General features: G+C 39.5%; 5 protein-coding genes, 1 long non-coding RNA gene and 1 pseudogene across 6 annotated transcripts; 1 reads left to right on the top strand and 6 right to left on the bottom strand.

Annotated features, from left to right (window-relative positions):
- The first annotated feature begins 214 nt into the window (after positions 1 to 214).
- On the top strand, positions 215 to 4028 carry LOC146390213 (myelin-oligodendrocyte glycoprotein-like; annotated as a pseudogene).
- Positions 4029 to 7584: 3556 nt separating this feature from the next.
- Positions 7585 to 13943, bottom strand: LOC146390214 (butyrophilin subfamily 1 member A1-like). Its single transcript, XM_084923264.1, has 5 exons — positions 13835 to 13943; positions 11699 to 11791; positions 9710 to 9991; positions 9481 to 9594; positions 7585 to 8978 (listed from the first exon to the last, which is right to left on the bottom strand). The coding sequence occupies exons 2-5, from the start codon at positions 11775 to 11777 to the stop codon at positions 8752 to 8754; spliced, it is 702 nt and encodes a 233-aa protein (XP_084779390.1). The 5' UTR covers positions 11778 to 11791; positions 13835 to 13943; the 3' UTR covers positions 7585 to 8751.
- A 403-nt stretch (positions 13944 to 14346) lies between these two features.
- On the bottom strand, positions 14347 to 17547 carry LOC146390215 (butyrophilin subfamily 1 member A1-like). The gene is made up of 6 exons (XM_084923263.1): positions 17433 to 17547; positions 17213 to 17310; positions 16540 to 16878; positions 16021 to 16302; positions 15793 to 15906; positions 14347 to 15406 (listed from the first exon to the last, which is right to left on the bottom strand). Exons 2-6 carry the CDS (start codon positions 17301 to 17303, stop codon positions 15195 to 15197), a joined length of 1038 nt encoding a protein of 345 aa, XP_084779389.1. The 5' UTR covers positions 17304 to 17310; positions 17433 to 17547; the 3' UTR covers positions 14347 to 15194.
- Positions 17548 to 23375: 5828 nt separating this feature from the next.
- LOC146390216 (uncharacterized) lies at positions 23376 to 41520 on the bottom strand. Its single transcript, XM_084923265.1, has 5 exons — positions 40908 to 41520; positions 39250 to 39594; positions 25338 to 25421; positions 24638 to 24728; positions 23376 to 24445 (listed from the first exon to the last, which is right to left on the bottom strand). The coding sequence occupies exons 1-4, from the start codon at positions 40966 to 40968 to the stop codon at positions 24673 to 24675; spliced, it is 546 nt and encodes a 181-aa protein (XP_084779391.1). The 5' UTR covers positions 40969 to 41520; the 3' UTR covers positions 23376 to 24445; positions 24638 to 24672.
- On the bottom strand, positions 31099 to 37996 carry LOC146390217 (uncharacterized). The gene is made up of 3 exons (XR_014799807.1): positions 31661 to 37996; positions 31528 to 31566; positions 31099 to 31302 (listed from the first exon to the last, which is right to left on the bottom strand). It is a non-coding gene; the product is annotated as an uncharacterized LOC146390217 (long non-coding RNA).
- A 10020-nt stretch (positions 41521 to 51540) lies between the features above and the next one.
- On the bottom strand, positions 51541 to 59287 carry LOC146390218 (uncharacterized). The gene is made up of 8 exons (XM_084921054.1): positions 58552 to 59287; positions 58221 to 58327; positions 56470 to 56692; positions 54658 to 54999; positions 54280 to 54561; positions 54041 to 54145; positions 53885 to 53935; positions 51541 to 51820 (listed from the first exon to the last, which is right to left on the bottom strand). The coding sequence occupies exons 1-8, from the start codon at positions 59285 to 59287 to the stop codon at positions 51678 to 51680; spliced, it is 1989 nt and encodes a 662-aa protein (XP_084777180.1). The 3' UTR covers positions 51541 to 51677.
- Positions 59288 to 61422: 2135 nt separating this feature from the next.
- LOC146390219 (uncharacterized) lies at positions 61423 to 66328 on the bottom strand. The gene is made up of 4 exons (XM_084923267.1): positions 66130 to 66328; positions 63863 to 64222; positions 63273 to 63556; positions 61423 to 63190 (listed from the first exon to the last, which is right to left on the bottom strand). Exons 1-4 carry the CDS (start codon positions 66182 to 66184, stop codon positions 63143 to 63145), a joined length of 747 nt encoding a protein of 248 aa, XP_084779393.1. The 5' UTR covers positions 66185 to 66328; the 3' UTR covers positions 61423 to 63142.
- Positions 66329 to 71204: the final 4876 nt, after the last annotated feature.

Below are 71204 nucleotides of genomic sequence, written 5' to 3' on the forward strand. Positions count from 1 at the left end.
ATAATGGATGAGAAAATGTGCGAGGGAGGATAAAGGCTTGGGCGAGACAGTCTGGGAAGAATAGTTTCTTGTTTCACGTGGGTTTTTATTCCACATGACTCATTATTTTAAGAACTTTAGCTGATAATGTTTAGCACCTTCAGGCGACTGTTGTTGTGATTTGATGCTATATAAATAACATTGAACTGAACTGAACTGAGAAAATAATGAACTCTGTGTTTTACACTCTCTCAGTCATAATGTGACTCATATATCAGTTCAAATGGAACAGTAATAATTTAATTTCATAAATTTAAGCTCAAATCTAGCTTGGATCTAGCCTGGAGCTTTGGGAGGCTTCCCAAAAGAGAGTAAGCCTCCTGGCACTTCACAGAGTTTTATATGAGAATGTTCATCTTTCTATCCAGTTAAATCTTGTGGGGCGAAGCTTGTTTTGCAGGCCCTGAGCTACGAGGTGGCCATGACGGATATCAGGCGCCAGTTATCGTGTCTACAGCTGGCCCTGAACATTCCTTTATTCTGATATATCTGAAGGTTTCTAATTATTCAATCAGTAAGAAACTGAAGATTCTTTTAATCCCAAATAAAAATCAAACCCAACTAAACACACACGCGGTAAGGAGGGGCTGCATCGTTTATTCAGCACGTAGGAGGCAGACCTGACTGCAGCTGTACAGAGGAAGAAGAAGAAGATTTGCTTCTCTCAGGCACCGACTGAGCTTGCTCTCATCATGTGTGTCTACAAATCACACTTTGAGGACTCTTTTTTCCCTTTTTCACTCTGGACTTTAATCCTGTGCTCGGCTTTCATCGTCAGGACTCCTGTTCAAGGTAAATAATGATCTTAGTTAAACTTTACACAACAAATAACATAATAGCTGTTTGTGCCAGATTGCCAGATTCAGTAGAGCCACTACTTCTTACTGTGCATCACTGAAGGTGATGACAGGTAAGTTCTGTATTCATGATCGTGGCTCAAGAGTTGGGCGTTTCGTCTTGTAATCAGAAAGTTGCCGGTTCGAGCCCCGGCTTCGACAGTCTCGGTCGTTGTGTCCTTGGGCAAGACACTTCACCTGTTGCCTACTGGTGGTGGTCAGAGGGCCCGGTGGCGCCAGTGTCCGGCAGCCTCGCCTCTGTCAGTGCGCCCCAGGGTGGCTGTGGCTACACTGTAGCTTGCTATCACCAGTGTGTGAATGGGTGGATGATTGTGTATAGTGTAAAGCGCTTTGGGGTCCTTAGGACCAAGTAAAGCGCTATACAAATACAGACCATTTACCATGATGAGCAATCTCTTTCTGTCAAGTTTGGTACTTTTATGGAGGCTTAATGTCAATAAACATCAACCATTAAAAAACGATGATTATCTGAAAATGTGTTGTGTCTTTGTGTCCTGATATCTAAGGAATTTACAGCTATCTGTGATTGATACCTTATTCTTTCCAACTTAATAGCAACATTTAAAACATACAAAAGTCATAAAAGCACAAAAATAACTAATTTTCTTTTTTGAAAGAAAGAAAATTAGGTTTATCTTTAGAAAATATATATTTATGTATTATAAAGGACTCCAAGTATTGAATCTGAAGAAACCAAGAAAACCCCCTCACACATTCAAGCAGAGCTAAAAGCTTCAGAAACTACTGACTAAGATGATAATGTGCACGTGTCTCATCTCAGATGAATCTGTAGCTGCTCAGAGATACTCATTCAGTTTTCTGGCTCATCTCAGAGATATGTGTGACTTATTTTCTTCTTCTGTTTTTAATTTTGAGGTTAACGATTCAGCACCCCCCCCGCACTAATATTTCAGTGTCACATCATTTAGGCTCCACATGACTGAACAGTTCAAGTGTGAAGTTTATATTTATAGTCCAGTGGTGAGACTCGCTAATGTCAGGATGCTAACATGAGCTGTTCAGCAGTAAAAACAAAAAGGTGACCATGACACAGTTAAACATAATTCAGTAGAAATCTTTATGCTCTCGCAGCAGACGGCTGCCCCTCCCTGAGCCTGGTTCTGTCAGAGGCATCTTCCTGTTAAAATAAAGTTCTTTTTTTTTTTTTTATTACCAAGTGCTTTTTCTTAGAGGTTCTTTTGATTTCTCTGGATCACTGTAGAGTTTTCACTTTACAGTATAAAGTGGCAGAGCCTACTGTTGTTAGCGTTTATATCGTCAGTGTGTAACTCTACAGGGGTCTGTGGAGTTCAAGACGTTTAATTTTCCGTATTTCCAGGTGAGGTTGTGGTGATCGGTTCAAATCTTCCAATCATCGCCGCTCCGGGTGATGATGTCATCCTGCCGTGTCACCTGGAGCCCATGTTCGATGTCCAGGGTCTGACGGTGGAGTGGTCCAAACCCGACCTGAAGCCCGACCCGTCGGATCGGCTGAGCCGAGTGGAGTACGTTCACCTGTACAGGGACAGGCAGGAGGTCCCCGACATGAAGATGGCCTCGTACTTCAGGAGGACGGAGCTGTTCATGGACGACATGAAACACGGGAACATTTCACTGAAGATCCTGAACGTGTCGGAGGAAGACAACGGCAGATACAGATGTTTCATCCCCAAGCTGCAGAGCAGAGTGAAAGCTGTTGTTGTTGAACTTGTAGTCGGTGAGGAGATTTGTTTTGGTGCGTTTTTGTTTTCAACTCATTTCCAAACCTTCATGTGAACAGATCATGACTATATTATAGATCCAAAGTACGCTAAGACCTCTACGACAGAGAATCCAGTGTATCCTAGAAACTTCCAAACTCCAGATCCTCGTGAGATGTCTCCAAGAAATAGTGAGATAACAACTCACATTTTCTCTGCATTGTTTTTGTTAGGGTGAGATTTTTTGTGTGGTGACCTTGTTCATTTTTTTTCTTTTTTATATATCAGCAGGTCGGTCCAGGGTCTTTCTGGTTGTCGTAGTTACTGCCTTTGTGTCGGTTGTGGCTGTGACTTCGTATTTCTCTCGCCGTCAAATAAAATGTACATCAGAAACAAACAAACACAAACATGTTGTTGCTTCTTCTGCCATTAGACTGACTTATTATTCAACTTCTTTCAACAGAAGCATCAAGGCGATGAAGTGACCCAAACCAACCATAACAATTCCAGGTGTTCAAAGGAGGTTTGGTGTTAATGGACCTGAGAGCATTGGAAATTTACCTTTTCTGGCTCTGCTGGATCCTGATAGTCAGGTTGGAGGTTCAAACCAGCAGCCACAGGAAGACACTTGGCCCAGCAGCACTGAGACCCATCATAAGGTCATTTCTATAAACGGAGTCTGATTTAAACTTCGACCTCAGGTGAAGACTCAAGTTTTGTATCAGAAAAAACACAGCATGGGAAATCTGGATATCTAAACAGTAAATATATGAAACAAGCCACGTGTAGGTTATTCTTTAAATTGGATTCAGATCCAGTGAAGTAGCCAGTCTAAAACCAATGGTTAAATTCTTTTCCATTCCTTGTCAGCAACAGTATTTTGATCTAACCCTAATAATTGTTTAAAAACCAACATGTACACTGAGCTAATGCCAAGCAGGGGTGAAAATGCCCCAAACTGCAGTTCATCTACTCAAGTCAGCCCTCACAGACTGTCATGTTAAAAGCCAGCAGAAATCCATGTCTTCATAGCCAGCTACAAAAACAGTTTCAATTTCTATGGATGTGTCCATCCTCTATAATTGTACACTAGTTGAATATTTCTTGCAACTTTTAACTTTTGAGCTCAAAGGCTCAAAGGAGGATGTGCCAGCAGAGATGTCCAAGCTTCACCTCTTTGTAGTTGTGGTGTGGTTTGTGGCTCAGCTGCAGGGGAGGGGTGGAGCAGTGGGTTCAGGGTGTGGTGATCTGGATGAGAGACTAGAGGCTAGTTTGAATGTGATGCTATCATGTCGTTTCAGTTTTGTTCTTTGGTCCATCTCTTTCACCCTCTTTGTACTTTCTTTTTTCACTTGTAGCTCTCTGTCAAACACTGGAGAACTGCTTGGACTTCATTAGAGACCTGAAGTTCAGTCTGGAGATCAACACTTAGCAGGATAAAGAGCATTATTTATTACTGTCAGGTTTAATGTTCTCATTTATTTAAATTGTACATCTTGCTGGTCAAGGTCACCTTGAATCCTTCAGTGAGGCTTCTGAATGACCTCCAATGGACAAATTTAATCTCCTAGGACCTGGCGTCCACATATGTGGACATCACCTTTTGGGTTATTTTGAACAAAATACTCAATTTTGCTCTACAAGGGCCTGATATTCACTTACGAGGACATTATACTGCTACTGTTCTATTGAAATTTTAAATGTATATGCTCGTATGTGGCTCTCATTTTTCTTAGAAACAAAAATCAGGTAAAGAAAAAATCTGGTAATTCTTTGTTTTTACATTCATCGGGTCCCAATCAGCCCAAATATCAAAGAGAAATTAAAAATGCATGCTGTGGAAGAGTTCGGGTCTTAGGAGGTTAAGTGGGAAAGTCCTTCATGGTTTTCACTGTGTTGAACTGAAATGAACATGCTGGTTTATTGGTCACAGTTTACTGGATATTTCCAACCCACAGCCTTGGAAAGACATTTTCAGTGGGAACAGTTCAGTCACACATCATGTGGAAGGGCTGAAGTAGAAACTGAGTCGAAAAACATGTTGGAGACATTGAAGACTGGAAGGACACCAAAGACCTCTGAAGTAACAAAAAACATAATTTATGGAGACTCTATTAAAAGATTGTACATTGGAATTAAAATTTTAATTAAAAATAGCTCAGTGATCATGAATCTAAATCAAACTTGGTCTCACTACTCCTTTTATTCATGGTTACCCTCAGATCCACCCTTTAGGGTGTGAACGGCCATGAACTGAAACTTGAAACTGCAGATATTCATTTGACGTTCTGGATCCGCCAACATGTAGACAGTGCAGCTCCATATTTATGCTGTTTGTTGTTTGTGCTGTTTATTTCTGCTGCCTTCTGTGAAACTTAGGCAAAAAAAAGTATTATATTATTATTTAATTATTGCCACGTTTGTGCTGTTTAATTTATTTCAAAGAATGTTCCTGTTTAATGTCAGAGCTGACTCTTTGTGCTGTTGTTCCAAATTAAAGTTGTGCATGTTTGTGTTCTTTGTATTTCTGTTCTGTTGTGTATCTTTCAGATGACCTCAGACTGCTGTTTCATGCCCCCCAGTTATTACAGCTTCATACATGACATTGATAATGCCCACAACCCTAAAAGGCTAGAAAAATGCAGCATGATGAGACTGAGGAACCAAACATTTATCCAGCATAGACAAGAGCACTCAGTGTGATAAACTGTGCTGTGAGGACATCTCCACTCCCATCAATATCACCTGAATCAGCAGAGCTTAAACACTGATACTCCACGGGCACCCAAAGAGAGGGGCCCATAGCAACTGCACAAGCTGATGGACAAACAGACCTGAAACCTAAGAGGGACACCAGACTGGTGTGCCGCAGCACACCCCCATTGGCACATGACAATCAGTTCCCCAAGGTGTCCACCTGAGCACCAGAGAGCCAGGCAAAGGGACAGGGGAGTGGACTCGAAGGCAGGACCCCAGGACTGTACCACACAGGTCCGCACAAAGCAAGGGGGAGATCAAGGCTAAGGGAAGGGAAAGAGAAAATAAGGAAAAAAGAAAAAAAAAGAGCATCACAGAGCCAAGTCAGAAAGTCTGAAAGGACCAGCAGCCTCCACTCCTCCCAGGTCCTCCCCAGAGTCAAGAGACAACATGTCTGTGTTGTTTCTGTTCTAAACCAATGTTTTCTTTTATTACAAAACCTCGATTAGTCAGTTTGACAGATATAAAATAATATTTTTGTATAAACAGGGTGAGTCTCAAAGGGACTATTAGCCTAAAACCTGGCATGTCTAGGTGGGTTGTGCAGTTTATGCTTAAAAAGGAAAGACTCCACACCCAGCCGAGTTGGAAGAAACTGGCCAAGTGGAGGATGAAAGAAGTAGTGACAGGCCTAAAAAAAATATCTACAGCAGACTGACCTGAAATAGGACCTGAGACGCAACTGTCTGTTGATCCAGCTACTGTTTCCTGAAGCCCTCATCAGATATGGTCTCAGTGGAAAGGTGGCTGTCAAGAAGCCATTAGGTAGGGAAACAGGCAGAAAAAGCTGAAGCATGACAAATTACACAAGAACTGGACAAAACCAGATTCAATACATCTTGTGGAGTGATGACACCAAACTTGAAATGTTTGGTTTAAATCATTGTCAATATGCATGGAGGACTGTCTGCAGTTATCTGTGAAACACGGTGGAGGCTCTGCCATGGTTTGAAACTGCATTTCAGCCGGTGGTGTTGGAGACAGAGAAGTACCATCAGATTTGGATCCACAATGTTAGACCACCTGGAAATCATCTGACTGGTGCTGACAATTGACTATTAGTCATGGATTGGCCTCCCCCAAGAAAAATATCCTTCAAAAAGCCCGGAGAACAATTCGTGAAACTACTTAAAGAAAATAAAAGTGGCCCAAATTTCTTACTTTCCTCCAAAATATAAAAAAATGAAGGGTGACTCAGAACTTTTGAACAGTACTGTAGCAACTGCTTCCATGTGGAGTCGATTCTGGATCCTTGCTTGCAGCAAATGTCTCTTCCCACAGGCCTCTGTGGAAAAACCTTGTATGATTACTAAGAATTACAGCTTATATCTCCTATAAACCATCATTACCCATGAGAATGGTGCTTTTCCCATACAACCTGATTCTGCAGAGTGTATTCAGTAAAGACTGTGTTTAGTGTGAGACACAGCCTGTGATGTTTTCACATGGGTTGCTATAAATACAAAACTTTCTGTCACAGTGGATCAAATTTAATCTCTGACCCTGTTCTTTAGGGCTTTAAAAACTGACTCCATGTTTCATTTAGTTTGACCTTAAATGAGCGACTGAGCCCATAAACTTACCAGGACAACATTTACAAAGCTCACTTCATGCTTCGTCACAGCTGACAGCCCGGTGTTGGAGGCGTGATGATTCAGGCACCTCACAGCTATTGAGTTCAACATCAACTTCTCTGTACACCAAAGTATTATATTAAAGCTTGGCTGAAACTGGATCATCAGGGAAAGTGATCCCAAGCACAGCAGCAAATCTACACCACTGAAAGTGAAAAGAACCAAAATGCAGCAATGAGCCGGTCAGTCCAAACCTCAGCCTGACTCAAATACTGTTGTGGGACCTTCGGAGAGCCGTGCATGAACAAATACTTGCATGTCAGGATGTAAAGATGACCCATAAAATCATACCAAAACTACTACATCAAGTTAATCCTGCTATGCGTGGTACTGAATAAGAGTCTGTGCTCAGTTTTTTGCAGGACTGCTTCTGTAGTTTGACTTATTTTCTATTAAATAAACAACAACAAGGCATAATATGTGCTTTTGTTTATTTGAGGTTTTATATAAAAAAATTAAGAGCTTTTTTATTTTTTGTATGTCCTGTTATGTAACCCTCAGAATGGACAGCGTATGTACTCTCTGTTCAGTGGGTGTATTTAGTCAGACATAAATACTGTCACAGCTCGACTGTGGAGGCAGGATAAGGGAGTAACTTAGAAACTTTATTTACAAAAACAGAAATCATTTACAAAACCAAGAGAAACAACACACTCCTGTCCAACACAAAAACAAACACATAGTGCCTGGATGGCCCATAAATGTGGCTTTAAACAGGAGGCAATGACACACATTAGAGAAAACAGATGAAAACATCTGTGGCACACTGTACCATTAAACAGTAAATGAAATTTCTAATCCACACTGACTCATTTAAATATACACTGGTGTCTTTTGAATCATCTGATTGTGATGGCATCAACAAATCAACAATCACGACACTCTAACCATCCATCGGCTTTGACAGAGATACAGTCGACGCCCAAAGAAGAACCACAAAACCAAATGCACAAGAGGAAGGTCACATCAACAGGAAGTTCCACATTTTATATTTCTGAACATCTTTTCATGTCCTCTGGCTCTTTGCTGTGCTGTAAACACAACCTGCTTTATCCTGGAGTCATAGCAGCAGATTGCTATGTAGCTCCCTCTAGTGGGAACACACACTGTAATGTGTTAACCTAACTGGAAGTTAACTGCTGATGTGATTTGATGCTGCATAAAGAAAAGTGAAATGAATTGTCAGCAGATAATCAAAAACAAAAAAGTAACTGAAAGTGAAATGCAATTAAAAACATCATGAGTTTGGACTTTTCTATCATCATCTGATCGTCTCTGTGGGTCATTGCATCTGTAAACACCAGAGCTGGAAAAGTTCGAATGACTTCTAATAAAACTTTTCAGGGATTCAGAGTGGGGTCATGTTTGATGGTTTACTGATGGAAAACTAACAAAAAAGAGTTAAACTTTATGATTCTTACAAGTGTGGTGTGTATCGCTAACATATAGAAAGTACATTTAAAAAATGTCACATTTGACCTCTGACCTCACTTTTACATTTCACATCTGTCTTTCTTTCACGTTGACCCCAAAATGTGTTAAATCTTTAAAGTATTGTCAGGAGAATGAATGAGTTAGTTATAAATATACTGCAGTGCAATATTACATAATAAGTTCAAGTCATTAATGTCCATTTATTTACACATACTTATTATCCTACTCCAGTGTAATGTTATATAAAAATACACTATTCTTGCTTAAAAGTAAGCACTGCACAGACAGTGAGCTGCCTGAGGTTTGTGCTCTCAGAGAGCTTCTTGTTCTTTAGTTTTCACTGCTGGTTAAGGCTGACTGTGCCATACTCTGAGTCTCTGTTTCCTGGTTTTCCTCGCCCTCTTTGATCACCTCACTCATGTCAACAGCAGATGTGTCATCTTCCAGCTGTTCTGATGGCGGCTCTTCTTTTATTTCTTTGGTCTCGGTGTCGTCAGCAGGAGCTCTGCTGCCTTTTTGTTTCATTGTTTTCTGCTCAGTTTCATTCACCTTGGTGTCTAAACACAGAAAGGAAAAGTGTTATACATATACATGTGTTTGTGTGTTTGAATACAGCTTTCCTATTGTAATTTTTATGTGATTATAAAATACCTGTAACTGTGTGGGAACATTAAAATAATAGTACGCCTTAGTCAGAGCAATGATCATGCATTTGTTGATTTATATTCCTGTTTAACCCCACTGACACTCCCTCTGATCCCTCCTGCTGGTTAAGATCCTGTAATGTTACATTCATCCCTGCACCACAGTGTAAAAATACTGAGCAATCATAAACTGGAAACTGAGCAGTGTGAGAATAAAATATTCATTCAGGTATGATAATGCTGAAATGATCACTTGTTAATTTCCAAAGTCCAGAGCAGCATTACTGTCCATGAACAAACATATTCAGACTCCTATAAAGGGAAACAAAGCTGACACTGTGCTCAATTTAGTCTCAGAAATTAAGCCTTTCATACTCCAGAAAACATAGAGAAGGGAAACAAACGTGTGACGCACCAGGTTTTTTTGATAGCATGAAATTCCAAACGAAAGCGATAACAGCACCAACGTACAGCAGGCCAACGATCACGATGATGAAAGTGGCCGATGGTTCCTTCCTGACAGCAGAGCCTTAAAAGATAAAGAAATAGAAGAATATTCCTGTAAAACTAGCTCTCATTTGGTTGAAACTGCACATGATGAGGGTGAAATAATAAAATAGTTTGTTTCTGAATGTGAGTCATACCTGGAACATGTATGTGTGTCTCTCTGCTCTGGTTGGTGTTCCTCTGTTGGACTCTGCAGGTGATGTTGTTGCTGTGTCTCTTCTCCACAGTCACTCTGCTGCTGACAGTATAGAGGTCATCAGGACCTCTGAGGGTCTCTGTAGGTCCAGCAGAGAGGAGGTTTCCCTCACCGTCCAACCACAGCAGCTCAGGCTCTGGATACCAGCTTGTAGACTCACACTGTAACACCACCCTGCTGCTGTCATTTGACATCACCTTTATGACGGGTGTAGAGACTGACCCTGAGGAAGGGAGACAAGAGAAACCACTGAGCCATTGCATGCAGGGTAATTGGATAGACCTTTTTCAAAGCTTTTTCTTTAATTTCACCTCTTTCTTCACAGTAAAAAAAGAGTTTGATGTCTCTAGATGCTTCTATAATTAGTAAAATACATTTTTTAAAATAAAAATATTACCATTGTTACCTTGTGTTACGCCTCCAGCAGAATTGCTCTTTTAGGGTTCATATGCAAAAAAAGCCAGTTTTTGTCTCACACATTGAAACTTCTCCACTCCGTAGAGCTTTATAAGACGGGTGCTGGATGAATATGATGAAGAGCAAGATGTTCATGACTGAGAATCTAAAAAGTGCCAAACAACTGCTCACAGGTCTGTTCACTCGTTTGAGGCTGAAGAGATATGCCAGAGAAGCAGAAGCCTGGAGAGTAAATAGGCTGCTCTCCAAATATAAATCCAAGGTGTACTCTCAGCTTCAAGAGAAGACTAGAACAAGGCCTGCAAGAACATCTGGGAGAAGGGCACATCACACAACACTAACAGCAAGTGGGTGGTGGACCTAAGAGTAGACCACAGAGAGTCAGTCAACATCAGAAATGCAGACAACTAACAATGAGTCTCCAGAATGAAGAGCTGGAAAGCATTGGGACCTGACATGATCCATGCCTACTGACTGAGGAAGCTAATGGCATGCTGTGATGGCAGCACAAATGAGCAGGTTACTAACAGCAGGGACTCATCCAGAATGACTAACACAGTGAAAACCAATGCTGATCATTAAGGATCCCGGCACCATCGTATCACACCATCAACAACAGGCCGATTAGCTGCCTCTCTACAACACAGAAGCTCCTCTCAGGCATTGTAGCAACCAAGCTGAGTAGACACGAGTCAATACATGAACAAACCAGCAGGCCCCAGCTCCTGGTTGACAGAGTAGTGCAGCTGGACCTCAAGACCAGGTAGACCAATGTGAGCACTGCCTGGATTGGCTTCAAGAAAGACTATGACTCAGAGCGTCACACATGGATGCTGCCTCGGTGTATAGCACTGTACAAGGCTAATAGTGCAGTTTTATACATACTATTTCATAACAGTCATAAGATACTCAGCTGCAGTAACAAAATCATCACATGAGAAGATGTGACTGATGTAAAGACAGATACAGATCATTATGCGTGCAGGATTCCACCCAAAGTCCAGCATCCTGATGCTCTATGAGCAACAGAGAAATGGAGAGAATTCATGTGACAGAACCACAATCCAGGATTAAATATGAACCATCCATGAATACATCAGGAAAATGCCCCCCTGAGATCAGCTGCTTCAAGACTCCATCAGCTAGCTGAAGAGGACAATGAGGAGGAACAGGACAGAAACTGTCATGGACGACCAAACACCTGCATGGGATGTACCATCGACCGATTGAGGAAATGGCTGGTATCAAGAAATCCCACCAGTGGTTGGAAAAAACCACCTTACAGGACTGTACAGAGGCTCTGATCATGGCAGCACAAGAAGAGGCCCTAAGCATCAGATCCATAGAGCTAGGACTCTACCACAGCCAACAGGACCAGAGCTACAGGCTGCCCCAAGGTGTCCCAGAGACTATCTGACACATAGCAACATGAGGTAAGGTACAAGCTGGGAATGAGCACAATGCAAGCACAACCAAGTGTCTGAGATAGTGTACAGGAACATCAGAGGTTTACCTCTGCAGAAGAGAAGTGTTAGAAGCACCAAAACAGCAGTGACAGCTGACGGTCTCCAGAAGATCTCCTGAAGAGACATCCTTCACTTCTTATCTGAAAGTCAAAACAAAAGGCTTTTACTCTCTTCAGCTCTCAGTGAAGCATGCTAACATTCTGATATTGTGAAACTGATTCGGTAATATAGTTATTTCTAGAAAAAAAAAACTTCCCTTTTAGGTCCATTCTAAATTTGTTTTCTATTTTTTAATGAGTGATGTTCAGTCTTTATAAAAAACAAAACAAAATAAAGGTCATTCAAAAGATCATCATTACTGCAATTATTGAAAAGATATGATCAAAATTATTCATCAGAGATTTGGGAAATTGTTTTGTCAGTTCAAATAAAATGATTGAAGTAAACACAACAACACGTGTCTGAACTTTCTCTAAGTGAGCGCTCAAACACATTTTAAAGTTTGTTTGTTTCTGTAATGTCACTCCTGGGTGAGGTTAGGAATGTTGACCGACCAGTAAACCAACAGCTTACAGTTTTCTCTCAGGCCACATCTCTGCAGACACTGCACCAGTCTGTCAATCCACTCTCACTGCACTGCTATAAATAGAACGTTGAGATACTTGAACTTGTCCATTTAGGTGTTAATTTTCATTCCTCTTTCTCAACACTGAACTGCAAACTGTCGCAGAACGGAGGCTGAAGATCTTCACTTGAAAAGCCAACAAAAGCGCATCAGCCACAGAAATGAAAAACCTCGGCTGTGTGCAGAAACTCTGTCTGTAAAGATTATAATCAGAACTGTGACATGTTTCCAGCAATGGAAAGGTTTCAGACCCTCGCTTAGACATCAACACTGGGCCTGAAACCCCACAGTCTCAGAGGTTACATGATGCACAAACCCTGTTTTATTTTAGATTCAATATGAACTTAACTTCATATGAATATAAGTTCAAAATGAAGTTCAACATGGACTGAAGAGAACATATTTTATGTCTTTCTTTAGTCATCGAAATATGACTAAAATATGTCATATATGTTTGGTCGTCCCTCCCTGAGCCTGCTTCTACAACAGGTTTTCTTCTTCTCCCTGTCACCAAGTGCTTGCTCATAGTGGATCGCCGGGGTTTCTCTGTATTATTGTAGAGTCTTTACCTCACAATATAAAGTGCGTTGAGGCGACTGCTTAAATTAATTAATAAATGAATCAAATTAAATTAGACACACATCTTTCATGCTTTTATTCTTTGCCATAGAACACATTAGCATCTGTCTTTCACTACTTGCCCTAATACTTCTGTTTTCATCACAGACCTCCACCCAGAGAGTGAAAGGCAGACATCAGCCTGTTATGGTGTCACTGGGACATTGTAGGGCGTCAAATTGAAAAAATAAAAAGTGTGTTGTATGGCTCTCTCTACTTAGGTGTTACCGCAATATCACACTGACACAACATGAAGCGAGACCACAGAGTGTAAGTGTAACTTTAACAAATGTAAATGTAAGATGTGCATATTTAGAGTTGCTTTTAATTTAATGACGGCCTCATGAGCTCGGATCATGGATCGTGGCTCGTGTTAACAATGATGTCACAGTCCGACACAGGCAAGTGTGTACTCTGTATAATGTGATTTCTTTGCATGATTTTAGGTCAAATAAACAAACCTGATCCACCTTGAATCAGTGGAAACAGTTGAGTTGCTGGATTTGAACCAAGAGGAACAAAAATAACAACGTAAGCGTGGGAATCTGACTCCACCCCGAGACGCTCTGTAAAGCAACAGGGTGGTTTTATAGGGTGGGTTTGTGTGTTATTGAGGGCGCTAATAAAAGAAAAATATCTGGAAAAAGAAACACAGTTCTGTGTTTTGTGTCTTTTTGACAAATTACTTCTAGTAAAAATCAAAGTAATGTGGACAGAAAGTCTGACTTTATAAGAGAAAATTCGTTGTTAAGACCATAATTCATCTTTAAATATCATTTTTACAACATGTTTGTTTATGATGCTGCTAATGCGGAAACTTGTCCGCTGTGTTCACCTGTTCATCGGTCTGCTAAAGCTGGACGTGCACCATCACACTCACCAGGAACTCTACAGCGAAGCAGAGACACAGATACATTATTATATATTAAAAAAGGCTTACCGCAGTGGTGCAGACTGTAACTCCTGTTGTCCTGAGTTTTACAGTAAATCGGTCGTTATGAGAGTTTGCTGGAGCTCAGCAGAGATAAAAAAAAAAAACCAGCAGAAAGGCAGCGCGTCATCGTCTTTGGGCTCTGCTGTGATCAAACTGGATGCTCTGGTAAGTTGGCATCAGATTCTGAATGAAACAAGTTTTTACTTGTCTTAACTGCACAGTCTGGCTTCAGATTACACAAACTGTGAAGCGTTACTAACAGAGACTGCTGCAGGTCACAAATCTCACAGATGACGCACTTACTGATCAGTGTGTTTTGTGTCTGATAATAAAACCATTAAATCCAGTGAGTCTCTGTCTTACACTGTGAGTCTGTTACCTGTGAGAGTGACCCAGCATGCGTCACACTCTGATCGCCCTCGCTGTAGTGACACCAAAGTTTCAGATCCAGCTGAACATTCTGCTGAACTGAAAGTAAAACTGCAAAACTAAAGCTCTGTACACATAGACATCATACACACCGCGTATTTTAATATTGCATGCAAATACTGTACATCTTGTAATTGGTGTGTGTGTGTGTATTGTATATACAAATACATCTACACACATAGTTTACACTTTGGATTAGATGCTAAACTTCATTTCATTATGTTGTACACTTTTCAAAGACACTACATGAATCTAATCTAATCCAGGCTGTTGCTCTTCACTCTGAGAAAGGTTGTAAGGTCACTTCCAAACAATCTGAAGTCTTTCTGCAGTGGAAAGTGGAAGCTTGCTGCCGACCTCTCACACCTCAGTTATAAGCTGTGACACTCGTTTGTGCACAAACATAAATAACACACTAGAAAAGCTGAAAGCACGTCCGTCTGTTGAGTCGCGACAATCATTAACTTCCTAACATCCTCCAGATAATGCGGAGGTAGCTGACAGACTCAAAGAAGCAAATGCATAAGGAAGGTCACATGACTCATTTTACATTTCTGAACTTCCTCTTTAAAAGTGACCCACAGGCTGACGTGCACTCTGCTTTATCACAACAGTCAGATCTGTGGTTCCCTCCAGTGGGTAAAACCTTTACCACACGATGCAGTGTGTGAGTCTGGAAGTGCTGCGAAACAAACTGCAGGGTTTTTAGATTTTTCTGTGACGTCACTGCAGTTCCCTCATAGAGGAAAACTCCTGAACACATCACAAGTTTGATGTTTTCCGTGATGTGATGATGAAGTGACGGTGAGCACAGAAACAGAGTGTCAAACATGTTTGGAGTCTTCTGTGTCTCACGTCATGCACGTTATGGCGTCAGCTCCTCGAAACATTGGATGCAGCATGAGAGCTAAAGTTCTGTTTTTAAGACAAACGGTCGTCAAATTTGAGTTTTTTTCTTTGAACCACTTATTCTGTACTTCTGTTTCTTTTCCTTCTCGCCTTCTTTGATCTCCTCAGCAGCAGATGTGTCGTCTTCCAGCTGTTCTGATGGCGGCACTGCTTTTATTGCTATGGTCTCTGAGTCGTCAGCAGGAGCTCTGGTGCATTTATGTTTTGTTGTTTTCTTCTCAGTTTCAATCTCTTTGGGGTCTGCACACAGAAATGACAAAATAATATAAACATGTGCTTGCCTGCCTGATTCTACAGGAGGATTCTTCCTATTAAAAGGGAGTTTTTCCTCCCCACTGTCACCAAAGCACTTGCTCATATGGGTCATATGACTGTTGTGTTTTTCTCTGTATGTATTATTGTAGGGTCTACTTTACAATATAAAGCGCCTTGAGGTGACTGTTGTTGTGATTTGGTGCTGTATAAATAAAATTGAATTGAATGTGTTTGTTTGTTATCAAAGACGTCTATAGAGTGGAACAAAGGTGACGCTCTGCTTTATTTATTTCAGCTGAGTATCATAAATCCGCAGTGTCAAAAAACATTGTCTGATTATTAAAGAGAGGGGAAACAAACGTGTGACGCACCAGGTTTTTTTGATGGTATGAAATTCCACACGACAGTGACAATGGTACAAATCCACAGCAGGCCAACGATCACGATGATGAAAGTGGCCGATGGTTCCTTCCTGACAGCAGAGCCTTAAAAGATAAAGAAATACAAGTTATTTTTGTAAAACTAGTTCTGATTTGGTTCAAACTGCACATGATGAGGGTGAAATCATGAAATAGTTTCTGACTGTGAGTCATTATTACCTGGAACATGTATGTGTGTCTCTCTGCTCTGGTTGGTGTTCCTCTGTTGGACTCTGCAGGTGATGTTGTTGCTGTGTCTCTTCTCCACAGTCACTCTGCTGCTGACAGTATAGAGGTCATCAGGACCTCTGAGGGTCTCTGTAGGTCCAGCAGAGAGGAGGTTTCCCTCACCGTCCAACCACAGCAGCTCAGGCTCTGGATACCAGCCTGCAGACTCACACTGTAACACCACCCCGTTGCTGATATTTGACATCACCTTTATGACGGGTGTAGATGCTGACCCTGATGAAGGGAGAGAGGGGAAATCACAGTAATCTGCTGCACACATGTTACAAGAGAACATTTGGATATCTACTAACTGTGTGTGAGATTATCAATATCGTTACTTTGAATTATTTATTTACACTTGAAAAGACAAATAATGTCACATATTCCAGAAAATTTTTAAAAGATTCTTTTGTGCTAATAAACTTTGACAGTAGGAATTAGTCATAATAAAATTAAATAAAATAATCTTACCAACAATAAGATGAACATATGACCTTTGACCCAGCTGTGGAATGAAACATCTGTACGGTCCTTCATCAGACAGCTGTACTTTGAAGAGAGTCAGTGAGACGTCTCCATGCTTCAGATTATCAAAGGACGGTGAGGTTCTTCCAGCGTACGACGGCTCTTTCAACTCCACATTTTCTTTATTTTTGTCCCACATGTAGATAAATCCTGGTGTCAGGTCAGTTCTCGCCCACTCCAGCTGCAGCTGTGATACATCCACAGGAGTTTTCAGGAAACAGGGTAAAACAACATCATCACCCAGCAGAGCCACTATTTGCTTTGTTGGAGCTTCCTGAGAATAACCTGCAAAGAAACACATCAGATTTGATTTACTGCTGTAGGATTCAAATGAAAGGCTGATTGAAGCAACACCTCAGACATGGATGGATCTCTGCACAGATGAAGTCTAAAAGATTCTGTTCTTTATTTAAACTCAGAGAGTAAATGACACAAAGAGCAACAACAATGCAAATAAATGACATTTGTACCATTATGGTAGTAATTTGGTCCCATTTTTCCGTGTTTTTTATTGTGTAAAGAGTCTCTCTGTGTACATGACCAGGGCTCGACTCTTTCATTATCTGAAGATAAACATGTTTTTTCAGCCTGTAATTGTGTTTTATGCCTCTAAACTTACCTCTGCAGAAGAGAAGAGTTAGAGACAGGGCAGCATTAATGAAGGATGAGAGTCGAAGTGTAAAAAGTCCAGAAATCTGATAAAGAGCCATGATTCACCTGTGAAAATTAGCAAAAACAAATGCTCTTTATCTCTGTCTTACAGGAAGCAACAGCACAATCCTTTGAAACATTAAACATTACACTCTTAAATATGAAAGCTCAAATTAGAGAAAAAATACCTCAAAGAAACACTTTTAGAGACACTGGAAAGAATTTCTCCTTTGTTCAAAGACTTTCTGTACAGATTTCCTCTCTGGTGCTCTTCTTCACCTGTTTCCTGTTCCCACAGCAGCAGAGAAGGTGTGTGAAGATCAGACGGAGCTCCTGAAGAGCGTTGCTCATTACTGTGAAAATTAAAAAGAAAAGCAAGCTTGCTGTTACTATTTTCTCTGTCAAAGAAACCAAGACAACAATGTGTTTTGTAACGTAGCTTTTTCTAAACCCTATCAGAAAGTACAGGTGACAGCTCCTACGCCTCTACATGTACTTCTGGGTTTTCTTGGCTGCTTGGATTTGAGGATTGGCTTATTTACACACATTTGGTTAAATGAGATCATTCAGATTTTTGTAAGTTTTGATGCTTTTCAGATTTTCTTTTGTCTGTTTGGGTCTAACAGAGCAATACTGAGCAACAACTGTCTCTCACTGCAGTTTTCTAGTAACTCCTCAGAAGGAGAGTCAACAACTCTTCAACAATGTCTAACAATGTGGACACACACAAAATGGTACAGACTAATCCATTGCGGTAAATTCTACAAAATGGTGCAAAATTCAAAACCTGGTAAAAACTGGAGTCTCTCTCCCAACACTCACTGACTTCACCCATAGTCTTCAAACAGACTCTAGTGGTGGGTGTTTACTCACTCAAGCTAAGTGGCATTAGACAACAGTGGAAATTCATGAATGTGATCTTGAGCAAAATGCTCAAACCACTTTCTGTCACACTGAAACTGATTCTCTGATAAAACCTCCAAGAAGGAACAGCCAATTATATTGTTGGTCTGTGGCAGGGATGTGACGATACAGAAAATAAGAAATCCTACCTCGAACAAATGTTTTTCAAAGCACTGGAATAGCAGCCTCTGTGTCTCCTGCTTCTTCTAAGTATTGTTGTTGGACTTTGAACAATCATAGGTTTTGCTGCTCAAGCCTGGATTGACTCATACATTCGTACAAAGGTTCCTGAATCATTAATCATTACAAAGTTATGAACTCAGAGATTTTTTCACATAGAAAGTTGTGTTTTCATATTTTTGTGGGGACATCTAATTGACATAATGCTTTCCCTATAGCTGCTTACTATAACCATAACCATAACTCTAACCCTGACACTAAAACCGCATTTTGAGTCTCAAAAATTCCTTCAGACATATGGGGATGGTGATTTTGTCCCTATAAGGGCTGCTTGTCCCAATAGTACAATAAAATTTCAACTTTTGGTCCCCACAAAGATATTTAGCCATGGTACACACACACACACACACACACACACACACACACAAACCAATTCAAAACCACATATTGCAAATTTCAGAAATGTTATGAACTCTTTATTGCTGCTCTGATAAGAGCAGAATTCCAGACTGCAGATAAGATCTGTGCACTACTGACAAGTGAGTTTACGCCCAGTAACAGTGGCATAAATAGGTTATTAAAGGTCAGAAGTAACAGAGTCATAGTGAAACGGTGTGATTCTGAGTTTAACCAGCTTTGAATGTGTTTGTGTGGTTGTTGTTTGTTTGTTTTTTTGTAGAGTATTTGTGTTTAAAGTTTAGGCAAAAGGGCGGAAGACTTCAAGAAGTGTCTTTTAGGAAGTGTGGAAAACTTTAATATAATAGGTGTAAAGTTTAGGTTGCACAGTGTGCTGTAGTATAGTTATGTATTGCACTACAGAGACCACTTCAACATGATTAAGACTACAAGTGGTCGAGTATTTCACCTTTTAACCTTTTCTGACTTCAGCTTTTTTCTTGTGCTTTTCTCATGTTACCGGCTCTGCAAAAAGGAGGTCAACCAGGAGCTCAAGAGGGCCATAAAAACTGCTAAACTGGAGTAGAAAAACACAGTTGAAAAAAAATTCACCACAGGGGACCTCCACTCAGCCTGGCAGGGCCTCAAAACCATGGCCTCTGTGAATACTGTGGTCATCACCCCCAGAACCATCCAGGTGGAGGGCAGGAACCCCTCCTCCCTCCCTGACGACCTCAACGCTTTCTACACCAGGTTTGAGATGGTGGTAAGAGATGGTGGTGACCTTCTCCAGTAGGCAGAGGGATCTGGCTGCTTCAGTCACCACCACCATCCACGGGAAGCCAGCGGAGGTAGTTGAGGAGTACAAATACCTGGGAACCATCTTTGACAACCTCCTGAAATTCTCTGCCAACACAGAGGAGATTCTCAGGTGCCACCAACGGCTACACCTCCTTAGGAAACTCAACTCCTTTGGAGTCAGCACAGCCATCATGATGACTTTTTACTATGCCTTCCCGGAAAGCATCATGACCTTCTCCATCACCTGCTGGTTCCACTCCCTCAGCCTTCAGAACAAGAACAGACTGCAGCACACTGCATCAGTGTGCTCTAATATCACTGGCCTGCCTGTCAGAACTCTGGCACAGGTTTTCAGCCAACAGGCTGACAGGCAGCCAAAATCATCTACGACCCCTCTCACATTCTTCACCCCGCGTTTCAATGGCTGCCCTCTGTGTGACGCTTCTGCTGCATTTCCTGCAGGACTGAGAGGAGGAGACCCACCTTTGTCCCCAAAGCCACTCTGCTTTTTAACTCCAGCCGATAAGACCATTTCCCACACCAGAAACAAAAACTACTCTACACTCTTCTTATACTACAGACAATTTATTCACTCTTAGTCACTTACAGTTATTTATTCACCTTTCAGTCACTTTAATTTTAAACTGTAATTTTAAAACTGTATATTCTGTGTATTCTGTTCTTATTGTTCTTATCTTCAAGGTTATCTGCTCTGTTGTATGTTAATTGCCTCTTGGGGATAAATAAAGTCTTTCTGATTCTGATTCTCATGTTTTAAAGTTCTTAAATGGTGTCCAGTCCACGTATTTTGTGTCATTTTCACTTCTGAGATTTACATTTTGGACTGCTTGTAGAGACGAGGATGTCAACATGTCTCACACGCTTCCTCTTTTTTTAATTACACTCTAGTCATTAGGTTCACAACATATCACCACACAAACAGGGCCCTGAACGCCTTGGGAGGTGCATTAGTTAGAGGCTGGTGGGTGTGGCTGCTGCAGTAGCCTCATTCACCCCATTACTGCTACCTGCCCCTCAATTTTATCTGCAGGTTAGACATTAAGGGTCTTGGGGGTGATCCCTACGTGTTAACAACATTCTACTTTTCACACACTCATACTTACCCAAAGTAGTTTGAATATTTCTTTTTAAGGATGTCGTTCATTTCAAAACATAGCAGAAGGTGTTAAAGTAAATATGAGTCAAATAAGAATGCGAAATTTAGACAGCGGACTTCAGCATTAACTACATAACTCAAAAACACAAAGTGGAATTAATTGGTGGGATTACATGAATGAATGACCAATTTTTAATTATGAATCAAAAATATGCCTTTTAAAAAAGCACGGCGGAATGTAGCTATTCTAAAACAACAAACGAGGACCTAAACGTAAAACAAGGAAATAACGCTTCTTGTAATTTTATTACATGAAACTGATTATTCTTAAAGTGACAACTCGGTTTCGGCCAAATTCACCAAACTCTAAAAGTGTCAGAGCATCGCGTCATCCACCACACCATGGAAGCACCAAACCAGCATATTAGAATAAAAATACAATAAACGTGTTTACAATAAAACAAAATTTAAAAAAAAAAAAAAATTGTGATACAGCACACAGTGCCTACTGTTGCAAATGTAAATTATTAACATACTGTACATATACACACACACACACACACATAAAATAGAATACACACTTTTAATTACAGACACACACATCTGGCTCAGAGGCATCTGCTGGTTTAACATGTGGCTAAAACACAGCTGTACCTTCAGTATTTCACTGGTGTCCTGGTGGATGTTAACAGGCTCATCACATACAAACTTCTACATTTCTGAAGTGTGTGACACATTTCTAGATCATTTTTAACTTTGTTCCACAGACTGAAACACATCGTGTTCACTTCAGGGTCTTTCATTTCCTCTGGCTCTTTGCTGCTGGATGGCAACATTTTGATGTGTGGCTCCCTCTAATGGTACAACCAGTATTACACAAATCAAACCTGTCAGAGATTTTTAGCAGACGGACCTGAGGCACTATTCTGAAAATCCTACGTCACCTTGTTCTAAAGTTATGACGTTCACACCGCGTAATTTACATGTGAGCACTAAAAACATGTCACATTAGAAGGATATCTATGGTGGCCCTGAGAGGCCAAACGGACTGCAACTTCAGAAGAAGAAGAAAAATTCTGCAAAAAGAAAAATGCTGCAAAAAGAAAAACACCTGCAAAAAGAAAAACACTTGCAATTGCATTATAATACATTATAAATAATATAAACCATTATTTTTAATATATATAAAAGAAGATGTGACAAAGTAAAGCTAGTTTTCGGCTACGGGCCCAACACGGAACCTGATCAACCAGGGACCTCTAGCTGATGTATTAGCCAGAGGTCCCTTTACTACGGTTCGGAGCCGCGGACCTGTTTTATATACGCGCGGAATAGTTTTCTATATGAGATCGCTGCAAAAAGTGCAGCCTTACCTAAATAATTAATTAAAAAATGTTTTTGACACATTTAATGAATTAATCATTGACACATTTAACTAATTATTTATTTATTTCACATTTTCATTAATTATTGCCACATTTAATTAATTATTTAATGGTGTATTTAATTAATTCATTATGGCAGTCCTGGCATTCCATAGTTTATCACTTAGCAATTTGTTAATATGTGTTTCCAGCCAAATAAATGACAGGGAGAGAGAGAGAGAGAGTGACGTCAGACACGTCATACTATAACCTCCCGGGAGTGGACGGGGGTCAGTCGTTGGGATGCGCATGCGCAGACAGATTGCGCGAGCGGTGGGTCTTGAACTTTCTAAGGGAAAAAAGACTTTCTCACGGCTGGTGACAGCGAAGCGGATAACAGTCTTCAGTAGTGATGGGATTTCCGGCTCTTTTTAGAGAACCGGCTCTTTCGGCTCGGCTCACTAAAAAGAGCCAGCTCTTTCGGCTTCGAACCGGCTCTTCGGGTTGTTTTGTTGCTTTAATTAATTTATTATTAACGATAATATAAAATTATGCACAAAAGGAATTACTAATGCAAAAAAAAGTGGTTTTATTTATATATGTTTATATATAAATGGCAGAGCAATGCTGCTGATGAATGATCCCCATAAGGGTGGGATATCATAAAATTGCCAGATGATTACCTGTCTCGCTACAATATGGAAGCTCCTTTCAGGTATCATAGCTACCAAGCTGAATACCCACATGAATCAATACATGAGCACACCAGCAGGTCAAAGCACCAGCTCCTGGTTGAGAGATCAGTACAACAGGACTCTTAGATCAGACAGAGGAACCTGACCTGAGCACTGCCTGGATTGACTACAAGAACGACTACCGCTCATTGCTCCACACATGGATCTTGGAGTGCTTAGCATTGTACAAGGCTAATGGTGTATCGATAACCTTTGTTAGAAACTCGGGGTGACAACATCAGAAGCAACTTAAAGGCAATTGAGGCTGGAAGAGCTGGGCACCACTGCGACTTATTTACCTCTGATCAGCAGCACATGGCTCAGTGGGATAAACATAAATAATGGCTTAGATTTGGTTGAATTCTGGTTGGCAAGATCCGTATGTGCCCAACCTGTAACTGTATATATTTACCTCTGCAGAGGAGAAGTGCTAAAGCATCAAAACAGCAGTGAAGGCTGAGAGCCGATGTGTAACAAGCAGCATGATCTCCTGAAGAGACATCCCATAAAAATCAAAACTAATTGATTTTTCTCTCTTCATTTCTCAGTGAACCAAAAAACAGGCTCTCAGGTAAGATCACATTCATTGGTGCACACTGTGAGGTGAACAGTGAGCACTGAAAACACAGACTGATACGTAGAAATGCCATCACATTTGCCACACTGACCGTGAATGGTGTGGAGATGTTAGCATCAACTAGACCGGTGATGACGCACAGGACTGTGCTGTGCATTGAATTGTTGTTTGTACTATATCTCATGTGTTTGTTAAAATAAGTAGAAGTCCAGCATAGCTACTGTACACCTGACTGTAAGTATTGCAGAATTCAAAAGGAGCTGATTCACCAGATCCAAAGGTCCGATTGGATTTCCACCACAGGATTGTGTGTGTTTAACACAGTGCTGCCTGAGGGCCTGACCATAAACAACATTGAGTAATGATTTCAGCTTTATTAAAAAATAAATAAATAAATAATCTGTTTTTCTTTTCATTTTTCACAGTGTCTGGATCTTAAAACAAGAAAAAAAAGGAGACTTACAAATCCAAGCAAGACAACTGAGTAAAACTAAATACATTCAACAGTGATTAAAACCATTTTAAATACACAGTTAATTGGTTTAATTTAGTGTAACATGGAAAATATCACATTATCAGGTGAACATATTTACAAACACCTGGATTTGTTTTACTGGCCGAGTATGTAGATATGCAGAAACCTTCTTTTTGACACTTAAACAATGCAGATGATATAGAAAATGTGTGCTTTATTTATTAAATGTCTTAGTTTTAGCTTATTATGAACTGTTGCCCTGAGATAACTTACAAACATTGCTGTTTGATGGTACACCTGATGTTATTAATCTGCCAAACAGACTCTTTGTTGTGCTCTCCGGTATCTCCTGCGACACCCTCAGGTGTATTTTTATCCATCCATGATGTCAGACTTTAATTGTAACATATTAACTATAATAGTTGTTTTAAACTAAACACTGCAGTACAAAAAATACATTCAACAATAAAACATTGATTTCAGTCAGTGAATCTCAAGCAGTCATTTATGGAAAGTGAAACAATGCACATAAAAATGTTCAAGAAAGAAATGAATAAATAATAAAAGCTTGATGCATGTCGTCAGTGAAGGACCTCTCTGTTTCTGATTTTTTTTGCTGGTTTTCACACGTTGAGACCTTCTTCATTAGTCACTCTGCTTAAACACAGAAAGACAATTTAAAGATTCACAGAGTTATTCTGAATATTACAAGTTTAACAAACTTGAAAAAATGTGACTAAAAACAAAGGTAAACTAAAATCTGTTAAAAGTGCTCTGATTATTTACATTTACATTATTAATAAAACTTTAAGAACATAAACTTTCTGTCTCTGATGAGTTACTCACTCTTCACGCTTCTTCATAAGCAAACATCCATGTCCTCACACCAGGATCAACGGGACAAAGAAAACCACAGCAGCGATCAGTTCTCGTCTACCTGTCAAAAACAATAAAACATTGATTGCAACATGAATGCACAATGACATGGATGTGATTCAGTGTCAGTGTTGAAAAAGAGCTTAATATATATATAATATGTCACAGACAGGAGGTGGAAATAGGAAATAACCAGTTTTATTCAGAAAGGGGGGCACAGGGCTTTATTTATATTTGACATTGTGCTGATTTTTAATCAAACCCCAACTGTGTGTGCTGTAAACTAAGGCTGTAGTTACAAGGATATATTATTGCCTGTTGTTTACATCACAATATATTTTCATAAGCGATCTAAGATGAGAGAACAGTTTTCATATTGTCACAGTTTGATGTTACATTATCTAAAATCTGTTTCTGCCACCTGTCACCTCTCTGTGACACCATCTTTATTTGTTTCATTCATATTTAAACCTCATACTAACAGTAACCATGTGACACACTGCTCAGACCTTTAATTCAGCTTAGATTTTTGAAATTATCTTGAATATACTTTTAAATTTTTTTTTTAAGTTGTAGGCCTGTGTTTCTGAGTAGATTAAAAATTGTAGTGGTCCTCATGGACAGCTGCTACAAACCAGCTGCTTAAATGTTACACTTGAGTATTTTTCACCTGTGTCTTCAGTCCCTTTATTCACAGGAGGTGGTTGGAGGTTTCTGGGCTGCTGTGTTGTTTTTGTCTTCCCAGGTTTTGGTTCTGAAATGGAAAAAAGTATGCCAGTATGAAAAATATGGAAGTGAATTAAGTTGCTCTAATCTTGTATTTGATTCCCTCTGAGGATCATGTCTCGTATGCATGTACTTCTCAGAATACAAATACAAATCAATATCACAATATAATTCCACCCTGTAGTTAGCAGAGATTATTTTGCTACCTTCAGGACTGAAAAATGAAGCCTGGACTGAGGAAGGACAAACTGCAGTTCATCTAATGTCCACATGATGCACTAGAAGTGACTCAGGCCTCACAAACTCTTTTGAAACTGTAAAAATAAACATTTTTACAGTCTGCTAGAAAAAAATTTTTTTTGTCATTTTTTGTAGTTACTACAAAAAAAGAAGTTATAACAATATATTTATAACAGTTCTGTGGTTTGGTCATTAACAGGTATCAATTTGATGTATGCTTCGAGTCAGAGGTGGGAAGTAAGGAAGCATAAATACTTTGTTATGGTACTTATGGTACCTACAGATATCTGAAAATGTCATGGTCCTGAGTCTGTGGACTGAGTGGTTTTGTTTTGATTATTATTATATTTTGTTTTTAGGTTTATTCTGGTTAAGACTTTCTAGTTCTTTGGTTTTGGTTTCTGTGCTTTCTTGGTTTAGTGCAGGGGTCGGCAACCCTGGGCACTTGTGCCACAGCTGACATGCAAAGGGTTAACTGATGGCACGACACGCAGTGAATTAATCTGAGAAGGTGCATTAAAAAAATAAATGGCTGGGCCAGTGGTGCACATCGCAAATTAACTCGCATAGACACATTAGTTGTGCCGCTTCTTAATGATGGTATCTTAGCTAACAACCCCAAGTACCAGATTCAACTTGTAATTGGCTAAAATAACTTGGGGACGTTGCTATCTGTCCGTTTTTTCAAGCGATGTTGAAATTTCCACATTCCAACACTTCAAATGCTTCAGGAGCTGTCAGCTCAGTGCAGCATCAGCACCACAGAGATACACAGATACATCCGTAGACTCAAGACAGAATTCACTATGCGTTTTCTGGACTTTCAGGTGTATGGACCAATGTTTTCTTTTCTGATCAAACCAGAAAGTTTTAATGAGCAGCTGGATTTCTCTCGCATTAACTGGCTGGACACAGAGGACATTGAAATGCAGCTGATTGAACTGGAAAGCTCGACTCTGTGGGGGTCAAAGTTTGCAGAACTACGAACGCTGCTGGAATCCACAGCTGTGCGTGTTCATGGAGCTTGTATTTTCACCTGCTGGTCATGACTACCTGACAAGTTTAACTGTCTTCAGAACATTGCAGAGGCCTTATTGACAGTATTTGGCTCTACATATCTGTGTGAGCAGATTTTCTCTCACACGAAGAGTGTCCTCAGGTAGCCGTCTGAATGCTGGACACTCGGAGGCCTGTGTCTCTGAGTGGGAGACCTGAGATCACATTAACATCCCACATAGAAAATTTGGTATGGCCAAGATCTGGCCCACAAAATGTACTTACACATGGCCCACATACCGCAAAGAATGACGGCCCTTTGGTGGCCCAGATCGGGTTTGCCAGATGTGGCCCACACATGGGCCAGCACAAGGCCAGTTGCAGACACACTGGTGGTCCTCTGCTGGCCCATGTGTGGATTACCTCTGGCAAACCCTCACTAGGTTTGAGTGTACACTCACAAATAGAGATGGCACGATACCACTTTTTTATGTTCGATACCGATACTGATATCATAAATTTGGATATCTGCAAATTTAACAAAACTGTTTTTTTTAATATCGTGCTGCATTTTGTATAGGTTCATACTCGAATTTTAAAAAAATTAAACACTAAAGCTATTCTGTTATACCTGTATGCAAAAAATACACTGCACAAAATATCTCATAGTTTAGCAATACCGATCAATCTAATAAACTTAAACCTACACCATTCTCCCTATTCTGGTATTTTAAAGAGTACTTAGCAGAAATATTAAACAACCTAATAGGGTTGCAAACTCCCAGCAAAAAAAATAAAAATAAAAATAGGGAACCACCCCCCACCCTCCGCCTTATAATGCTTAATAAACATAATCTACTACACATGTAAAACAAATGCACAGAAATCAATTATTTTTCCACAATATTTAAATAGATTCAACATCTTTCTTGCACAGAACTCCAGACTGAAAAAGTACTATAGCTTTCTACGGTATATTAGACTTAATGGTTACTATATAAAGTAATGGATTTCTATACATTTTATGTTACATTAAAACTTTGGTTGTAAGATTCAGATAATTATTTATTAAAAGCTAGACATTTTAAATGAGAATAAGAAAGAAAAGTATGTCTTTGTGCCCTCCTTTCCCTGTTAATGCCCTACCTGCCCCCCTGGCAAAACTTTGCTAGACCCGCCCCTGCACACTTACCAGCTGTCAGCTACGCAGAAAAGCATCCTGGTGTAGAATGTAATATTAAATAAATTCTAGCAACAACTTATCAAGCTTAAACGTGCTGCTGTTGTTCAGGTGCTGGTTTCCTCTTTCTGGTGCAAAGTGGACCAAAAACAAACAAGAGAGACGAGGGTGGCGACAGAAAAGCCGATCAGCTGATCATTGATCAGTTTCATGACTGAATTAGCAACAGGAGAGGGAGGGGGAGAGAAGAGGCAGTCGCTCCATATATTTGGTGTTAAGCTTAACGTGGGAATGCTTTAAAACCATTCAGAGATGAACTTACACACTTGCTTTACTTCTCTCTGGGATAACTTTCTCGGAGATGAAATGCCAGTTTTGTAGCGAGGCTCCAAATGCTCAACCAGACCGCCGACAGGTCTCACACGCCACAGCCGCTCTATCACGTGATGCATACTGCTCCGACGTGCTAACGTTATGAGCTGAGTTACGCCATGTCGCAAGTTTTGTGAGGCGCTTTCGTGATATTTAATGGATCGGATTACGTTTTTTATTTCTCTCCGATATCCGAACCAGTAATTTAGGTCAGTATCGGACTGATACCGATACGTAATATCGAATTGGTCCATTTCTACTCACAAACCTGTCAAACCTGCATTTGAAACGTTTGCTACCATAGCAGGATATATAAATATCCTGGGCAGGGCTGGACTGGGACAAAAAATCAGCCCGGGCATTTTGACTAGAGACCGGCCCACCAGGTATTACACTCAAAAAAATGAAACGTTGACTTTAATTAAAATTATTTTGTCAACAGGTTCCACGAAATTGCATTGTGTTAGTTTAAAGCAAAAATCTTTAGTTCATCTAATTTTAAAAAACTACTTAAGATTAACAAGAGATATTTAAGACTACCTAAATCAAGTTATGTTGTATGAACACAGATGATATATTTACAGGTTAGATAGTTTAGATTAGTTACTTCAACACATTTCTTATTTGTGGCAGTAAAATGTTAAATTTAAGTTAGATTAATTCAAATATTATATTTTCAGCCACCTTGTGCTTTACTAATTAGTTTTACATAAATCTATTTTGTCAACAGGTTCCACACAAATGAATTAAGTACATCCAACTTATTTTTTTTAAATTTCTTTTATTGCCAACACATTCAGTGAGCATTTGTGTAAAACCGGTCCGAAACAAAACACAACAGCTCTTTGGGGTCAGTAACTAACAGTATGTAGACAGATGCAACATCACGACTTTAAATTAAATGTCTGTATCTGCCAGAAATAGAAGAAAAAAAACATTGAAGACCACATAACATGTTGATAAGATGACACTTGAGTTATGCACATGTGATGCTAGTAAGGTCTGTGGAGTTTTTTTTCTTTTAGTGTCTAAAATGGATAGCAAAGTTGCTATTTGCAATGATTGCTTAGGGTCACTCCAGTAACACAACGCCAATGAAGTGCTTTCCTTTAACAATGCAAAGTGAAGTGTCCACCTCAACAGCCACAGTAAAAAAATAATGTAATAATAATAATAATAATAATAATAATAATAATAAATAGTCCACTGATATTAGCAATCAAAGAAAATTATATCACCATCCCAAATAAAACTTTAATAAAACATGCCAACATTATGGTCTAACAATAAAACAGCTTGTCAGCGTTCAGTTTTTTTGCAACAGCACAGCAGTAACCATTTAACACTTGCCACTGTCAACGTTTATTTTACCAGTGTTTGGGCAAAAAGCTTGAGTTGTAAACATTTTAACATGGAAACAATTGTTCGTCTTTAAAAGTCCGCAAAATATACATTCATCCTGTATTCCTAAATTACCCTTATTCTTAGTATGTATTGCAATTACCTTTACAATGCACACAATGTAGCACAAACAGAATATGAACATATTTCCACCTCATAACAATATGCCTTGAACGCTAATATACACACCACCCTTCAACATTTCTGGTGCAGTATCATCTCTCAATTAAATCCTTTGAATCTCAATTAAATCCCCCGCCCCCCTCCCACAAGAGTAAAATCTCTCAAATTGTAGTAGTTTACAAACTTTTCAAAATTTTCAAAATTTCTCTTAAATGTAATTTTCCCTTTATCTGTCATTTTCAACAAATTACCACTTTATTCCCATTCAGCCTCCGAAAAACTTCTGTCCATCTGACAGAACATTCATCATCCAAATTAAGGGTTGGCTTATTCATTCAGTTTATTCTTGAGCATCTGTACCTTGGTCAAGAGTCTGCTGACATACAGATGAAGGAAGAGCTTCTGAAGTACTTCAAAGAAAGCTTTCAGTCTTGAGGTTAACTGAGATTCAGTGCATATATCCCACCCATTAAGAGTGCACATGCAGAGGCCAGGTCTTCCAGGTCATGCAGAACACCCGAGATGGCTGGAGGAGTGCTAGCATCAACTCTTTCGATGGTGAAGATAGCAAGGGTAATTTGTTCCAGCTCCCTCTGAACAGCTGTAGCTGTAGCTTAGACACAAAAACATAGAAAAATGGCGTCCAGTTTAATGAAGTAAACACAATATTAGGAACATGCACCCCAGTGAGCCACTATTTTAGACTACAGATTCAACAATAAATATAAATAGTTTGGGTATACAAGAAGATTTCCCAAAACATTTAAACAGGTTCCATGCAAACTACAACAACAACAACATTACAACATGCAACAACATTAGTTATTCAAAATTTGGTTTAATACAGATAAAAAACTAAACTAAAATTACCAACCAATTATTCTTTGAAGAGGATGCTTGGGTCTTCATTCAGGTAAAAAGGTAGTGCCCTGAGGACACACTCCCTCCCCTTTTCAATAGTTTCCTTCTGTAGAGAGTGGCAGAGATACAGGAAGAGAAAACAGAAATACTTTAGGATGACACAAACTCACATTATACGCAAAATGAATGACATATCCACTGCACAGATAGACATGTACACAAGACCAACTAATCATCACATGGACATGAATAGTTAACCTGTTGGGCAGGGTTTCCACCACATTATATATGTCCATAATGGAGGTAAAGACAAACTAATACATCATCTTTTTTGCATTCAAAAACTGATCTTTAACATAAAAACCATTCACTTATGGTTTAACCCGAAATTGAGGGATCAGATTTTACATATGTGTAGGTAATTTTAATTTTCCAAAGTTTTGAGCACCAAACTCTGTCTTGCTTAATATAAATATAAGTACAATGTGCAGCTACCATACACTAGCTGTTTAAATTTGAAAGTGATCTTATTAGCCATAATATTTTGCTGTATAACTGAATTTGCTGAATAACGCACCTTTGTGGCTGGGGCCAAAATTTGTCTAATTTTCTTCACTGCAGTGCCTCCTTTTTTCTTGAAGACTTTTATGAGCTGGTCATTGGTGTATTGGTCAAGTTGTGTAAAAAGCCTTGGAACAAGTGGAGCAGTAGTAATCCTCACAAATTCTGCTTCCACCTGAAAACATGTCAACAAACACAACATACTGTACTGTAAATATACATACTATATGTACACATATACATACTTTATAACTAAAACTAATGTAGAAAGACCTCATTAAAGCTATAATTTTAACACAAACATTTACACAAAATGCTAATGGAGCCATTACAGCTTTTATTGTTATTTATCAAGTTCCAAAAAATATTGATCACAGCTGATCTGAAAAGAATTTCATACCTCAGGCCCTTGAACTGCAACCTTTACAATGGTTCAGATCTGGAGAAGAAATAACAGGGGCATGGGATGGGTCACTAAAGAAAACTTAACTTATAAAACAGTTTTGTTTTTAAAAGTATAACAGTTCACATACCACATACAAGCTCAGCAGTACCACATACACCACATCAGTATAGGAGGGAGCAGGTAAAGGCCCGGATCTGAAATTTATAAAGTAAAACAAGAAATTCATTACTTAATTTCAAGAAGCAAATTACTGATTGAATTACAACTAAATAAAATACTACTCAGAAGAAAAGCAAGAGATTGACACTGCCATGTGCTAACTTTCTATAGAAGCAATTATCACCAGGTCTGTCGACCTCCATTGTCTGTCCACTCATATGTCGTGAATAATTTTATTTAAAAAATTAAGTGTGTGATTTAACAAACTGTAATTTATAACTATGTTGGTATGTATAACTCCGCTAGGAAACATGCTGTATTTACAGACCATTTTTACATAATACAGATTACTGATAGAGCATAACAATGGTGTCACAGTGGCTTTCGCCCTTGGCTTTTAGGATTTTAAATGTCACTTTATGCTATCCTTGCTATCCTATTCGATATTTATAACTCTCGGATTACAGTAAAGGAATCCCAAGAAAGCAAATGAAAAAATAACCCCTTGAAAAAATAACCCCATGAACCCCTGTAGCTAATCCCTTAATAAAACAAAAAACAATAAAAAATGTTTCTTACACAGTCCACAAAATAAGCATGTCCAGGACCCAGTAAAACTAATGTAGAACAAGCGCACGCAAACGATATAACATGTCTTGTAAGACAAACGCAAAATATAACCATGCTCGACATGTAGATACTACACAACATAGTCAAAGGAAAAAGTGGTCTTACCTCTCAAAGAAACAGCAGCTTGGCGCCAAAACAACGTTTTCAAGTTAAATTTGAAGTCTTGCGCATGAGCAGGCACAAGCCGTGAAACCTTGTTGTTCTTTGCGGTTTTATTACAACTGTTTTTGCATTACTGCCACCTTGTGGATATACAAAGTATATCGATCCTAATTGACTTAACTTAAATGTTATGCCATCAAGTAACACATTAGTATTATGTACGTTGAATAATAGACACAATTACGTAGACTTGATTAGAAAAGCATATGTTAACTTAACAAAAACATATATTTTAAGTAAAATGAAAATAAATAATTAATATACACTGAACAATCCCCCTCATTCATTTTTTTGAGTGTATAGGAAAAACCATAAAGCCTTTAAATGAAAACAAATGTCGTTGTGACAGTGATGTACACTGTCTTGTTGGTACATATGTATCAATCTAATAAACTTAAACCTACACCATCCTCCCTATTCTGGTATTCTAAACAGTACTTAGCCAAAACCCAAAGACTGCTTGGTTGAGTTAACTTCCTGAACTATCTACAACATATGGTGGAAACCTGAAATTAAGACAGAGAAGACTAGAGGTGAGACATGACCATTACTGAATATTAAAAATAATAAATGACAGATTTAGTGATATTTTCATAAACTATGTATTTACCACATCAATAAACGGCATGGCAGGGCAAAATATTTTTTCTAACATGGCAACCTTTTAAAAGTGAAAGGAGACAGAAAGACAGGTGAGAAAGAATAAAACTTAACTGACTTTTTGATGGCATTTTACACACAGTACTAGTACAGTATCTAGAAAATGTGGGAAAATACTGGCATCATGTACAGTACTTTCTTCTGAAGAACTTATGTTGGGACCCTGAAAAAAACGTATTTGTACAATAATGGATTTCTATAAATTTGACATCAGATGAAAACGTTGGTTGTAAGATTCGGATAATTATTTGTTAAAAGCTAGACATTTTAAATGAGAATAAGAAAGAAAAGTATTTGTTTGTGCCCCCCTTTCCCTGTTAATGCTCTACCTGGCCCCCTGGCAACACTTTGCTAGACCCGCCCCTGCACAGTTACCAGCTGTCAGCTACATAGAAAAGGATCCTGGTGTTATTTGTCTCTCAGAAACAGTTCATAGCTTTCCTTCAACCCATTCATGTCACCTAAAAGGTAAACCTGTTTCTCCATCACCTGTTCAGCTCTGATGATTCAGTAAGGACATCTCCTGGTTTCATCTTCGTGTTTCCCTCTCACCAGATAACCAAACCGATATCATGACCAGCAGCTTTTACGGCCGTGGCTCCAACAAACATCAGCTGATACTAGAAAGTAATATTAAGTAAATTCTAACAAAAGCTTATCAAGTTTAAAGGCGATTCTGCTGTTTAACGCCACCTCCGCTACTTTCCTCTTTCTGGCGCAAAGCGGGAGATAAACAAGCAAGAGAGACGGGACTTGTGGCAGAAACGCTGATCAGCTGATCATTGATCAGTTTTATGATTGAAGTAGCAGCAGGAGAGGGAGGGGGGAGAATGAGAGAAGAAGAGGCAGCTGAAAGCATAAAGACACAGAATAACTCCAGCTTTTTGTCTTTTTTTTTTAATTGTAGCTGAAGTACGGGACAAATCCCGTTTATTTTCAGCTCAATACGAAACGCATAATATTAACTCTGAATACCAGAGGATTCCGTTTTTTACAGGACGGTAGGCAACTCTACTAACTAACCATATGAATAAAATAAAGTTCACCAGTAACATCATAGCACCCACCCAACTGTATAGAAACTCTGTCATGCTAGCTAGTACACAGTACGAGTTATTGTAACTGACTGTAAAAAGTTAGCACAACGAAAATAAACTCCACCTAAACTTGGTTTATATCTGACCCAGATAGACTGCAGGTCATAACTTCTTACCTGAAGCTCATTTCACCTGACAGTTGGACCGGTGGCCGCCTTGGGTCTCTCCACCTCCGCCTCCCCTTTCCCCCAGCCACCTGCTGGCCTCCACCACTTGCTAATTTTACTGAATCTGTGAAAGCTCCACCATAGCCACTACCAAACAATTGAGTTATTTTTACACGTCTGCCAGCATATGTCCAATCCGCCACCTTTCACTGTTTACACGGTTAGGAAAAAAAGATAACAACAACAAAACATCAGCCCATTTAAAACGAAAAATTACCATCGGCCCACCGGGCAAATGCCCTGTATGCCCGATGGCCAGTCCAGCTATGGGCCTGGGCCACATAAACCAAACCATAATCGGGCCAGATATGGCATGCCATCGCATAAACAGTGGTGTCATTGCCAGACCTGGCGCACATCTGGTTGACATACACACTGCCATGACACCAGTCAGTCAGAAGTGCCAGCTTACCGGATCCCGGCCAGACCTGTTTTCTATGGGCCTGGGCCATATACACCAAACCACAATCGGGCCAGATGTGGCATGCCATCACATAGACAGTGCCATCTATGCCAGGCCTGGCTAGGGCTGCACGATTAATCGTTAAAAAATCGCGATCTCAATTCATACTTATGTGCGATCTCATTTCCAAATGACAACGATTAAAAAAAAAAAAAAAAAGACGACAACGATTGTACCGCATTTTGATCCGGGACGTAATCTGCATGAAAACAAGCGCTCACTCTTCCTGCTCAACAAATGACAAGGGCGGAGCCTTATACCACGTGATACAGAAGCTGGCTGCTAAAATTGGCAGGGAAAAAACAACGGAGAGCACGTCAGGGATGACGAGAAAGTGACTGGAGAAAATCCGTCCCCGTCAAACACCCAAACATCAATAACGGGAACCTTATACAGCGCTTCCCTATACCCGTCGAACTCCCGCAGGCACAAAGAAATTACGGAGGCTATTACTTATCACCTGACCAAAGATATGGCTCCCATCAACACTGTGCAAAACGAGGGATTTAGGAAAATGATCAACACCCTAGACAAACGCTACACAGTGCCGTCCCGCAACTATTTATCTATTGTTGCACTACCTGCTCTATACACGCAGTGTCGAGCAACGGTGGAGACGGAATTTCAAGCAGTACAACATTTTGCGGCAACCACAAAATGTGAAACATTTGTTGTTTTTATGTTTATTTATTGTTTTTATGTTCAGTCTCAACTGTTACGAAGTTGATGTGCAGTTAATAAGTGCAATAAATATTTATATTGGAAAAGAAAATCGTGAGAGAATCGTGATCTCAATTCTAAGCAAAAAAATCGTGATTCTCATTTTATGCAAAATCATGCAGCCCTAGGCCTGGCCCATATCTGGATGACATATGTCTTATCATGCCAAAAGTGCCGGCTTGATACCAGATCCGGGCCAGACCTGCTTGCTATGTGGGAACATGACGGAACTCCGTTTAGACCATGTCCCGGCATGACCATGTCCCGGAACATAATAGTGCAAAAGTAACATGACGAAACTCTGTTCAGACGGTGAATGGACTGATTCTTATATATCACTTTTCAACTCTCCCAGATTACTCAAAGTGCTCTTTACAACATGCCACATTCACCCAATCACACACTTTCTCTTAACTGAGTGCTCCTTAACTACATTCATACACATTTACACTCACGACATGCAGACTGGAGGAGCCAGGGATCGAACCACTAACCTTCAGAGCAACAGGTGACCTACGCTACCGACTGAGCTACAGCCACCCACTTGCAAAGATGAGTAAAGCCTCACTAGGTTTTGGATAAAGTGTACGCTCACATACCTGTCAAACCTGCATTTGAAACGTTGGCTACCATAGCAGTATAGTATTGGTCTTCTAACTAAAATAGGAAAAAAGGAACATAAATAGTGCCATCATTGCCAGATCTGGCCCACATCTGGTTGACATACACTCTGCCATGACACCAGTCAGTCAGAAGTGCCAGCTTGATGCCGGATCCGGGCCAGACCAGTTTTCTATGAGACTGGGCCACATAAACCAAACCACAGTCGGGCCAGATGTGGCACGCCATCACATAAACAGTGCCATCTACGCCAGGCCTGGCCCATATCTGGATGACAGCCAGCAGTGCCAGCTTGATGCCAGATCTGGGCCAGACCTGTCTGCTATGTGGGGTGTGTTCTCTTGTGCTCATCACTGGTCTGTCTGCGTGTCATCCCTGCATGTTTTCCTGTGAGTTATGGTTTCAGATTTGTTGATTAGATTTTCCCAGTTTAGGTTTGTTCTTAGTTTCCGTCCCATCTCTTCTCTGTCTGTATCATCACCTCATGTAAATAAAGCTCACTCATCGCATCTATGTCAGTGCCTGCGTTTGGGTCCTTTTCCCTTAAACTATTATTTTCAGGTATCTGTAGCTTACTTGAGTATTATTTTTCTGCTAACTTTTTATTTTTACTCAGTACATTTAAGCACAAATATTTGCACTATCTACTCCTTAAATTTTCAAAAAGAGACTCATTGCTTTAGGTTGAAAGTGGGTCAGAAGGAGTGCAGGTTTCCATAAGTTGTTTTTGTGGTGCTTCAAAAACCTAGTTAGCACCAGTGTTGGTCAAGTTACTTGAAAAAAGTAATCAGTAACTAATTACTGATTACTTCCCCAAAAAAGTAATCCCGTTACTTTACTGATTACTTATTTTCAAAAGTAATTAATTACTTAGTTACTTACTTACTTAGTTACTTTTTAAAAACACGATTTACAACCTGAATAGGTGATAAAGCCATAGATCTGTCAAGCCAATTCTACTTTTTCTGCATAATCCATCATACAAAATGTAATCAAATGGAAAGGTCTCTTTTTTTTTAAACTTGTTTTATCCGTTTTAATCTTTTAACTTTATGCATCAAGCAAAAATTAAATTATATGCACCATTTTCTGACTGTAAGAAATTAGTTTAACATTTAAACCTATTTTCTGCACATTCCAGCACATAAAATAAAATATTTTTTTGTGTTTGCACTCAGTCTTTCAAATAGATGCAAGTAAAACACAGCAGAAAGTAAATAAAATCAAAGACTAGCGGTCCTATTGCTCTATTTTCACCTGTAAAGCAGGAGTGGGGTAGGCGGAGGTGTGCTCTGGTGCAGGTGTGCCGCAGCGGTCAGTGGAAGTATCCGCGAGTTTCTCTGTGAATTTCCGATTACGTCGTTGCGCACTCGGAGCTTGTTTAGGGTTTTTTTCGGTGTAAAAAGAAGTTTTCTTCCCACCCACAACGGACGCTAATGGTTTTGTCACTTTTTATGGAATCAAACTCAAAGTAAGGTCAGTACTTCCACGCTTTAAACGTTGCATGGTCATACTCTCTCCCGCACTCGATATATGATCCATTGTTGATCTGCACACAGCTGTTGTCACGGACGTCGCACTCGCTTACGTCACTGTCATGAGACATTCTCGCAAAAAAATCACGGTTTTAGTAACGCAGTAACGCAGCGTTCCTACGGGAAAGTAACGGTAATCTAATTACCGTTTTTGCAATAGTAATCCCTTACTTTACTCGTTACTTGAAAAAAGTAATCAGATTACAGTAACGCGTTACAAGTAACGCGTTACTGCCCATCTCTGGTTAGCACTAGCCAGGAAACACAAAAGGAGTTATTGTTTTTTTTTTAAGTAGCAGGTAAAAAACAACAAAAAAAAAAAACAGCAAACAAACAAAAAAACTCTGTTTGCAGTTTGTGGCACCGTGTGTTGTAGCTAAAGATCCAGTTGCCGTATTTCACATGAAGAGAAAAGAAAGAGAGCTAATCTCACTCAGAGATGGAGAAAGATAAGAAAGCAAGACAAGAGAGGAAGAAAGGGGGTTAGACTTGGTAGTAAGGACTGCTCAGTGGTGTTTGATAAACTGGACATTTAAAACTTACATTTACATAATTTCAATCATATTGGATATTCCTACCAAAAAAAAATAAGCTAACTAGCTTGTGTTATGCAAATATCACATGAAAATACTTGGGGCTTTCTATGGGATAAATAAGTTTATAAGCTTGTGGTACTGCCCTAAATTTATTGTAAAGCACAGTGTTGGACTGGTGCGCAGAAGCTGTGGTGCTGGTTTATATCAAGTGTAGAAGTGTAAATTTAAGATGATGATGGTTAGATTAATTCACTGAATTCCACCTTTATACCAACTGTATACTGTCTGGTATAAAGACATGGACATCAGATCTTAGGGTTTCCCCACCTGCTGAATCCCATTGTGACCCCTGACTGTACTCATTTTACTATTTGTATTGACCCATTACAATGGAGTCAATACAAACTAGGTACTCCGCCCTCCACAGCCTTTTCCTTTAACTGCAGCTGTACTACATAACAGAGTCAAACAGAGTCAAACTGAGAACATTTATTAGTATCAGAATTTAGATTCAAATATTTGTATTATTCTGTATTTATATTAGTTTATTATCATATTAATACAGCACAATTATCAATTACCTTTGTACAAAAATAGCTGGTAGAAATGTCTTTCGGGATGTATTTTTTAACCTAGGTATTTGTACTTAAGTAAAGAACGTCTGTACTTTTGCCAACTCTGCTTAGAGTTTATGTCTGATAGTCTGATAATTCAATTAAATGCTTTAGAAAGCATTGATGGCTGTCAATATATTGAGGTCCAGTAAACAGTAATGAGGGCTGAAACTATTTAAAGAGCATTATGCATTATTATTAATTGCATTATTGTTATTTATTTATTTAGTTAGATATGTTATTGCAAATTCAAAAACTAAATGTAAGATTTACAAACAAAAATCTCAGGATCCAACCTTGATCTATTTTAACAGCTCACAGTGATCACATGTGTATAAATGAATTGTCTTACCAGAGACGGTGACTCTGCAGCTGTTGGAGCCGCGGCCATAACCTGTGTCCACCTCACACAGGTACAGACCCGAGTCCTCAGTCCTGAGTCTGGACAGCTGGAGTCTGATTCGTCCTTCTCTGAGGGCGTCTTTGTCACTCTGGACTCGTCCTGAAAACTCTTCATCCTCTGAGAACTCGACACCATCATGAAGATGATACAGAGTTAAGTCATAATTCAGGCTACAGAGGATCTCCAATGCTGAGATGGGCATGTCTGGTTTGGTGGTGAACGTCCACTCCAGTGTGATGTTGTGGTTCTCCTCTGCCTGATAGGAGCTCTGTGTCACATCCACTACAAATGATCCTGTTGAGGAGACAGAGAGGAGCAGACACACTCACAACTACAACATCAGAACTCCTTTCACAGTGAGTCAGAGACAACACTGTCAAAAATCACTGCTGTGTTGGTTGATTTGTTCAAAAAGATCAAACACACATATACAAACTACAAAATCAACAACAACAATCTGATGAAGTTCTGCTGTGACAAACATGGAAACAATGATTTTTCCTCAGCATGAAGGAAATAATGAAACCATCAGAGAGCTGTGCTGCAGGACGCCTTTATTAAGGCTGTGCCATTAATAGAGTTCATTATTAGTTACTTATTAAAACAAGATCAACTAAATAAAACAATTATTGTGTCTCATTGTTCTGGGATCAGTTTCTGAATTTCAGGCTCTCTAAAAGTCCAGATTCAGTCCCTGACAGACTGTGGCAGCTTCAACTGACTTCATTTATTTTGATTTTGTTCTTTGAATTCAAATTAAAGTTCAAGAAAATCTGATTAAACAAACTGAGAAGTTACTTAAAGTTTAATGTAAACCCATTATTTCCATCATATAATAACACAGATGTTACTTTAAACACTTATCAGCTCAGTTTGGAAACACAGAGACTGAAGCAGTTTCAGGATTGTCCTGCTGGAGAAACAAAAACTACTGCTGTGTTTAACATAGTCATGAGGTGTTTGCTGACATCTAATGGTCTTATTGTGAACTCTTTAGTGCAGACCTCCCCAAAGTGTGGGGCCCGCCACCTAAGGGGGGGCAGAGACATTGCAGGGGGGGCGCGGTATGAAAAGGGGAAAAAAAGAAAAAAACAATGCTTGGACACTGCTAGCACGGGCGCCCACACAAACGCAAAGCAGGAGATGAAGCATCGCTGAATATGTTTCCAAACCAACTTTATTCTAAGCCAAAGAAAATATGGTGACGCATATCTTCTCTTTGGTTTCACCTGCACAAGTTCTGAGGTAGGTCTCCCCTGCAGAATTGGTTTTTCCTTCTTCGGGAGCAGCGCTGGGCTGTTCAAATCACGGACAAACAGTAGAAAAGCGCTATACAAATGCAGGCCATTTACCATTTTTACTAAATGCTTGAGGTGTGAAATAAACCGCAATGGAGCAAAATATGGGTGTGTGTGGTTGGAGGATGTGTGCCTGCGTGTGTGTTAACCTGACAGTGTCAACTTGGTTGTTTTGAAAAGTGGATGGTTAATAAATGCCATGTGAACATTAAAAATTAATATTGGAAAAATATCTCTCAGCATTACTTACCAGTTAAATACAAAATTAAGTCAAAGTAGCTACAGTCTGATAGAAACAGCTTTATTTACCTTTAATGAAACTGAAGCACAGGATTAAAATCCAAAGAGAAACAATGTGAAACCCCTCCATGGAGGGTCGGCAGCAACCAACTTTGACGGGGAGGCATTCAGGCACTCTGGCACTCAAAAGAAGAAAGAAATAATAAAAACACGCCACGCAAATGTCCACAGCCACAGTACACAGGTATAAATGTGGATCTGTGTCAGTCTGCAGAAGTAAAGCAAGAGACAAACTGGAGAAGAGGGTGTGCTGCAGAAGGTGGAAAACAGTTAATAACTCTGTTAAATCTCAACACTCAGACATTAGAATCATATTTTTAGATCAGACTGAACTTTTAGTTCCGTTTTACTTCATAAGTATTACAAATAAACCTCAATAAAGCCAATAATTGTTGACAAAGAACAGTTGCTCCTAATGAGTGCCAAACTTTTCTGAGAAACACCACGTTTAAGTTTTTCAGTGTCAAAGTCACTGACAGCTTTCATCATCTACAACATGAAGGTATCTCAACATAAACCTGTTTACCTTGAAGCGTCCAGACCATGAAAACCTGTGCAAACTGTGACTGGAAACCACGACGGCTTAGTTCCCGCACCCACATGTATAGTACCGCCACCTCGATGTAACCCAAACGCTGGTCAAAATGTCAAAATGTTGTTTTTTTTTTTAGCTCCCTTTCTTTCTAGTCCCGACCCTTTATCGAGATCTCGAGCCAATTGGCTAAAAAAATAATTTTTCCTATTTTCTATTGGCCAAAAACTGAGTGCTTGGAGACTATCGCTCAGTGGTTGGGGGGGCTCCATCGAGGGGGCGGTACTATTCACCCCTTCGACGTCATGGACTCGCGTACTTGAAAAAGCAAAACCACAAAAAAGGAAGAAACGGATTTTCCATTCAGTACTGAAGACTCAAACATGTTAACAGGAACAGACTGCAGCACACTGCAGTGTGCTCTAAAATCATTGGCCTGCCTGTCAGAACTCACAGGTTTTCAGCCAACAGACCCTTAGACAGGCAGCTAAAATCACCAACGACCCCTCTCACATTCTTCACCCAGCATTTCAATGGCTCCCCTCTGGGCGACGCCTCCGCTGCATTTCCTGCAGGACTGAGAGGAGGAGAGCCACCTTTGTCCCCAAAGACAATCTGCTTTTTAACTCCACCATAAACATAAACTACTCTGCACTCTTTTTACACTGCCGACACTTTATTCACTTTTAATCACTTTCAGTTATTTATTCACCTTTCAGTCACTTTAATTGTTAAAACGGTGTAATTTTAAAACTGTATATACTGTATATTCTGTGTATTTATTATTTCACTCCTATTGCCTGTTCTTATTGTCCTCATCTTCAATGTTATGCTGCTCGGTTGTTTGTTAATTGCCCCTCTGGGATAAATAAAGTCATCTAATTCTGACTCTGATGTGTCTGCAACAAAGCAGCAGGAACGTTTCAGTGCTGTTTAAAATGTTGTAATGATGGATTCACTGGTTAACAGACACCAGTGGAACTCATTCAGATCCTAAAATATGAATCAAAGTGAGATATTTAACCAGTCATCTCCTCTACCTCCCAGTATAAAGGCTTGTACATTTCAGTATAGTCTTCAGGGAACAATGGAAGCTCTGATGATTAAAATGATTTTGGTAGCACTTTACTCTTTAGTACGCCATTATTAAATGCAGATATTTGTATTTGTATGCACCATGTACATCTATCACTGTTTTTACATCACTGCTAATAATAACTATTTGTATTTATAAATGACACACTAAAGAGGAGTAATGTTACATAAATGATGAATTAACACGTTTTAAAACCTTATTTATGTTTAATAGTGTGGCATTAATAAAAAGTGCACCATTATTTTTAAGATATCAAAAATAAAATCAGGACTTGTACCTCTGAGTGTCTGTGCCATTAATTAAATGGATGAATTCCCAATGACAACATCAATTTGCTCAACAGAAGCTCAAATAATACAAACATCCTGTTTCTGCTGCGGTTTACAGTCTGCACTTCAGCATTTGGTTTCACTTCATAATATGGCAAAATTAGGCTGGTTTGCATCTCAAATAAGGGCATGTGCACTGACTCTCCTCAGTTCAGTAGCTTTTTCTAACAGGAACATATTAAACCAAGAGAAGTGATTTAGAGAGAGAGAGATGAGATTGCCTTTATTTGTCAGTTGCAGGTCTTTTGCCCACAACCGAGATGACAGACCTTGCCGACCGTACATACCATACACAAACATCACATTGGGGAGACAGGTCAGGCTAGGTAGCGAGGAAAAAAACATCGAAATGTGTAACACAAAAGGATAATACAGGAATGCACAGATATCAACACACCATAGCACAATAAACACAGACAAGCAACATGGGAAAGAGTTCCAGTGTGTACATCTGATCTGGGACTGCTGCAATCTTTCGACTGCGCCTCCAACTGACCCGATGTCCACATCAGAGGGGAGGTAAGCGTTGGAGGTGGCGTTGGATCCGGGGTAGGGAGGGTGATGCGTCAGTGAGTGCTTATCAGTATCAGTATATGTATGTGTGTGCGTGTCCATAGTTCAGCTGAGACAGTGTCCTTCGCCCTGCCAGGCTAAGTAAACAGTCTTCCAGCCAACCCAGGTGGCCTTGCATGGAATGGGAAGGAACAGACTAAACACAGTCGTTATCAGGGTGTTTTGTTCAGCTCCGGCCTTGCAGCTGGCGCCGAAGGGGTATCCGCATAAGTGATGTTATTTTTTACTTTAGTGCGAACAGCATATGAAATCAAAGCAGTTCTACAGTCCAACATTGGTCTCTCAATCTCCTGTTGGAGAGCCGCGAGCTTTGCCATACTTGCGTTCTGTGATGTTGTCATTTCTTGTGCTCAAGGAGCCGATTTCTGAGAACTCACGGCAGTGTGCCTCCCCAAAAATGTTTAAAAGAGGAAGCAGTAAACGTTGTTGTGGTTGAAACTGGAAGAATCAATCTGAGAATGGAAGTGACACCATTTCCACAAGATCCTCGGCACTCACAAGATCTGCTGATAGAGAAGAATATGATTTATATGGGTGTAGAGTGGAGTAATGTCAACAACCCAACAAATCTGAAACCATTAGGTCAACTTAATGACATATTGGTGGAAGTTTGACAGGCCTTATAACTTCATCCCTCTTTAATCACATCTGCAAATCTGAGCTCAGGGACAGAGGGAACTGTTCATTTACTGAGATCAGCAGCAGACTGTTCGAGGCTGAGAAATAGTGAATATGTTGAAAAGAATAACTGGGCTCTGTAGAGCATCTGCAGCATCTTAGACAACAGGTTCTAACTTGTGAATGATGCAGAGAATGATGGTCAGGTTAGAGTTGAGTTTTTACACAGGAGTGTGTCTGCTCCTCTCAATCAGCTATAAAGCCAACAAAGAGACTTCAGAGATGCCTTCATAGCTGCAGGATATTGCAGACAGCAGCTCCAGTGAAGTACAAAGAAGCAGGACAGCTCACCTTTGTAGGGAATACAGAAGTCAACAATCAGGCAAGTGTTTGATACAGTATGAATATTTCTAGATTTCGTTTTATTTTTTATCTCCTGATGCTCCTGATTTTATTAAAAACTGAACCAAACTCCACACAGAAAGAGTCCAGCTGAGATTTTAACCAGCAAATTTTTTGCTGTGAGGCAACAAGCTAACCACTAAATCAACATATGGACCATCATGGTGACTATTTTCTGATTTTACTGTCTAGTACATAACCTTTGGGCGAAAAGGAACGACCGTAACATCAGCTCACTTATTGTATTTAAAGACACGGTGTAATAACCCTGTAGTTCATTTTAATATCCCTATTATAGTAGTATACACATATATCTTTATAACCACTGTATATACAGATATATAATAATGACTCACATCTAACAGGAAGGAAGCAACAACATGTGTTTGTTTGTTTCCTATGTTTACTTTCTGATAAAGTTAGACAAATATGCTTCTGCTTTTTAAATTCTCATCACATTTTAAGCAGCTCACACAGTGATGGACACATTCTTTGAGTCTTTGTACAGTTTGTTTACTGAAGATCCAAATAAATTCAAACTTGGGGCCAACTCCTATTTTAAAGTCATTAAAGATGAATGCTGTAGAGTTCAAAGAAATCATTAAAATCCCAAAATTAATGCCGATGTAAAATACAGGGTTACAAAATCCTTTTTCATCATCTAAAACTATAGCATATTATTGTCACAAGGGCGCACTTTGATGCAGTTTCGTTTTGCGACGACCTTGCGTCTCGTGCAAGTGTTACCTGTCTCCTCCCGTGAGATCTTCCCTCTAATGGCGGTCAAGTGTTTCGGAGTGCAACAGGAAAATACCTCAGTACTACAAACCAGTTAATGAGACCAAATTGTTTTAAATATAAATGCTAATGAGCTTTTATTAGGCCCCGAACTCTGACCACAAAGGGAAAAACATCTGTCAAGTTATTTGTTTTGGAAAATCCCAGTGAGTCACATGCCTTCGTTAGCTACCTGTTAAGTTTAGATAATTCATTTTACTATCCGAATAAGCTCAGAAACCTCTGGAAAAAGGTCAGTCTGGAGCTATGAGAATGTAGTGTGTTGTTGTTCTTTACAGTGTGGTATAAGTGTGGTATATGTTCTAAGCTAAGGATGTTTTACTGCCGGTGTGATGCTAGCTCTATACCCCGATATCACAATCGGGGAGGTATTCAAATATTAAGTACTAGCTCTGTTTATATTAGAATGGTTCAGTCTTAATAGAAACAAGCATATTTCAGGTTTTAATAGTATTTGCACTGTGAATTAAGTTACATCTGCTTGTTAACACACAGACATGAAACTCTTATTTTTAGATCAGACTGAACTTCAATTTCACTTGATAAGTATTAACAAATAAACCTCAATGAAGGCATTAAATGATGACAAAGAACAGTTGCTCCTTTTGAATGTAGAACTTGTCTGAGAAAAAACGCATTTACGTTTTTCATTGTCAAAGTTACTGACAGCTGTCATCAATATGAGGGCATCGCAACATAAACCTGTTTACCTTGAAGCATCCAGACCATGAAAGCTGAACACGAGAGACAGTCCGAATGAAACAATGTAAGAGACGAATGGTACCGCCCACCTGTTAAAATAAAAAAATAATCATGAAAACTATTTGTATGTTTTTTTCTTGTGACTTTCAGTGTGTTTCATCTTCTGTTTTGTCATCAAACTGCAGGCAGCCTGTCCAGTATATAGATATTTATTGCAAAATAACAGCATATGATACTGTTCTCACTTTTTAGTGTGACCTCTGTTTCTGAACATGCAGAGCTTCTCCATATCAAAGCTGTAGAAGTCACTTTAACATTCATGCAGGACTGCAGAGAGTGATCACTCAGGAAATAGTGCTGCTTGGACTTCATGCAGTTCATGTCTGACAAAACAGCTCACATAGGTATTTGGATCCAAGGATGGACTTGACTCTGAAATTTGGGACTTTCAAAAACCTTTCTGTGCACACAAATGTCTTCAACTACATGTAACATCTCTCTCGCTCACTCACTACATGCTGATAGCTTTGCACAGATGCTCAAATGCTCAGTGTGAAAGAAATGTGTGCAAATCATTTGATGAATTAATCGCAGTTGTGGATCATATCGTACGCATTTGCAACCCTTTGAGACATATTTCTCTCCATACTAAAAGCAGACATGTTTGTGTTCACTTTAATATCAGAATGGCAGATTTACCACACCACAGCTAAATCCGGGAACAGAGAAATGACCCATATATCATCAGATCTGATGCCTGTTAACATGTTAACAGAAGTATGTGCAGACCTCAGAGCTGTGAAGCAAGAGTCTGAAGCAGTTGGGAAAAAATGTGGTTGGGAAAAGAGAAGTGAATGTGCGTACAGTTGTGCATTCTGATATGGTCATGATCTGTGTGTGTGACAAAGACAAAAAAGGGGTAGATGTGAACACAAACCTGAACATGCTGCTAGCAGTCTGATAGATATTAAGAGTTTGTTGTTTATTACTTTTTGTCATTGCCATTGAACCATTGCTTCACTTCTCTTATTTGTTTAAGTGTTATGGTGCAGTCATGTTTGTTCTGAGCTGATTAGAAAAAGGACCACCCAGCATTTGTTAATTTTTATATATGTCACCTAAATTCAATGAGTAAATAAAATCAAAACACATTTTATTTTTAGTTTTGTGAGTTATGGAATAATTTAGTTCTGTATATTTTGCTTCAAATGACAAGACTATATTTTACTTATTTTTTAATGTTCAATAGTTCTACAAACTTTCTAAAGGTCTTTAAAGCTTTGTTGGACATGTTGGCTGCTTTTTCACTCAGTTTTCTGTTCTTGTACCTGACCATTATCAGAGGAATGTTGTTTGTTTGTTAAACCACTGAAACAGCCAATAAAGCATTCATTCAATTCAATTCAATTCAATTCAACAATGACCTCTAACTGACTCAACCATAAAAACTGTACTCAAGAGATTAACCACAGTTTTTATCCACAATACATTTTTTTTATCGTCGCTTTGTTGTGTAGGTGACAGTCTGCAAAAGACAAAACACAGTAAGAGATGGACTACTTATTGTAAATCTTATATCTTTGTTGTCTTTAGAAGTTCTTTTGGCACATAACTGTGAGAATGTTCAATGTGGCCACATTATCTCAGTGAGGAGCTACTTCATAGTAGATGTGAGGAAAAATCCAAAAAATCTGAGAAGTCCCCATGTTAATAAAGAAGAAGGAGCAAGGTGATGAGTTTTTCCCATGAAGATGTTGATTCAAGATTCAACAAGTTTATTGTCATATACACCACAAAACACAAGTGGTTACACATGGCAATGAAGTTCTTACTTTACAAGTAAGAATTACTTTCCCTTCATACAACAAAAAAACAACTAACTAAAATAAAGAATGAACTTAATTTTGAGCACAGAAAATAATAAATAAAGTAAAAAAGGTGCTTATGTATGTAGCTTATGTGTGGGTGTAGTCAGAGTTTAAAGTTCAAGTAGTTGCAACAGTGTCACAGTGGTAATATATCATAACATAATATAATAGTTTATGTTGTATTATGTTGTATATAAATAAACAAAATTGCAGATTTACAGGTTAAAGATAATCACAGTTTGATAATAAGTCAGTGATTCAGTAGCCTGACGGCCTGTGGATAGAAGCTGTTTTTTTAGTGTGGTTGACATTGCTTTCACACTCCTGTGGTGTTTGCTGGACGCAGTCATAGGTGAAGAGGGTGTACAGGAGTGGACTGAGCACACAGCCTTGGACAGTCCCTGTGCTCATTATCTTTGTACCTGATGTCCTTGTACCAACTCTGACTGCCTGAGGTCTGCCTGTGAGGAAGTGCAGGACCCAGTGACAGAGGGAGGTGTAAGTCCAAGAGTGGAAAGCTTTCCCACCAGTCTGTTTGGGATGACAGTGTTGAGTGCTGAACAGTAGTCTATATACAGCATTTGAAAATAGGTGTCCTTATTTTCAACGTGTGAGAGTATGGTAAGAAAATTATTGTTGTAGTGTGTGCATGAAAAAAGAGCCTTAAACCCCGAGACACCTGAGGGATAAATGACACCTTAATTTTGTATAAAATAGCTCTGATTGGATATTCTGGAGAGATTTCTCTCTGCTCCACCAGCTGAGTCCACCGCTGGGACAGTCTGCACAAAGTCAGATACAGAGGAGGAAGCATCAGTTTCATCTGACTCAAACACTCCTCCATAGCCCAGTTTTATGTTACTTAAAGGGTTTTTCCATTTCAGTGTATCTCATGAAGAAGTACTTGTAAAACACACACACACACACACACACACACACACACACACACACACACACACACACATATATATATATCGATAGATAGACAGATAGATAGATAGATTTGTGTTTTGATTTTATGTATATTTTACAAATGTCATACAGAATTTGTGTTTTTAAAAGTTTTTCAAACCGCATAACAGGAAAAATTTTTTAAAATAAATTTATTGACATATGAACAGAATTCCAAAATATTTAACACTTTCTTCCATAAAATGTAAATGTGACAGATCAATTTCCTTTTTTAAAATGACAAAACTTGGGTTTAGTTTTAAAAGCTACATATAAAAATTGAAAGACAACTATTATTATTCAAATTAAAGCTGCAGATGTCTTTATTTTTGATTAAGTTGTGTATATATTTGTGTTAATTGATCAGGACACGAGGACTCAATAAGTCAACCGAGGGTTTCCCAACTAGGTAGTAGCACATTCATGTGAAGCAATGGAGTTGGCAGCATCTGACCAATCACAAACACGAGCATATCTACTGACAGCAGTCACGTCGTCTTTAGATTGTGTTTCCTTTATGCTGAGCAGCAGGAAGCAGAAAGGATTGACATGTAACTCCCTCTAGTGGTAAGCTCTAGTTTGTCAGGATCAATAAACCCCTGCAGTAAAGACTTTGAGTGACTCTAAATGGGTAAAAACCCTGCGTACAGTGAGCACCTTTTTAAATCTCATGGTCATCTGGAGGTGATGAAAGCAAAAACAAAATATGAATTACACAAAGAAGCTTACTGAATCTTCAGGGTGAATAAAAAGGAACAACATGTCATTTAACATCACATAAGATTATGATATTTACAGCTATTAACAATTTTTAAACACATTTCACTCCTTTCATCAGTCTGCAGGTGGATATAATGACTATTCTGGGTTAAAAATCAATGCAGTTACAGTAGTTTAACAGTAAATACTGAATTCTGTTTAACACAACTCAGTACTTGAAGTTCCACATGATAAATTTGTTGTACTTTTGTTTTTTGTATTCTGTGTGCAAAATCATCAAAAATGAAAACATGAATTAAGTTCAGAGGTAAAAAAAAAAAGTTTCCAAAGCTGAAGATCAACTTGTGACTCCTGATTGATAGTTTACATTGAGGCTTCCTCTACTTAGTTTAATATGTGATAAATACGTGTATTACTGTGTTACTGAAGTATTGTTCCCTGCAGGTTCGCGTGAGTTATGTTTGTTAACAGTTATGTCCTGCTGCTGCTCGCTCCTCTCTCCTTCAGTTTTACCGACTGTTTAAGATCCTAAATGATATTTGATTCTCTGATGCTTGGTATTTCTACTAGGGGTGCAACGATACACAAAATTCACAGTTCGGTTTGGTTCGATACTTTGGTGTCACGGTTCGATATTTTTTCGATACAAAAAAAAATGTTCATGCCTTTTTAATTTGTCATTTATTAAAATTAGAAATATATATTTTAACTCAAAAGTATAGTTTTTAAATTTAACCCTAACCCTTGTGCGTGTTTTTTATTTTGACAGTGAATGCGCACCTGCGGAACACTTATGTGCAGCCCTGGTTATATAGCATTGACATATATTTTTCCTTCCTACAATAGCCCGACGGGCAGGGCAGAGATAGATTTTGGTAGCCCGACTGGAAAAATCGCTAGCCCCGGGACGTCGGGCTAGCGATTTGCGAGCTCTGTATCTGATTGAGAAATCACTCATCTTTGGAAAAGAGAGTTTATTACAGAGAAATGGCTCTTTCCAAAATAAAAGCTATACTATACGCTTCTTCTGGGCTATATTCTCAGCAGCATATTAAACATATCAGGTCCCCATAAGGAGAATCATGTGCTAACAGCTGTCTAAATGACTCGGGTAAAGTTTGTAGCATGCATGCTTGTTGTTTTTGTCTGCTTCCACTTGTCTTTGCACTAGGATGATGTCGGCGTAAATGTGCAGTCATATTCGTTGTGTTCCCACTAGTGCTTTCAGGTTAATCTCGTTGAAATGACGTTAACGCCACAACACGGCAAATCTCCGTTAACGAGCTACCCCTGATCGCCCCGTGCATGGGACTAGACGGCCAACACGTTAACGAGCTAACTGCGCTAACACACTAGTTCCCACCCATGTAATTGAGCATTGCGTGGCACATCCAACATACTGTTTTACTTTAGTCCATGACGCGCTTACCTTCAGGGTCATACGTCACATGAAAACCAAAATAATTCCAAACGCCAGATCTGAATGAGGGTGGGGGAGGTTCAATTTGCCATGTTGCAAGGAGAGCTTAACTTCTGTCTCGGTAGCTTGCCCTGCGCTCTTCCTTCTGACGATGCTGTCTGTGTTGAGTGCTCAGTGGATCTGCGCTCGACAGTGCAGCCTAGGCGGAGTAGTCGAACGCAGATTCACTGAGCGCTCAAAACAGACAGCATCGTCAGAAGGAAAGTTGATAAAATAAATTACAAATTTTGTATTGTTCGATACATATGCGTACCGAACCGAAAGCACTGTATCCAACGGTTCAATATCGATACGAATATCGTTGCACCCCTAATTTCTACTTGTAAATTATTTATGAATTACACCTGATTCTTGGACAGATCTACAAGCAGCAACAATCACAACTGGTTGTAGAAAAAAAAGGTTTCAAGTGCAAAAAGCAACTTGTTTTGATGCGCAAACAAAATGACCAACAAGGGAGAAGTGGTACGATTATATAAACACTAAGAAAATAAATTCAGTCAAATTCAGTTTGATTTATAGAGCACTGATTTTAAAACAACAGATATCAAAAAAGAGATCAACAAATAAAAACAACAATAAATACAAGGTGAGAAGACATCACTCAGTCAAACTTAAAAGCAGAGGAATAAAAATGATTTTTTTTTTTTTTTTTACAATTTATAAAACAGGCAGTGAGGGGTCATAACTGAAAAAGTCATTTTGGCCATTCAGTCGAATCTTTGAAACGACTCGTGCCACCTTTTTTCACTTTCCAGCAGTCCCTGTGTTGATGTTACTGTCTGGTTGTCATTAAAGAGAGTTATGTCCTTATTTTCTTCTTCTGTCTGTTCACTTCCATCGTTCATGTGGTCTACAAATACAAATAAATGACAGAGTTACCATTCATATAAATATTTACTACACTTGGACATCGTTTGCTGTAATCTTGGAATTAAGTGTAAAAAGTAATGATCAGAAATATGAATAGAATAACATGAAAACAGTATTATTTCATTTTCTTTTTCACTTAAATAACAAACACATGTGTGTAAAATTATAATGAGGTTTTGAGTCAGTTTTAAATATAGTCCTCGATGGGTCCACCAGGGGCTCCTCTTCAGTAATTTTTCCTTTTGTTTTTGATTCCTTACAATAGATTTCCTAGTAAAACACCTTCCTCCATTACTCTTGTACATTTGCTGAAATCATGTTTGTTTTCCCCACAGGAAATAACTTGTGATGCAAACAGTGATTTAAATAACAGTGTTTAAAAAAGGTCATTTCGCAGGAATAGAAATGCATTAGGCCTTAATCAGAGCCTGGTTTAACTGCAGCAATAAAGATGTACACCTATTCAGTATATTATAAAATATGTTGACTAGATCATTTTAAATTTGAAAACACAGAGTAGTATTAATGTAAATCAGAAAATGAATCATCGACACTTCAATTTTACCATCAAAGTTTAAAGGGTTGAAAGGATTTTCCAGCATTTTTCAGTACAGAAGAAATCCCCATAAAAATGTTAAGGTTTTTAAATATGTGCTAATGAGGACGCTGCATTAAACAGTGTCACAGGAATTTGATGTTCTCATATAAAGTTTGACAAAGTGAATAAAAGGGAAATCTAATCTTACATAAAAACAAAATTGTCAAATGTCCAGCACCTGTACATATAGATGTTTCTGATGCAAGATAAATTGATAAATTGAATACAACAGGAATACTCAGCAAGCAAACAACCACTACAGCAGGACTGATACAGTGAACAGTGGATATGGTTTATATTGTCTAACAAGATTTAAAAAAAATTTACAACTGGTCACAAGTTATTTCAAAGTAGAAAAAAAAACAGGCAAAAAAGTTTTTTTTTTTCCTTACGTGATCAAGGAACTGACCCATTGTTCATTCAGTTGGCTGGTTTCAGTCATTATGCAAATGTACTGTTTATAAGAGGGGTCCCCAATCCCAGTCCACGAGTGTTAGTCGTGTCCAAATTCATGGGCTGCAGAGGAACCCACCCAATGGATTAATAAAGTTTTATTTTATCTAATCTAATAACTTTAATCTCAGCCAAACCGATTTACTCACGAACAAATAAAACACTGAAAAAAGCCAAACAATAACATTTTAGGTTGTCTAAGTGACTTATATATCACGTTTAACCTGAGTAGCGAAAGTCCGCGGTGATCTGAAAATGATGTACCGGGAGTTGTGCCGTTCTCGGCGGCTTCAGTGACCCTCAAGCTCCCGGCAAGCTATTGAGCTGGTGGGTAGCAGACGTCTCCGAAAACGGCGGAGGACTTTTGCAAATATGTGATATCTTGATAAACCAAGCAGATATTTCAAGTTTACACACCCACATTCTCGCCTGTTAAAAGTTTATTTTGTGACCTAGAAAGATTAATAACAGTAATTTTAAAACTTAGTAGCAGCCGCCATTGCCGGAAACTGGAGTTTGGCTATGAATTCTGGGATATGGTGGGCTACGAAGGACACACCTGACCCATCCTTCAAATTCGGGGAAAAGGAGGACGCATTTGTCGGCTGCATTCGGAGGAGTCTACGAATTTGGACAGCCTTCGGCGCGTCGCTGTGATGTAATCGGCCTACAAATGCGCGCTCAGGAGGATGCAGCCCATGAATTTGGACACGACCTTTGAGAAGGTAATTTATCCATTTAAATCAGCTGTGATGGATCAGGGACACATCTAAAACCTGGAGGGACACCGACCCTCGTAGACTGGGATTGGGGACCTCTGGTTTATAAGATTGGGAAACCTGCAGTCAGCTGAGACTGAAGAAGTCACTTGGATGAGTGATGAAACGTTTCTCCCACAAAACGCTACGTCCAGCTGAACAGAATCCACTATTTGGGATTTAGTTACCTGGATAATTGAGCACGCATCAAGACTTACATGTGAGTCATTATTACCTGGAACATGTATGTGTGTCTCTGTGCTCTGGTTGGTGTTCCTCTGTTCCTCTGTATCAAATGACATATCAATTTACTTATACACTTTACACATGTGATTGTGATCACTTATTGCAGATAATATTGACAATAACTAAAAATAAATTTCTGACTCACCACTTTGCTTTTGCTTCAGTTTCCATGTAACAAATGCCACTATAATACACACCAAGAAAGCTGCTCCAACAGTAATAATTAATGTCGCATCTCTGATGTCTTCACCTTAAAGGACAAAATCAACCAACCATATTGTGGATTAGAGGAAGTGTGTGTGATTTTACCGCTAGAGGGAAAAATGAATGTGACAAACTAATGTCAAAATAATGGCATAGTTTGTGAATGTGAGTCATTATTACCTGGAACATGTATGTGTGTCTCTCTGCTCTGGTTGGTGTTCCTCTGCTGGACTCTGCAGGTGATGTTGTTGCTGTGTCTCTTCTCCACAGTCACTCTGCTGCTGACAGTATAGAGGTCATCAGGACCTCTGAGGGTCTCTGTAGGTCCAGCAGAGAGGAGGTTTCCCTCACCGTCCAACCACAGCAGCTCAGGCTCTGGATACCAGCCTGCAGATTCACACTGTAACACCATCCTCCTGCTGTCATTTGACATCACCTTTATGACGGGTGTAGATGCTGAAGCTGATGAAGGGCAAACAAGGCATTGCAAACTGTTTTCCACTGATCATAAAGCTTCTTTATATTTTAAATCAGGTTTGTTTAAATGTTTAGACTCACCAACAGTGAGAACAATGGAAGCTTCTTCACGTATCCAGGGAATGGAGCATCTGTACGTTCCTTCATCAGAGAGTTTCACTTTGAATAGTTTGAGCGAGACGCTCCCTTTGATCAATTCATCCTCAAAGACTCGCGTATAAAAGTCATAAGAGGGATGTTGGTTATCAAACACCAGCCGTCCATCTTTATGATGAAGGTGGACAACTTTTTTAGGCAGACCAGGTTTGATCCAGTTCACAGTCTCAGCGTTAGTATCAACAGCAAGTTTAAGCTGACATGGAAGAACAACATCATCACCCATCATGGCTACAACCTGAGATGAACACACCAGATGAGATTTTCCTGCAAGGAAAAATAAAAAAGAAACAGTAAAAGTGGATGATATTGTTGCATGAACATTATGTTTTTGTTCCAAAACAACAGCAACAAAAAAAAAAAAGAAAAATCCCTCAGCTGTTTGTTATTTGGATTGCAGTGTACATTACATTTTCATACAGTAAACATTTTATTAAATCTGTGATGGGGATAACAGCATTTTTCAGTAACTAGTAATGTAACTAATTGCTATTTCTAAACAACCCCAAGTCTCCATTTTTGTGTTAAAAGTGTGGACTTCAAACTATATACCAGTTTTTAAATTGTGTTGATAGGCCACATAAAACCAGAGGAAGAAATTGTAAAAACTATGTTTTCTAAGGAAAGCACCCTCCACCTGCAAAAACAAAAAAACAAAAAAACCACCCTTTTCTATTGGTGAAAAAATGTACCATGTTGACCAATCAAAAAATGATATGGCAACATGGTACATGGCATTTGGTTGTTTAGGAAGAGGCAGAAGTTTTAGTGAGAGAGACAGACACAGAGATTTCTCTCCCCCAACAGTGAGAGAGAGAGACAGAGAGTTTTGAGATGTGAGAGATTTCTGACATTTAGCTTGTTTGGAGTCTAAAATTTGTGTGTTGTGTAGTTAGTGTGTAGTGTAGTTGATAGTTTTGTTTTGTGTCAGAACAATGAGGCGACTGCTAAATGTCACAGTTACTGCCAAAAAGCCACCAAAGGCAGACTGCAACGGCCAATTATACCCTGGACCCCAGAGGGTTAAACATTTATTAAAAGTAACACACTAGTTACTTTTCAATAATTAGTTACTTTTATAATATTGTAACTCCTTTACTAACTCAGTTACTTTTTTGAATAAGTAACTAGTAACTATAACAAATTACTTTTCAAGGTACCATGCTCAACACTGCAGAAGAAACCGTGTTAATACCAAAGTACAGACACTTTCATTACATTATAGAAGCTCTGTGTCACATCCACTACAAATGATCCTGTTGAGCAGACAGAGAGAAGCAGACACACTCACAACTTTATACAACATCAGAACTGAATCCTGTTTTGGGACTCCATGCTGTCGACTCCATTAATCAAAGAGAATGTGTGTTAAGAAAATGTTTATATGAAGGTGAAAACTTTCTAAAGAACAAAAATGTTTTGTCTATTTTTAAAAATGAATGTTACATTAAAATGGCCTGTATTTGTATAGCGCTTTACTCGTCCCTAAGGACCCCAAAGCGCTTTACACATCGAGTCATCCACCCATTCACACACACATTCACACACTGGTGATGGCAAGCTACATTGTAGCCACAGCTGCCCTGGGGTGCACTGACAGAGGCGAGGCTGCCGGACACTGGCGCCACCAGGCCGTCTGACCACCACCACATTCACAAGTGATCTTTTCATATTTGAAGCCAGCTTTGATGTTTAACAACTCACAGTGATCGCATGTGTATAAATGAATTGTCTTACCAGAGACGGTGACTCTGCAGCTGTTGTAGCCGCGGCCATAACCTGTGTTCACCTCACACAGGTACAGACCCGAGTCCTCAGTCCTGAGTCTGGACAGCTGGAGTCTGATTCGTCCTTCTCTGAGGGCGTCTTTGTCACTCTGGACTCGTCCGGAAAACTCTTCATCCTGAGACTCTGGTAACTCGACACCATCAAGGAGATAATACAGAGTGAGATCTTTTGTCTGTTATATGAAAAATCACAGAGGAGCTGTGACATGTAGTTTTGAACTTGTCAGCTCCGCATTCACTGTTTGCTTTCCTGTTACAGGTTCTGGAAGTGAAGTGAACCATCTTTACTCAGGGTCATAAGAAAAACTGCCATCACCTCAGAGGTTTTAAAATCATTAAAAGTTAAAAATGGTCACACTACATAGAGTTCAGCAGGAGAAAATGGATTAAACTCCAGATTTTAGCAACAGATAAAATGAACTAAAAGAGGTTCATGTAACAGAAATGTGTTACCTTTGAACCTCTGTCTGGAAAAATCAAAGAAATCAATAAAACCCACAATCTGTGGTTGACTGAAGTCTTCAAACACAGATTCGTTGACTTTGACTACACAGTCTTGACTTCCATAAAAGTTCTAAAGTTAACAGGAAGAGGGCAATCATCGGGAGAGTACAGCTTGTCTGAGATTCACTGTGTGAATCAGTGAATTCCTTTGCCAACTTTTTTAGATGGCAAAGGAATTCACTGATTCAGATTCAGCTTTATTGTCACATCGCAGGTTTACAAAATGAAAAACTGGGAGAAAAACTTTTTTTAATGCAGAGCTTTACATTAGCAGATAACAATAGAAGAAACATAAGTAATAACACGTATGGGGGGAATGATAACAAAGACAAGGTTCTCCTGATCCTTTACTCTTGCTGTCCTGTGAACAGCATCGGCGAGGTGTTAATTGTTTTGCTGTTTTCACGATCGCCTCCTGCATGAGAATATCACCAGGTAAACTTGCGATATTTGTTGTTCAACAGTAACAAGACTGATGGAGTGTGTTTGACGTAACCTCACAAATGTCATAGATGAAATATTTGGTTTTTATTTGCTGTTTTGTTGGTAGCGGCTCCTGAAAAGCAAGTCTGCCACACATCTGTTCAAACAAAGCCATATGATCTGCGACGCCAGTTAATCTGGAACACCGGCTACAGAAGTCGGCTGGTGTGCATGTTGTCTTAATTATTAAATTAGAGTTGTCGGCTGACGGCAATTTGGAGTAATATGGTGACTCCGTCTGCTTCATATTTAAGGTTTTATTTAGTTTGTATGTCTGGCTCTCTGTTGTTTTGAGTTGTAATTTGTTTTTTGTTACACCACTGGTAGGAGGCCCTTTTTATAGCTGCGGATCAAGGGGAAAGCTAAGGGCCAGCTAAGGGGAACCAAGCTAAGGGATACCAGTGCATACCAGGGGAATACCAGGGAATACCAGGGAAATACCGGGGGAATATCGGGGAATACCAGGGGAGAGGCAGCCCCCACGACAGATGCTGAAACACGCTCTTGACAGACGCACATACATACAGCACTGTCAAGGCAAAGCACTCACACACACAACACAAGTGGGGATCAAATGATCACCGGTGTCACGTCTGCACAGCTGTTTTATACATGAGCTGGTGGACGTAACCGGGCGTGCCAGAGTGTCTTAAAGAAATATCTACATGCCATGACCAAGGGGGGGGCGTGCTCTGTACATATGGAATATGTAACAGTGTGGAGAGATGGTCTCAATATGCTAGAGAACGTCCACTCCAGTGTGATGTTGTGGTTCTCCTCTGCCTGATAGGAGCTCTGTGTCACATCCACTACAAATGATCCTGTTGAGGAGACAGAGAGGAGCAGACACACTCACAACTCTATCTCCTTTCACAGTGAGTCAGAGACAACACTGTCAAAAATCACTGGTTTGTTTGTTGATTTGTTCAAGAAGATCAAACACACATCTACAAACTACAAAATCAACAACAATAATCTGATGAAGTTCTGCTGTTACAAACATGGAAACAATGATTTTTCCTCAGCATGAAGGATTTCGTTGCACCCTCCAATCGGCGGGGCGGGTCAACCAGAGTAGGCCAATGGGGGTAGCAGCTCGGGTCCATTCGACATAGGTGGCCAAACCACCGGAGTCGGCGGCATTGGATTAGGCCGCCAATCGTCTGTTGGCTGCCGCAGCTGGTGAGGATGGTGTCATTCGAATGATGGTCGCGAACGGAAATGCCGAGAATGCGTCGAAGGCAACGCATTTGGAAAGCTTCGAGCTTACTCAGGCCGTGTTTGAGCATCGTCCACGTCTCCGCGCCGTAGAGTAGCCTGGGCAGGATCAGGGTTCGGTAAAGTTGGATCTTTGTCACCAGTGAGATGTTGCTCTTCTTCCAGACGCACCAGCTCAGGGAACCGAACGCTTCCGCTACCTGGCCAATTCTGGAGCGTACCTCCGTTGATGATACCACTTTCTTCTCCTCGATGAGGGACCCCAGATATTTGAATTGTTGGACTTGTTCGATCTGCACACCTTCGAGGTGGATGATCGCTGGTGAGCCATCGGTCATCAGGACTTTGGTCTTCTCTGCGTTGATCTTGAGGCCGTACGGTTTGGAGTGGCCTGCGATGTCATAGAGGATGTCAGTTGCCTCAGCGTTGTATTCAGCAAAAACGGCGCTATCATCGGCAAACATTAAAATAGTGAATGCCTCGAATGCCTTGCACATTATCGCATCGATGACGATGTTGAACAACAGCGCCGACACCACTTTGCCCTGCCGGACCCCGATCATGATGGGGAATTCTTCGGACACTTCGTCAAGAATGCGTAACTAGCTGGTCGAGGCATCATAGGCGGTTCGTAGTAGCTCGATGATCTTCGCGGGTATATGTTCGGCTGCCAAAGCCCTCCACAAGGCCGGCCAGTCGATGCAATCAAACGCAGACTTGAAATTGATGAATATAACGACTGTTCGGCGTCCGCATCTGATCCGTCCCTCCATCAGTCGACGTAGTGCGAAGATCTGGTCACAGCAGCCTCGTCCGGGTCGGAACCCTGCCTGTTCTTCCCGGCTGGTCATCTCACAATGGTTTTGAAAGCGCGATTGAATTATTTTCATGAGGACCTTGCCGACGATGGAGAGTCAGCTGATGCCCCGGTAGTTCTTGCATTCTCAATTGTCGCCTTTTTTTAGGATGGATATGACAGCCGCCTTCTTCCTTCTCACTGGTACCACATTCGACGTCCAGATCAGTTTGAATAACGAGTGTAGACGTATGGTGAGGGCTTCTCCTCCAGCTTTGAGGGCTTCTGGTTTCGAGCCTAGTTTCCCCGATTGGTCGGTTCTGGTCGCTTCGGCAGGGTAACCACCCTCTTTTCACAGCCCGACTTGGGACAGTCCTTGGCGGAGTTTACAGGTCAGAGTATCTGTTAAGATATGGGGCGATCGTGGTTCAAAGAGTTGGCAGTTCGTCTTGTAACCGGAAGGTTGCTGGTTCGAGCAACCTCGGACTGTCTTGGTCGTTGTGTCCTTGGGCACTTCACCTACTGCCTACTGGTGATGGCCAGAGGGGCCGATGGCGCGATATGGCAGCCTTGCTTCTATCAGTCTGCCCCAGGGCAGCTGTGGCTACAACTGTACCTTGCCTCCACCAGTGTGTGAATGTGAGAGTGAATGAATAGTGGAATTGTACAGTGCTTTGAGGGCCCTGAAAAGCGCTATATAAATAAATATTATTATTAAGATGTTAACAATAATAAGTATCTCTTAAAATGTTTGCAATAATAAAACATTTCAATATAATGTAGACAAAAACGAAAAATAAAAAGATAGTTTCAGATCAGGACTAGGGATGGGTATTGATACGATTTTCACGATTCCAATTCCATTTTCGATTCTGTTTAACGATTCGATTCTTTATCGATTCTTTTTAAAAAAGGAGAACACTAAGGTCGATTAGCTTAGAACTTTGTTTTATATCTTCTCTTTGAACAAGATAGAAATTTAGGAGTAACATGGCCTTACAAACCCAACAGTGAGATCTTAAGAGATCCACAGCCTATGGCTCTTAATGGGGTGTCACAGGGTCCCCAGGAAAAAAAATTGTAAATGTAAAATAATAAAATAAATATTCTTCTGTAGCAATAACAAAGTATAACATAAATTATTCAGTAGCAATTACACAAGAATATCCAGTAATGTCCCTGCCTACAATTAAACACATTCACTTACCGAAAATCGGGGGCATCTGCTGTGGCAAATGGGTTCAAGCCTTTTACCACAAACTTAGTCACTGCTTGGTGACATTCGTCTATCCTGGCCTGAAAGGAGACGCTACCGGTAGACTGCAGCGACAACTGCCAGCATCTGAGCCAGCCAGACTCTGTCTGTCTCTCTCATCATGGTCACCTAAATAGTGCGAGAGGAACCTGTGACATGTTCTTTAAAAACAGTGTAGTATCATCTGCTAATTGACTTATGATCAATGGGGCTCCCATCAAATTCATTGGTTGAATATTTGAATTGTGTTTCATAAAAATAGCTAAAAGTTCAGTTACAATAATGAAAAGTAACGGAGAAGCTGGACACCCCTGATGGATTCCTCGTCTAACATTAAAGCGTCTAGATGTTCCAAAAGGTAAAGAAATAGAACTATTGATGTCAGAGTATAATAAAGAAATTAAATCTATGATTTTTTTTACCAAACCTAAAATAGTGTAGAGCTTTTAAAATAAAAGGATGTCCAACCATATCAAATGCCTTATAAAAGTCTAAAAAACGAATCACACCATCATCTTCAATTAAGTCAGAGGTTCCCAAAGTGGGGGGCGCAGAGACATTGCAGGGGGGGGGGGGGGGGGGGGGGGGGGGCACGGTATGAAAAGAAAAAAAAGAATGCTTGGACACTGCTAGCATAATGGACAGGTTTTTGACGAGGCTCCCACACAAACGCATAGCAGGAAATTAAGCATCTCCAAATTTGTTTCCAAACCAACTTCCTTCCAAGTCAAAGACTAGAACATTTTTGAAGATTTTCTTCTAAAATCAAGGGGGGACTAGGAAAAAAAGTTTGGGAACCACTGGTGTAGGCCAAAATAAAATCTGGATGAGTCTGAGTCAGAAGACTCAGAGTGTGAAGAAAATGAAGCTCTTGGTGAGTGTTATTATAGAAGCGAATACGTTGTAATTTTTTATTGTTTTCACTCATGCATTAATCAACAAATGGAATGTATTAAAACATGTCTGCAGCCATCATAAGTGGCTGGTAGCACAATCTGGAATTAGCGAGAGCTACTGTCCATAGTTTCCATATGACTTTTGTAAGCTACGAAGCTGCACCACTTGATGGATTGTCAGAGCATCACGGCTACTGTAGTCAGGAGCCTTGTGGAGTAATACGTACTGTGCTTCAACATTGAGGACCATTCAAGGACCCAAAATGGCACCTGTTAAGAGACATGCTTACAAAGTGGATTTCAAACTCAAGGCTATTAGTCACGCAGTAGAACATGGGAATAGAACAGCTGCGAGAGAATTCAACATTAATGAATCAATGGTGATGTGGTTTGGGCATTTGACAAGGATGCCCCCTGGGCGCCTCCTGGGCGAGGTTTTCCGGGCATGTCCCACTGGGAGGAGGCCCCGGGACAGACCCAGGACACGCTGGAGAGATTATATCTCTCGGCTGACCTGGGAACGCCTTGGTGTTCCCCCGGATAAGCTGGAGGAGGTGGCTGGGGAGAGGGAGGTCTATGCTTCTCTGCTTGGGCTGCTGCCCCCACAACCCGGCCCCGGATAAGCGGAAAAAAATGGATGGATGGAGGGATCAATGGTACAGAAGTGGAGGAAGCAAGCAGAGTGAGTTGAGTAAAGTTTGACTGATCTGACTGGTTTGTTTTGCTTAATGCGCCTTATGTATGAAAACAGACCCGTTTATCGACAGTGAGCCTTATAATACGGTGCGCCTTATTGTCCAAAAAATATGGCATGCAGTTTAATGTCACATTGCACAAGAGAGAGTCATTGATAAATCCCAGGTCTGCTGGGGTTTATCAATCCATTTCAGCCCAGCACAGTGATGATAAGAGGGAGGACTTTAAGCCTTTAATTTGTCCATCAGAGACACTTTGAGGTCTCACTAAAAGATTTAAGTGCACCTTAACCAGTGAGGTAAAGACTAAATAAATATTCATTAAACACGCTGACAGTGAAGCAGAGGAGGTTTTCTTCTCCAGGCTGAACTTCACAGTTTTGTATTGAAGGAGGAAATCCATCAGTTTCACTGCTTGATGTTTCCAAGCAGATCCTCCAGAGTCTGACAGCAGCAACTCTAACTGAAGACTTCTTTAAGAAATATTTCCTGTTTAGATCCTCTGATCTTCCACTCTGTGTTTTCTTGTACGTCACTTTCTTTGTGCAAAAATGAGCTTGATAAATAAATTGGACGAGGCTCGAGTCTTCAGCTGGGGTCAAAGTTCAAATCAGGCTCACATCCTTTTGCAAAAGTGACCTTATGATGATCTCAGTGCTGCTGGGCCTGAGTGTCTCCCTGTGGCTGCTGGTTTGAATCCATCCTGACTGAAGATCCAGGGAAGATAAATCTCTCTCTCAGCTCCATTAACACCAACGCTCCTTTGAGCAAGGCAGCTAGACTGACAGTGCTTGTTTTTGTGTCTCATCATCCTCTGGATGCTTCTGTTGGAAGAAATAGAATAATGAATCATTCTGACGGCATAAGAAGCAACAACAAGTTTGTGTTTATTTGTTTGTTTCTTACTTTACGTTTCTGCAAAATGCGACAAGAGAAATATGCAGCAAAACCAACAATGACAGCGAAGAATACAGCTGATAATAAGATAATGACTATGACGACCACAAAGAATCTTGATAGACCTGCTGATGTAGAAAACACAAGAAGGTCACCACAAATACACAAAAACTCAAACAGGAATAATGCAGAGAAAAGTTTGAGCATTTTCACACTGTTTGTTGGAGTCTTGTCCTGATGATCTGGAGTTTGCAGCGATGTCTCTGTTGTCAAGACTGTAGCAAAGTCTGTATCTTGAAAAAAAAAAAGCCTTGAATCAAAATCTTTGAAATTTGGCTGGGAACCCCCCAAAAATTGACAAAATGAATCTTTGACTTTAGTTTCGCTCAGGACTGATGTCTTTAATAAAAAAAAACAAACAACAAAAACAAAGGAACAGTTAACAGCTTTCAGTGATATATATATATATATTATTATTATTATTATTATTATTATTATTATTATTATTATTATTATTATTATTATTATCACAGTTTAATCATGTCTCAGATCGTTCACAGTGATCACATGTGTATAAATGTATAAATGAATTGTCTTACCAGAGACGGTGAGTCTGCAGCTGTTGTAGCCACTGCCATAACCTGTGTCCACCTCACACAGGTACAGACCCGAGTCCTCAGTCCTGAGTCTGGACAGCTGGAGTCTGATTCGTCCTTCTCTGAGGGCGTCTTTGTCACTCTGGACTCGTCCTGAAAACTCTTCATCCTGAACCTCTGAGAACTCGACACCATCAACAAGATGATACAGAGTTATTTGTATTTGATCGTTTTTCAGGATACAGAGGATCTCCAATGCTGAGATGGACGTGTCTGGTTTGGTGGTGAACGTCCACTCCAGTGTGATGTTGTGGTTCTCCTCTGCCTGATAGGAGCTCTGTGTCACATCCACTACAAATGATCCTGTTGAGGAGACAGAGAGGAGCAGACACACTCACAACTTTATACAACATCAGAACTCCTTTCACAGTGAGTCAGAGACAACGCTGTCAAAAATCACTGCTGTGTTGGTTGATTCGTTCAAAAAGATCAAACACACATCTACAAACTACAAAATAAACAACAACAATCTGATGAAGTTCTGCTGTGACAAACATGAAACAAGGACTTTTCCTCAGCATGAAGGAAATAATGAAACCATCAGAGAGCTGTGCTGCAGGACGCCTTTATTAAGGCTGTGCCATTAATGGAGTTCATTATTAGTTACTTATTAAAACAAAATCAACTAAATAAAACAATTATTGTGTCTCATTGTTCTGAGATCAGTTTCTGTTTCTGGTTTTTAACTAACAAGCTACTTAAACTTGAATAAATCCACTTTGTTTCCACAGTCAGTGAAATGAAGGTGATCTCAGTACTGTCCAAGATAACTGTGATGATGATTTTGTTTCCATGACTTTGATCATGAATCTGTTGATCAGACTTATTCAGTATCTCTGCAGTCAGCACAGTTAAGCAGCCACAGTTTGACCATCCACCAAAATTTAAAGTCAATTTAAACAGCTCACAGAAAACTTGATTCACTGAGAGGTTTTGAAATCATGAAGAAGAAACTGGATGGTTGTAATTTACATGTGAGCACTGAAAACATGTCACATTAGAAGGATTTCAGCCTGTAAACATCCACAGCAAACATCCACTCCCACTGAGATCTGCTACATGATAAATGTGAGAGAAACTAAACACTGATGACATTTTAACTGTGTCCCTCCTGCAGATGGAGCTCAACATCAACTACTAACACAGATGTTACTTTAAACATCTGGCACTAGCAGAGCTGTCTCAAGCTATCAACAAGCTCCAGACTGCACACCCAGTCGTACCCGGTGACTTCAGCGATGCAAACCTCAAGACAGTCCGCTTCAAATTCCACCAACATGTGAACTTTCCAACCAGAGGGAAGAACTGCCTGGATAAAGTTTACACCAACATGCGCGGGGTATAAAAGGCAGCTGTGCGCCTGCACATTGACACATCTGACCATGCCAGTGTGATGCTGCTGCCCACGTTTACATCATTGCTGAAACAGACAAGACCTGCCAGAAAAACTATCAAAGTCTGGCCGAGTGGGGCTGTATCAGGGCTTGAGGACTGTTTCGAGTTTTTCATTTTTTAATTTAACCTTTATTTAACCAGGAAGATCCCATTGAGATTAAAAACCTCTTTTTCAAGGGAGACCTGGCCAAGCAAGTGAGTGCACAGACCCCTTTACCACTGATCCTAAAGTGTATATTTATTTTCTTACTCTTCATATATTTATTCTTTGGTTTTTTTTGCACAGATGTAAATGGAGCCTCGTTTTCTCGGCTTTCTATATACTCTACTGTATATAGTGGAGATGATAATAACGTTTCCTTCAAATTTGACCGTGATCAGCTCAGTTTGGAAACACAGAGACTCTGAAACTGTTTCAGGATTGTCCTTCTGGAGAAACAAAGCAAAACTCTTCACTGTAAACATGAAAAATGAGGAAATACAAACCACTGTTTATGGTTTGAGCAGGATTTTCCCTTCTGCTACTTTGACTCCATAGTATTGGATATGTCTCAAACAAAGATAAAGGGGAAGTTAAACTCTTTGTAATCACAGTCACGGTAAACTTGCTGTAATCTGACACGCTGTCTCAACAGTGATTTTCAAAAAGCAACACATTTATAAATGTATAAATCTATATATGACCATTGAAAAAGTCAAAATGGAAATATTTTTAACACATGAAACTGGATCAACACATAAAGTTTAGTTAAATCAGTTAAATAGTTATTTAAAATGAAGTAAAAAAAGAATCTGATAGAAATAGATGCATTTACCTTTAATCAAATCGAGGATAAAAATCCACAGAGAAACTGAGTGAAGCAACTCCATGAAGCCTACGATGGTCACAGATGATGGATGAGAACAAACCTTCAGTCTGAAGAGTGACAAGTCTTTTTACTTCTCTCTTTACACTCAGCCTGCAGACCTAATAACTCCATTAAATCTCAACACACAGACACAGAAATCTCATATTTTCAGATTAGACTAAACTTGATTATACAATCATATCTTATTTCTATTGAATAACATCACTTTTCAAGCTACAACATCAAACAGCAAAGAAGAAATGTTCACAGTGAATTTAATTAATTTACCAACATGTGAATCAAATGTAGTTGATGAGCTGTGATAGTCTATAATCTACACAGCTGCTAACGTGACTGAGAGTGATTCTAAATAAAAGCTGTTTACCTTGAAAGCAGAAGAGCGAGTTTAAGGACACGACACAGATCAGTACAAGAACATAATGACTGTGGGACGGAGCTTTGACTCTGGTACCAACCTGCAGTTTGTTGTTGAATTCCTCCACCTTCAACTGGGAATTGAGTGGTTTGAAAGTGAAACTGAGCAGAGTCATTTTGTCATTCTTTTCGTCAGCTGATGTGCAATGTCAAGAAAAACAACTCGAGTTTAAAACATGAACTAATGATGACTATTTGATTATTCTGTTTTTTTTTTTGTTGCAAAGGTTTGTGGTTGGTAAAAACACTCATTGGTAACTTAAACTGAGATGAAAGTTAGTTTAATAGATCGAGTGGTTTGAAAGTGAGACTGAGCGGAGTCTGGGTATTTCCTCATTCTTGAGCCACTTTATGGGTTCACTTCTTTAAAGTGTTTGTGTTGATAAAAACACTTTGAGTAGCTCAAACTGAAAGCACAGTAAGTTCAATGGATGGTGTTGAAAAAGATGGAAACCTGTTTGGTTATTAATGGTTTGTTGTTGGGTGAATGTTTGAATATAAAACATATTGATCTTAGACATTCAGTCCATTATGATTCATTTGTTGATCATTTTTATTATTATTGCATCATATTATTGCAACCTGAACATATTTGATTCACAGCATTTAAAGAATAGTGTCAGTCTGCTGAGTCACTGAAGCAGTAATAGATTTTCTATTACTATAAAATGTTCAGTTTACATGGATATGCAGGAGAGCGCTGTTATTGGTAACTGAGTAAATGTGTGACTAAGTTTCCAGTAAAATCAGCTTTGAGAGCAAAAGCTGAGGACTTCTGATTAATGAGCAGTGGCAGCTCATTTATTTTATCTGAAAACATTTGTTTCCACTTTATTAAATTAAAGAAAGGTTTTTAAAAAGATTTTATTTATTTTGAATTTTTAGTGTCTCACTAAAGTCTTCAGAGTTCTGCATATATGATGTTTTTATGCCATGTGTTTAGATTATTGAAGGAAACAAACTCTGTGAGAAATAAGTTTAATCCTCAAAACATTTGATCTTGAATGAAGCAAACTGTAGTTAAATGACTTTAATGGCACCAATAATCTCCTCCTATCTGCAGTGATGGTCAATGTTAGGCTGTCATCATATCTGAATTTTAGGAAAATTCACTAATTTAAACAATATAATATATAATATGTATAATATAATATAAGCAAAAACTCAAAAAACACAGGGAACAGAAACTGCACTGAAACTCAGGTCAGAGTTACACTTCCTCAGTCATCTTTCTGTTTTCTGGCTTCACTTAATCTGGCGTCAGTAATGATGATCTGAAGAGACATTAAGCTGGTCACTGATGTCAGTGTAGCTGCTAACACATTCACACTCAGCTATTTATCAATTTTTAAACACATTTCACTTAATTCATCAGTCTGCAGGTGGATATAATGACTATTTTGGTTCAAAAACAATGCAGTTACAGCAGTTTAACAGTAAATATTTAACAGTAAATCTTTTTCTGTCTGTTCATTATCATCATTCCTGTGGTCTACCATTACAGATAAATGACAGAGTTACCATTCATTTAAATAGTTACTAATCTTATAATAATAATAATAATGGATTGCATTTATATGGTGCTTTTCGGGACCCCTCAAAGCGCTTTACAATACCACTATTCATTCACTCTCACATTCACACACTGGTGGAGGCAGCTACAGTTGTAGCCACAGCTGCCCTGGGGCAGACTGACAGAAGCGAGGCTGCCATATTGCGCCATCGGCCCCTCTGGCCAACACCAGTAGGCAGTAGGTGAAGTGTCTTACCCAAGGACACAACGACCGAGGCTGTCCGAGCCGGATATCGTTTGCTGTAATCTGGGAATTAAGTTTAAATAGGTTTTTCACATTGATCATATTTATGAATAGGAGAAAATGAAAGCAGTATTATTTCATTTTCACAGAAGTGTGTAAAATTATAAGGAAGTTGTGAGTCAGTCATGGGTCCACCAGGGGCTCCTCTTCAGTGATTTTTCCTTTTCGTTTTTGATTCCTTACATGAGATTTAAGATTAAATACCTGGTACTAACCTGCAGTTTGTTGTTGGAGTACTCCACCCACATTACTGCAACTGGGATTTGAGTGGTTTGAAAGTGAGACTGGGCAGAGTCTACATTTCCTCTTTGCATTAGCCTTTTTACAATGTCATGAAAAACAACTAGTTAAATACAGGAACTAATGACTGCTTGGTTGTTCTTTTTTTTTAAATGGTGCTTCTTTGTTTAAGGTTTGTTGTGGTAAAAACACTCTTTTGAAACTTGAACAGAAAGCAAAGTGAATCACATCACAAATGATGAAAAACTTGTTTGGTCATTAATGATTTGTCTCTGGTTGAATGTCTGAATATAAAACATATAGATCTTAAACTATGATTTTATTTGTTGATTTTTCATGTGTCTTAAAACCTAACCATATTTGATTCTCAGCACTTTAAAAAAAAGCTTCATTGTTGGATTAACTGTCAAGTCTGCTGGGCCACTGAAGCAGAAACTGACTTTCTGGACTTTTGTTTCAACCACATGAAACTACAGAAACATTTTTTTTTTACTAAACTTTATTGTGATGTTTTACTGTCTCACTAAAGTCTGCAGAGTTCTGCCTGTATGATGTTTTTATGGTGAACATCAGCATCATTGTGTTTTTGTTCAAACTGCAGCTGACTTTGTTATGTTAGGAAGAGTTTGTTCTCCTGACACCAATTCTCCAGGTTCACAATCTCCTCCAGGTGGGCCTTTTCGGTGTTGTCAGAGATCAGGCCCACCACAACAGTGTTGTCAGCAAACTTGACAATGGAGGTGGTGTCTGATGTGGTTACACAGTCGTAAGTATACAGTGAGTTATTGGACTGTAACAGGTTTCACTCATAAAAGTGGCAGCATCGCGTCACCCCACCAATGACCACCTCAGTGGCTTCAAGTGTAGGATTAGCCTCTGCACTCTGCTTTTCCTGAACTTCTCTTGTCTACATCTTTCCCTTTCCTATCCCTGGTCATCTCAGTTCCATTTGCAATAAATTAAAACTTAAAATAAATTAAATAAACAAATAACAAAGATTAATCAAGTGGACCAGTATGGCAATGCTGTAATGATCCACTTGGCAAAATAAAATCTGTTGGGCATTTTTTTTTTCTTGCCTGTCCCGTTTGGCTCTTTTGCCATCAGAATTATTGTCTAAAGGCAAAGAAAGATGCCCAACGGATTTACTTTACCAAATGGACCATCCCAGCCTTGCTGTATTGGTCTATTTGATTCACCTTTTATTGTTTATTTTATTTTCACTTTGCTAAATACAGGACACACATGACTGGGGAAAAGAAAGAGAGGTAGGGAAAGAAAAACAGCGGTGAAGAGGGACGGTGATAAAGGGCAAAAACCACAAACCAACAAAATAAGTAGACAAAAAATACATATATCGATCACCTGGATCACCTGTTGAGAAAGAAAAAAGAGAAAACAAGCAAAAAAGAGAGCAACATAATAAACAACATCATAATGATCTATGGGAATATAACAGTAAATACTAAATATTAAACATTATTGTGCAGCATGTAAGATCAACAGCGCACAGTGGGCTTTGAGGTAGGAGCCAAAAAGGGTGTAGTTTGTGTGTGTGATCACCCGTGTGTACACCTGTGAGCATGAGCACGCTTGTATTTAAAAGGTTCCTTCATGTAATGATCTGCTAGAGGGTGTGGGGGCCACAGCCCCGTCCTCCAGGGCATGAAGCAGGTATGGAGGAGATCAAAACTCCAGACATCCAGAGGCCCTCAGAGCAAAGGAGACCATGGTGTATAAGCCGTGAGACCAGTTTTCCCGTGCATGGTACTACGTCACCAAACCAACACAGCAATAAAATTATTTTAGTTCCACCATAAATATGCATTTACTTCTTAAATTATTAATTACACAAACAAGCTTAACAACAGCGAAATATAAATACTAAAACATATGAACTATCTTAACTTGGCTCCCACACATGGTGAGAGTGAACCCCCTCCATGGGTTAACCCTAACCCACTCTGTTTCACCCTGCAATTTCATCCTCTGCTTCAGTTTCATTAAAGGTGACAACTACTTTGCGTTCATTTAGTATATAACTGGTAAGTAATGCAAACAGCCATTTTCTGTGTTGAAATATTTCCAGTATTATTTTTCTAATGCTCACATGGAATTTAAAAAATATCCAGCTTTCAAAACCACAAAAGAGACAGTGTCAGGTTACAGCAGAGGCTCAAAGGAGTTTTCCTTTTTGCGCCGTCACAAGAACAACACTAGATGTCAGCAAACACCAAACATGACTATGGTAAAGTAGTTTGTGTTTCATAGTTTTTCAGGTTCACAGAATTTTGCTTTGTTTCCCCAGCAGAACAATCATGAAACTGTTTCAGAGTCTCTGTTTTTTCCAAACTTCATGAGATTATTATTGTTGATTTTGTAGTTTGTAGATTTGTTTCTGATCTTTTTGAACAAATCAACCAACAAATCAGTGATTTTTCACAGCGTTGTCTCTGACTCACTGTGAAAGGAGTTGTGATGTTGTATAAAGTTGTGAGTGTGTCTGCTCCTCTCTGTCTCCTCAACAGGATCATTTGTAGTGGATGTGAC

Source organism: Perissodus microlepis, chromosome 3, assembly GCF_051167445.1.
Source record: "Perissodus microlepis isolate ML-2025 ecotype Zambia chromosome 3, ASM5116744v1, whole genome shotgun sequence".
NCBI classification, from domain to species: Eukaryota; Metazoa; Chordata; class Actinopteri; order Cichliformes; family Cichlidae; genus Perissodus; species Perissodus microlepis.

What these genes read in the sequence shown, in the direction of transcription:
- LOC146390214 (XM_084923264.1), bottom strand. Translation starts at nt 11,777, where the DNA reads ATGTCTCTTCAGGAGATCTTCTGGAGACCGTCAGCTGTCACTGCTGTT. An exon ending in AACACTTCTCTTCTGCAGAG is followed by an intron (nt 9,992 to 11,698) that starts GTAAACCTCTGA and finishes TCCCTTCCTCAG; the next exon opens with GGTCAGTCTCTACACCCGTC. An exon ending in GACACACATACATGTTCCAG is followed by an intron (nt 9,595 to 9,709) that starts GTATGACTCACA and finishes TTATCTTTTAAG; the next exon opens with GCTCTGCTGTCAGGAAGGAA.
- LOC146390215 (XM_084923263.1), bottom strand. Translation starts at nt 17,303, where the DNA reads ATGGCTCTTTATCAGATTTCTGGACTTTTTACACTTCGACTCTCATCC. An exon ending in ATATGTTCATCTTATTGTTG is followed by an intron (nt 16,303 to 16,539) that starts GTAAGATTATTT and finishes TCCCTTCATCAG; the next exon opens with GGTCAGCATCTACACCCGTC. An exon ending in GACACACATACATGTTCCAG is followed by an intron (nt 15,907 to 16,020) that starts GTAATAATGACT and finishes TTATCTTTTAAG; the next exon opens with GCTCTGCTGTCAGGAAGGAA.
- LOC146390216 (XM_084923265.1), bottom strand. Translation starts at nt 40,968, where the DNA reads ATGGAGGGGTTTCACATTGTTTCTCTTTGGATTTTAATCCTGTGCTTC. An exon ending in CTGCAGAGTCACCGTCTCTG is followed by an intron (nt 25,422 to 39,249) that starts GTAAGACAATTC and finishes TTTCCATTTCAG; the next exon opens with AACCAAAACCTGGGAAGACA. An exon ending in TAAAGGGACTGAAGACACAG is followed by an intron (nt 24,729 to 25,337) that starts GTGAAAAATACT and finishes TGTTTTTGACAG; the next exon opens with GTAGACGAGAACTGATCGCT.
- LOC146390218 (XM_084921054.1), bottom strand. Translation starts at nt 59,287, where the DNA reads ATGATCGGGGTCCGGCAGGGCAAAGTGGTGTCGGCGCTGTTGTTCAAC. An exon ending in TGAGACCATCTCTCCACACT is followed by an intron (nt 56,693 to 58,220) that starts GTTACATATTCC and finishes TTCATATAACAG; the next exon opens with ACAAAAGATCTCACTCTGTA. An exon ending in GACACACATACATGTTCCAG is followed by an intron (nt 54,146 to 54,279) that starts GTAATAATGACT and finishes TTGTCCTTTAAG; the next exon opens with GTGAAGACATCAGAGATGCG.
- LOC146390219 (XM_084923267.1), bottom strand. Translation starts at nt 66,184, where the DNA reads ATGGAGTTGCTTCACTCAGTTTCTCTGTGGATTTTTATCCTCGATTTG. An exon ending in TATCCTCGATTTGATTAAAG is followed by an intron (nt 64,223 to 66,129) that starts GTAAATGCATCT and finishes TCTCCTCAACAG; the next exon opens with GATCATTTGTAGTGGATGTG. An exon ending in CTGCAGACTCACCGTCTCTG is followed by an intron (nt 63,557 to 63,862) that starts GTAAGACAATTC and finishes TTTTTTTTCAAG; the next exon opens with ATACAGACTTTGCTACAGTC.